The sequence below is a fragment of the Heteronotia binoei genome, chromosome 20 (genome assembly GCF_032191835.1).
Source record: "Heteronotia binoei isolate CCM8104 ecotype False Entrance Well chromosome 20, APGP_CSIRO_Hbin_v1, whole genome shotgun sequence".
Taxonomy (NCBI): Eukaryota; Metazoa; Chordata; class Lepidosauria; order Squamata; family Gekkonidae; genus Heteronotia; species Heteronotia binoei.
Window position 1 is genome coordinate 8,259,846 of NC_083242.1, and position 70,085 is coordinate 8,329,930.

Here is a 70,085-nt window from a genome sequence, read left to right on the forward strand (position 1 = left end):
TAATATGCTAATATTAGGGGATGTGGTCTAATATGCTACTGAGTTCCTGTTGGGCTTTTTCTACAAAAAATCCCTGGACCTATGCATTTGCCTAGGGCGGTGTGCTGTGTGTGTGTGTGCGCGCGCGCCAGATTAGGCTCTCCCCACATGACTTCAAATAGCAAAACAATTCTTTGCATTAATTTTGCTGGCCTGAATCATTCTCCCTCAGCGGAGCACTGTTTTTTAAGTTGTTAATTTTTTATGGCCCGCGAATGATGTTATAAATATCCATATGGCCCTTGGCAGAAAAAAAGGTTCCCCACCCCTGCAATAGAAGGAAGTGAGGCTTGGCTCAGTAGCTCTGCTGTAAAATTGAGAGAGCCTGGCAAAGCAAGTTATTCTTCCCTCTCCTTCCTTCCCAAGGGAGGAGCCTCAGCCAATGGAGCAAACAGAGACTTTGCTCTGTAGCTCCTGTGCGATTGAGCCAGCCTTGGAAAACAAGCTGTTATACAGAAGGAAGCATGAGAGAGGAAGGAGGAAGCAGAGGACAGCCAGTTGCTCGGGGTCCTGATAGGAGTCCTCTGAGGGCCTGATTTGGCCCCCAAACTGCATGTTTGACACCCCTGCTCTATGGCATTATAACCAATTGAAGCCCGCCCCCTCCCCCCAAAAAAACAAAAAAACCAGGTATTTCTCAGCTGGGAGCTGGCAGCACTAAAATGCGATGAGGGATACAGAATTGGAGAACACTGCAACCCAAAAAAAGTCTAAGGCCTGACAGATTCTAAAGCCTGGCGGCTGGCATCCCAACACAAGCCCACCCTCCATTTCCTCCAGGGGAACTGATCTCTGTGGTCTGGAGAGGAACTCTGATTCTGGGGGATCTCCAGGTCCCACCTGGAGGGTGGCATCCCTAGACAGTGGGGTATGATGTCACAGAGTCCACCCTCCAAAGCAGCCATCTTCTGCTCTCTGCACTCTGGAGATGAGCTGTAATTCCAGCGGGATCCCCAGGTCCCACCTGGAGGCTGGCATCCCTAGTAAGTGGGGAACTGGCCTCTGCAGTATGGAGATGAGCTGTGATCCCACCTGGAGATAAGCTGGAATCTCCAGATCCCACCTGGAGCCTGGCATCCCTACAAGAACCCACCCTCCAAAGCCTCCATCGTCTCCAGGGGGACTGATCTCTGCAGTGTAAAGATGAGCTATAATTCTAGGGGATCTCCAGGTCCCACCTGGAGGCTGGCATCCCTAGACCTCAGTGGGGTCTGATGCCCAAGACACCACCCTCCAAAGCCTCCATTTTTTCCAGGGGGAACTGCTCTCTGTAGTCTGGAGACTGGCTATGATTCCGGGGGATCCTCAGGCCCCACCTGGAAGCCGACACCCCCTACAGGCACCCCCCTTCCAAAGCAGCCTTTTTCTCCAAGGGAACTGATCTCTGCAGTCTGGTGATGAGCTGGGATCCCGGGGATCTCCATAGGGTTGCCAGGTCCAATTCAAGAAATATCTGGGGACTTTGGGGGTGGAGCCAGGAGACATTGGGGGTGGAGCCGGGAGCAAGAGTGTGACAAGCAGGATTGAACTCCCAAGGGCGTTTTGGCCATCACATTTCATGGGACCGCAGACCTTTCAAATGCCTTCCCTCCATTGGAAATAATGGATAGGGGCACCTTCTTTTGGAGCTCATAGAATTGGACCCTCGGTTGGTTGGTTTGTTTTTTTAAAATTGGGAGGGGGTATTTTGGGAAGAGACATTGGATGCTAGGCTAAAAATCTGGTGCCTCTACCTCCAAAAACAGCCCTTCCCCCCAGAGCCCCAGATACCCGCGGATCAATGCTCCATCATTTCCTATGGGAATATAAATCTCCCTGGGGAATCGTGGAGTGCCCGGCAGACATTTCTCTCCCCACCCACCCACCCCCCGCTGCTTTCTGAAGCGTGGGCGGGGAGGGCCTCCAAACCGGGGGATCCCCTGCCCCCACCCGGGGATTGGCAACCCTAGATCCCCAGGTCCCACCTGGAGGCTGGAACCCCTAGGGAGAATCAACCCCCCCCCCCAAAAAAAAATCCCATCATCCTTGCTCAATCTTGGGGTTGGGGGGGGGGGGCTAAGCGTCTTCTCCCTGCCCTCTCCACCGCGGGGTGGGCCAGCCGCCTCCCTCCCCTCTCCCGGCGGGGCGGGGCCGGGGCGGGGCCGAGCCCTGGGCGTCTCTCCCTCCGCCAGAGGGGGCTGGAGCGGCGCAGCGTGTTGCGCGGCGGGGGCTCCGGCGGGGGCCAGAGCGAGGCAGCGGCGCTCGGCTCGGCTGGCTTCTGCGCAACGCCCGCTGCCTCCTCCGGCCGCCGAGAGAGCCGCCCCGGGGAAGGGGGCTCTGCAACCGCCGCCCCGGCCGGCAGGTATATGGAGAGGAGCTCGCTGCTGCAGCTCATCCAGGAGCAGGTGAGAGGAGACGGGCAGCGCTGCGGGGAGAGGGGGAAAGAGGGGGCGCCCCCTCTTCCTCCTCGCCCCTCCAGGGCTCCCGAGCAGGTGGCACCGGGCCAGGCTGGCGCAGCGGCGCCCGGAGCACGTGCGGGGCTTCCCAGGCTCCGCGCTCCCCCCCCCCCCCGTTGCTTAGGAATGGGGGGAGACGTGCCAGGGAAATGGGGCGGGGGGGGGCGCGCGTTGCAGAGTAAGGGGCAAGTTTGGCCCCGGTGGCAAAGCCGACAGGTGCAATGGTGGTGGTGGGGAGACCCGGAGGGCTGCAGCCCTGCATTGGCGCGGAAGGGGGGGCGAGCTATGGGGGGAGGGAGAGAGAGGGGTCCACCCTCCCAGGCCTGGGCGGGGGTCCCTGGCTTGGAGCTTTGGTGCTTTGCCAAATCGGCTCCAGATCTGTGCGTTGCCACGGCCTTGCGGGTCCGGAAGAAAGGAAGGGCTGGGTTTTTAGAGGGATGCCAGCCTCCAGGTGGGACCTGGGGAATCCCCTGGAATCACAGCTCGTCTCCGGACTACGGAGATCAGCTCGCCTGGGAGGAAAAGGGAGGCTTTTGGTGGGGAGACTCTGTGGCATTGTAAACCCCCCCCCCCTCCCGAGATTCCCCAGGCTCCATCCCCAAATCTCCAGGAGTTTCCCAGCCTGGAGATGGCAACCCTACCCCCCATCCTCCACTGGAGGCCAGGGGGCACCAGAACCCTCCTGGGCATCTGTGCTGGCAAATTGACCTTTTTTTGGGGGGGGGGGAGTGGGGACTGCACACTCACGCCCAGTGAGGGGGTCCCCCGTTATCCTCATCCCTAAATGAGGGGGGGGGGCTGTTGTTCTGGAGCATCGCGACCAAAAATAGTGGTGTGCAAAGTGCCAGTGTCGTGACACGGTGCCCGGTTGGAGAGTGCGGGCACCACATTCGCCAAGGTGGCGTTGGCTGCCGTCGCTCTGCCGCTTGAGAACAGGAGGTTGGTTGCAATTCTTGATGGCACTGAAGGCTTTTTAGTAGCCTGTGGCGGGCAGAAGTTCTCTTGGAGGGAGGTGGGTTGACGGCTGGTTGGCACTGTTGGCGGATTCCTATTTTGATGACGTTGATCCAGTTCTCTGGGTGGGCCTTGGGACCATTCATCAACTTTGCGCTGCGTTTTGGTTGCCAAATGACCCCATCTTTGAGGGATCTTCCTCTCTCTTCTCCGATGCGGCGGGGCAGCGTCCCAGCTGTGAGTGGCTGCCTCGTTCTGCATTCTATCTTCACAACAGCCCTGCGAGGAAGGCGAAGTTGACAGAGAGTGACTGGCCCTCACCCGGTGAGTGAGCGCCTTCCCAGAGTGGAGATTCGAACTCGGGCCTCCACAGGACTGGCCTGCCTGAAGAAAGAAGAAGGGCTTGCCGACTGTGCCATGGTGACATTCAGTCTCTCCCAGAGCGGTCCAAGATAGCCTTTTGCAGAAACTTGAATTCTCACCCTTTGGAAGAGTCTGTCAAACAACAGAGAGAGGGGCTTTTTTGCTTCTCCCAGTGACTGTTATCTCTAAAGCTGTTAAGCTGCCTTTGGGGAGGGGGTATCAGCCTGCCAAGCGATGGTACATTCTGGCAGGCTGATTGTCTCCGGAGTTTGTGGATCAGAAATCATTCCTTCCGAGTGTTGTGGTTCTGGGGTGCCGCTCCAATTGGCAAGGGAAACCGAAAATACAACCGACAGTGTTTTCCTTCTCCTACAGCGAGCGTCTGTTAAAGAACGGGTGATTTCAGGCCTCCTTCTGGGTCTGTGAAAACAGGCACCCATCTGGAGGGTTTAGTGACGTGCCCATAGATTTTAAAAATCTAATGGAGGAAGAGGTGAAAAAGGCAAAGGAGTGAGTGGCCAGAAATTCTTTGCTTGTGTGATAGCCCTGGCTATAATATTTGGAGAATGTTCTAGGCCAGGGGTGGGGAACGTCTGTCCCGAGGGCCGTTTACAGCCCTTGAGATCACTTGGTGTAGCCCTCGGGGATTGCTGGGCTGAGCCGAGCCACATGGCAGCTCCTAGGGTGGCGGGCCAGGTGTGTGTGTGTGTGCCGGATTAGGCTCTCCCCACATGACTTAAAGTAGAAAAACAATTATTTGCATTAATTTTGCAGGCCTGAATTGTTCTCCCTTGGTGGAGCAGTTTTTTAAGTTGATAATTTTGTATGGCCCACGAATGATGTTGTAAATAACCAGAGGGTCCTTGGCAGAAAAAAGGTTCCCCACCCTTGTTTTAGGCAATAGGGATGACCGTATGGCAGGGGTGGCCAACGGTAGCTCTCCAGATGTTTTTTGCCTACAACTCCCATCAGCCCCAGCCATTGGCTGTGCCGGCTGTGCCGGCTGGGGTTGATGGGAATTGTAGGCAAAAACATCTGGAGAGCTACCGTTGGCCACCCCTGCCGTATGGCGTGGTGTGGCTTGGCTCACTCACCGGAGTTGTCTGTGAGCCATTTTCCCAGGACATGCCATACTCTTTGTGGCACACTTTGGTTTGGATTTTGCCAGTGGGTGAGCCTGGTAAGCGACTGGCATTGCTTCGAAGGCCTCTCCTAATCACAGCGGTGCGAGTGCACACATCTGTACACGTTGGTGCGGGCGTTCGTGGACTGTCTCGCATCTGAGCGAAAAAATGATCGGATGTCCATTTCACAACGCATTCACAGGCAAGGTCTACCTGTGAATTTCAGTGCAGAAGCGCGCGCGGTTGTATGCGCATCCGTCAATCTCGGGTTTGTGCCCGTCCGTTACTCAATGTGTTTGCGCTTCTGTGTCGGGGTTGAAGGCACGGTGGGGGGAGAGCAGCTGGCCACAGCAAGAGAAGCTGACTAGCTTTATAATGTGCTGACCTAAATAATCCACACGAATGGCTCCTAGTATCCCCCAGCGGCCTTCCCAAGGGAGAGGCGAAAAGCAGCTGCTGGGAGTTGTGGGGCTTTAATTGTCACACTGCTGGGATTTACCGTATATTAGAGGTTTTATGGTAGCACCTGGAAGGCAACCCCCCCCCCCCCCATATAACCGTGTCAAGCCAGCTGATGCCTTGGAGAAGGCATTTAAAGTTAAAGTTGCTTTCTTTCCTCCTCTACCTTCCCTATATTCCTTCCTTCCTTCCTTTGACGTTCATGTCTTGTGGCTCTCAAACATCTGACTATTACTTTATGTGGCTCTTATGTTAAGCAAATTTGGCCACCTCTGCTCCAGAGGAACTGGTTGACCACAGTGTGAGACAAGATGCTGGACTAGATAGACCACTGCTCTCTAGCAGAGCTCTTCTGATATTCTTATGAGGGGAAGGCCTCAGCCTCTCTGCCCTGTTGCTGGCCCTCCAGGGGAACTGGTTGGCCACTGTGTGAGACAAGACGCTGGACTCGATCGATGCTCTTGTCAGATCTCTTTGCCCCAGTTCCCCACAGGCTGTTCTGGGCAGCTTTCAAACTATACGTCAGGTGGTTGGAATAGGACTGATTCTTCTCGATTCCTCCCTCCTTCAACACCCTCCAACTTTTCCCGCAGTGTTCCTAGAGATTCTCCTATCCCCGAAGAGCAGTACAGGAAGCGGAGGTGAGAAAGTTCCGTTCTGCTGATGAAAAATTGCTTCCGCTGGCAAAAGTTATGGCTGGATCCGACCCAAGAGATCGCAGAGTACCAAACTTCGTGTGAGGTCTCTCATCTGATTGGCCCTCCGTGCATTGGTCTCTCATAGACGATCGGTGTTGTCCTTTAATTCCCTCTTTTTAAGATAGATTCCGGTGGGCAGCCGTGTTGGTGGGAGCCAACAGAAGAAAGTTGGCCAACTGCATTTAATTCTGGGTAGAAGCTTTTGTGTGCGCTCACGCTACATGTATTTGAAGAAGTGTACATGCGCATGAAATCTCATATCCGGAATTTAACTTTGTTGGTCTTAAGCAATTCCCCTAGGGGTGGAATTCTAGCAGGGGCTCCTTTGCCTGTTAGGCCACACACCCCTGATGCAGCCAATCCTCCAAGAGCTTACCAAAAAAGAGCCTTGTAAGCTCTTGGAAGATTGGCTACCTCAGGGGGTGTGGCCTAACAGGCAAAGGAGCTCGTGCTCGAATTCCACCCCTGCCCTAGACTCTTTGTTCCCTCTCTTTGAGTTCTTGTGGCAGTTACCAGGTTGCCATGTGGGCGATGGGGCACTCCCTGTTCTGTCCTTACATCGCTCATCCTTTTCGCTCTCTGGTTGCCGCAGAAAGTCAGATTCCAAAGGGCAACGCAGCCTTCTCTGGGTGGTTACTTGGCAATGCTCTGGTGAAACATGTAACATTCTGTAGGCTGAAAAGCGCTATAGGGAGAGAAAGAACAGGATCGCTACAGGCAAGATGGGGAGGTTCTGCCTTCCAAGATCAGGCCCCTTCTGCTCAGTGGGAGAGCCTCTGCTTGGCCTGCAGAAGGTCCCAGGTTCGATCCCTGGCATCTCCAGGTAAAAAGACCAGGCAAGAGGTGATGGGAAAGATCTCAGCCTGAGACCCTGGAAAGCCGCTGTTGGTCTGAGTTGACCATACCAATTCAATATAAGGCAGATTCATACTGTTCAAGTGAGTCTGAATAAAGTTTTGCGGAGGGGCCGTGGCTCAGTGGCAGAGCCTCTGCTTGGCATGCAGAAGGGTCCCGGGTTCAATCCCTGGCCTCTCCAGTTAAAAGGACTCTGGAACAGGAGATGTGAAAGTCTCCAACCTGAGACGCTTGAAAGCAGCTGCTGGTCTTAGAAGGTTCTGTCCTAGATGATCCAAGGGTCTGAGTCAGTCAAAGGCAGCTGCTGTCTGTATCCATGTGAGTCGGAATAAAGTGTATTTTATTTTTTGTATTCATTTCTCCACAATAGAGACTCAAAATGCTGCAGCAGTATTTCTGCAGGCCAGTTTGGCCAGGGATCCTGGAGGGTTTGTTTCTCTCTGTCTCCCTGTCTCTGTCTTTCTGTTTCTGTCTGCCTCTCTATGTCTCTGTCTCTCTCCCCTTTTTGCCATCTTCTGGGCATGGAGCAGGGGTCACTGGGAGAGGGGGGAAGGTACTTGTGAAGTTCCTGCATTGTGCAGGAGGTTGGACTAGATGACCCTAGAGGTCCCTTCCAACTCTGTGATTCTTTGAAAATGGCTGATGTCCTTCTCTTCCCCCCTGTTTTATCTGCACAGCAACCCTGTGAGGTTGGGTGGGCTGAGGCTGTGACTGGCCCAAGGCCACCCAGGGAGTTTCCATACCACAAGAGGGGATTTGAACCCATGTCTTCCAGAAGAGTGCCCATGAGTTCTTGTATGGTGAGAAAGGGAGAAAAGTACTTCTTTCTCTGCCTTCTCTATCCCATGCATTCTGACACTCTTAGCCACTAATGAAACTGGGTCTTAAAAGACTCAGACAACGGAGACCAGTTCCCCTGCTCAAAATGGCTGCTTTGGAGAGGGGACGGTGTGGCATTGTACCTTGCTGAGGCCCCTCCCTTCCCCTAACCCCGCCCTCTCCAGGCTCCACCCCCTTCAGTCTCCAGGTATTTCCTAATGCAGAGCTGGCAACCCTAAATTACAGGATGGTGGAGAAAAACCAGGAACGGCTGTAGGGTTGCAAGGTCCAACTTGGGGAATAGCTGGAGACTTTGGGGGTGGAGCCAGGAAACCGGGGGTGGAGCCAAGAGCCCGGTTGTGACAAGCACAATTGAACTCTGGAGGGAGTTCTGACCATCACATTTAAAGGGACTGTGCTCCTTTTAAATGCCTTCCCTTTATTGGAAATAATGAAGGATAGTGGCACCTTCTTTGGGGGCTCATAGAATTGGACCCCCTGGTCCAATCCTTTTGAAACTTGGAGGGTCTTTCGAGGAGAGGCACCAGATGCTATGCTGAAAATTTGGTGCCTCCACCTAAAAAAAAACCAGCCCCTCCCAGATACCCACAGATCAATTCTCCATTATAACCTATGAGGACCAGTCTCTGTAGGGTATGATGGAGTGCCCAGTAGGCATTCAACCCCCCCGGGCTTTCTGAAGTGGGGGAGGGCCTCCAAACCAGGGGATCCCCTGCCCCCCAACTTGGGATTGGCAACCCTAACTGATTGGCTACTTGCTTTGGGGCGAGGAAGACCGTGGACACCAGGCGATGTATCAGCGATCCTCGGATTGGCCACGGGCCCCAAATTGGGAGAATAAAAGGACTCTCTGCCCCTCGAGCGCCCCCTGTAGAGCCACTGGAGAAGTGGCGTTGGTTTTGTGGTGTGAGCAGGGGACACCTTGTGGAGTGTGTTGACAATTGCGTGTGTCATGAGACTGTCTAGTCTAGTAAAACTGGCTTGGGGTGCGCGAGTGCTCACCTGTGCGCCTGTGCCACTCTTCTTAGCGTTCACCTCTGGCGTTCCCCCTGCTTTCTGAAGTCTCCCCCACCCAAGAAGTGACGAATACCTGGCAATATTTTGCAAATGTGTTCCTCTTCTCCCTCCACCTCCCGCCTGCCGGTTCCGCAAGGACGTTGCCAGCTTGTTCTGCATTTATTTCCCCCGGGGACGCAAAATGACAAAGACAATATGATTTGTCGAATAAATTTGTTTTACTGGCTGTGCCACACGCTTCAAACCTCGGGCACCGGCAAAACCCCGGGCGAGCCGATTCAATTTGCGGAGTGCTGCCAGTTTCTCTTCCCTTGCCCCTCCTTTCACCTTGGTTTATTTTGGGTCCGTGCTCTCGGGGTGATTTGCGTGTGGGTGCATTTAAATGCACGGGACAATTCCTCCGGGCTCACCACGGTTCAGTGGGTTTCTCTGTGGGTGGAAGAGGGCCCGGGATGAGGGAATGGAAGGCGGATCGCGCCGACTTGTGCTCCGCTTGCAACAACCGTGGATGGGTTTGTCACATCGATTAGCCGTGGGAGAAGCCGTGCCCCTCGACAGTTGCACGTGGGTGTCCACGACCCGAAAAGGCTGGAGACTTCTCAAGGTTGAAATTCTCTTGCAAAAGTTATTCAGTGCTTCGTTCTCGTGGCCCTTTCTTGCGTGCCCCAGGGAAATGCCGGTCGCCACTTTATAAGGTCAGAAAGCAATTTTTCTCCAAGGGATCCTGGAGGTTTTTGCCATCTTCTGGGTGTGGAGCAGGGGTCACTGGGTATGTGAGTGGGGAGGAGGTGGTTGGGAATTTCCTGCACTGTGTGGGGGGTTGGACTAGATGACCCTGGAGATCCCTTCCAGCTCTGTATGCTAGAAATCTGCTTTGGCTTCCAGTATGAGGAAGTGTGGCTGATTTTAGAAAGGGAATGGGTTTATTTGTGTAAGGACACTTTTCTTACATTTCTCTGTATCTGCATCCCGACTTTTACCACAGTGGGACCCAAAGCAGCTTACGCTGGTCTCTGTTTTATCCTTGCAAACAACCCTGCAAGGTCGGTGAGGCTGAGAGCGTGTGACCAGCCCAAGGTCACCCAGAGAGCTTGCACGGCACGAGTGGGGATTCGAACTCGGGTCTCCCAGATCGTAGCCCGATACTTTAACCCCTATGCTATGCCATCTCATGTCAGCAAGCTGGCAAGGGCGGAAGCTGAGTAAATGGAAGAATTAAGGCGGGCAGGCTAAATCTATATGAATCTCTCTGTCTCTGTGTTACGTTTTCCTTTCGTCTTTCCTCTTCGGGGCTCAGGAGAGCTCCCCTCCCAGTTCTGTCCTCGTGATGACCCTCTGAGGTTGCAAGGAGGAAATAAATTTTTCCTTTTGAAATGTATTTATTTATTTAATTCATTTCTACCCCACTTTTCTCCCCAGAGAGCCAGTTTGGTGTAGTGGTTAAGTGTGCGGACTCTTATGTTGAGAGAAGGAAGGAAGGAAGGAAGGAAGGAAGGAAGGAAGGAAGGAAGGAAGGAAGGAAGGACCCCCAGACCAGCTCCCAACCAGTCATCTTGTTGCTATGCTAGCCATGCTACTGTTTGCCCAGCCATTCCCAATAACATAATGACCCATCTTGAGAATTTAATGCACTTGCCAGATCTCTTTTATATATATTTGGAATATTTATTAATCTTTAAGGTTTTATCTGTTTTATCTGTTTTAAATGTTTAATCCTTTACATGTTTAAATATTGTTTAATTTTAATGTCGGATCCATTATTGGAAGCCGCCCTGAGCCACTCGTGGGAAGGGCGGGATATAAATTCTAAATAAATAAATAAATTATCTGGGAGAACCGGGTTTGATTCCCCACTCCTCCACTTGCACCTGCTAGCATGGCCTTGGGTCAGCCACAGCTCTGGCAGAGGTTGTCCTTGAAAGGGCAGCTGCTGTGAGAGCCCTCTCCAGCCCCACCCACCTCACAGGGTGTCTGTTGTGGGGGAGGAAGGGAAAGGAGATTGTGAGCCGCTCTGAGACTCTTCAGAGTGGAGGGCGGGATATAAATCCAATATCTTCTTCAATATCTTCAAATGGAGATCCAAAGCAGCTGACGTCGTCCTCCCCCTTTTATACTCACAACAACCCTGTGAGGTAGGATAGGCTGAGAGTCTGTGGCTGTCCCAAGGTCACCCAGCGAGCTTCCATGGCACATGTGGGGAATTTGAACCTGGGTCTCCCAGAGACTAGTCCTGTGTTCTTAACCACTACACCACAGTGGTTCTCAATGCAGATTTAAAACCCTAACCACTACACCTCACTGTTTGGTTGGTCTTTGGTTTGTGGTGTTTAGGATTGTCTTGATAAAAACAGGAAGGGCAAAGGGGGGTAGTACAAACCCCCTAGATTAGGGGTAGCCAAATGGCTTCACGTAAGAGCCACATAGATTAAACGTCAGATGTTTGAGAGCTGCAAGATTTGGATGTCAGATGTTTGAGGGAAAGAAGGAAGATGGAGTGGGAGGAGGGAGGGAGAGGTGGAAAGAAAGCAACTGTAAATGCATTCTCCAAGCCGCCAGCTGGCTTGGCTTGGAGAAGTAAGAGACAAAATGCCATCTCCAAGCCAGTTGACGGGGTAGTGGGGGTTTTGAGAGCTGGCTTGGCTTGGGGAAGTGATTTAAAGAGAGCAATGCCGTCTCCAAACTGGCTAACGGGGCGGTGGGGGCTTCGAGAGCCACACAACGTGTGTGAAAGAGCCACCTGTGGCTACCCCTGCCTTATAGTTAAGGGAAATCCTGCCTAGTCTCTCAGTTCTAGATTTGCAACAAATTTATCAGTTGTAGGCTTGAAAGTATAAGGACTAGCAACTTGAGGGGTTTTCTAATTTGCTTCTCAAGACTCTGAACTCTGCCTGATGCCCAGTTCTGCACAGACGCCCCTCTGCCGACTAAAGGGCAGTGATTCATTCTTAACCTAACCCTAATTGATTCTAGTGACTGCCTCTCTGTTTCCTGTCCTCACTCTTGCTTGTCTTTTGGCAGCTTGACCCCGAAAACACCGGATTCATCGGCGTGGAGACCTTTGCCAGCCTGGTGCACAGCCATGAACTGCCTCTGGACCCTGCCAAGCTGGAGATGCTGGTGGCGCTGGCTCACAGCAATGAGGAGGGACAGATCTGCTATCAGGAACTGGTAGACCTGGTCAGTGGCGTGAGTACCGTCGGCTGCAGGGGAAGGCGGGCATTCCGCATTAGTTCAGGTCGCCCCTGTGAAGCTGATCTTGCTGACCCGGACCAGTGGTCACCCATGGCATTGTGGGTAGACAGGACAGGGCCTTTTCCGTTGTGGCCCCTCTGTCTTTCCCCCAGGAGCCCCATCATCATCATCTTCTTCCAATTATTTTATTTATATTCTGCCCATTCCCCCATGGCATTGTGGATAGACAGGACAGGGCCTTTTCCGTTGTGGCCCCTCCGTCTTTCCCCCAGGAGCCCCATCATCATCTTCTTCTTCCAATTATTTTATTTATATTCTGCCCATTCCCCCATGGCATTGTAGGTAGACAGGACAGGGCCTTTTCCGTTGTGGCCCCTCTGTCATTCCCCCAGGAGCCCCATCATCATCATCTTCTTCTTCCAATTATTTTATTTATATTCTGCCCATTGCCCCATTCCTCAGGGCAGAGTACATCAATATAAGTCATAATAAAAATCACTGTAGAATCACATTAAAATCAGGTACAATATTAAGATCTAGTTCTACATCCTCCAATCAGTGCTCTACATGCCATATTTTATGTTGTTATATGACCCACTGGCTCATGTCAATAAAAAGCCATCTGATATACGCATTCTCCAAAGATGGTACAACATCACGATGGTACAGCATGATGGTACAGCAGAGGAAGCCAACCGATCTAATAGATAGATGCCCCCTGCCTCATCCAAAAGCCTGGCGGAACAGCTCCATTTTACAGGCCCTACGAAAGACTAACAAGCCAGGGAGGGCCCAGATCTCCATAGGGAACTGATTCCACAAGGTCGGGGCCAGGACCGAAAAGGCCCTGGCCCTGGTAGAGGCAAGACAGGTATCTCTTGGGCTGGGGATGGTCAAAAAATCTTGGGAGGCCAAAGAAGCGACCTCTGGGGCATATATGGGGAGAGATGGTCCCGCAGGTATGTTGGTCCCAGCCCCCTAGCGGTCTCCTTTTGGGAGGTGGGTTTGGAGAGGCAAGAGAGAAATGTTTTCATTCCTAAAATACCTTGAAGTGGGGGCATGGGATTATTTTTGGTAACGTTTTTGACTGGCTTTCCCCCCTGATGTGGATGAGCCAGGCTAGCTCGATCACATCAGATCCCGGAAGCGAAGTGGGGTCAGCCCCGGTTAGTACTTGGATGGGAAACCACCAGGAACATCCAGGGTTGCTACGCAGAGGCAGGGAACAGCAAATTGCCTCTGCTCAGGAGCAACCCTGGCCTGGATGGGCTCAATGGCTAGGAAGCTAAGCAGGGTCAGCTTTGGTTAATACTTGGATGGGAGACCACCAAGGAAGTCCACGGTTGCTGTGCAGAGGCAGGCAACGGCCAACCACCTCTGCTTGGCTCTTGCCTTCACTTAGCCCAGGGGTGGGGAACGTCAGGCCCGTGGGCCATTCATGGCCCTCGAGATCACTTGGTCTGGCCCTCGGGGCTTGCTAGGCCAAGCCCACCCCCTTTCGTGGACATTGTGAAGGACTGCTGCTGGGATATGTGGGTGCCTTTAAAGGTCTGAAGGGAGGGAGGGAGGGCTGGCAGGGGTGGGTGTGGGTGGGAGCCAGCTACCACCAGTTCAGTTTGCACGTGGTTTTCCCAGATGGTGTGGCCTAATATGCTAATATTAGGAGATGTGGACTAATATGCCTGGATCTAGGCATTTGCCTAAGGCGGCATGTGTGTGCGTGCTGAATTAGGCTCTCCCCACGTGACTTCAAATAGAAAAACAATTATTTGCATTGATTTTGCCGACCAGAATCATTCTCCCTCAGCGGAGCAGTGTTTTTTAAGTTGGCAATTTTGTATGGCCCACGAATGATGTTATAAATATCCAAATGGCCCTTGGCAGAAAAAAAGGTTCCCCATCCCTGCCCTAGCCCAATCTCATCAGGTCTTTGAAGCCCTGGTTTGCATTTGGGTGGGATGATTGGCTCAATCAGTGGGGCATGGCCTAATATGCAAAGGAGTTCCTGATACCAAAAAAAGGCCCTGCTCACAGCATTCTCTCCTTCTCACAACAACCGTGTGGGGTAGGCGAGGCACAGAGCGGGTGACTGACCCAAGCTCACTCACCAGGCTTCTGTGTCAGAGCGGGGATTCGAACCTGGATCTCCCAGTTCCTAGCCTGACACTCTAACCACCTAACCACCACACCACGCCGGCTGTTAGCTTTGCTGGGCTTCAGTGTGAAGTGTGGTTTTGGCACGAACCGTGGGCGGGTGCTAAATCGTGATTCGTTTCCGTAACACGGGTTCGAGACCCAGTTTGTAAACCTCTGTTAAGAGATGGAGAGCAGCAGGAGAACGGGGTTTGCAAACATTGGCGTGTTGATTTGCACCGACAAAGTGAGCAGACCGCCGTGGGTGGTCAATTTGATTTTTTTTTTTTTTTTAAAAAAAGGGAATTACCAGGCAAAGCAAAGCGAGCTTCTAACATTCTGGCACGTTCTAGGAAAACGGCACGAATCTGTTCCAGAGTTTTCCTCCTCCTCCTGCTTTGTGCCATTCTGTTAATTTCTTAAAATGACTGTGTGCTACAGTAGCAACATGTTGGAAGGAAGGCGGGAAGGAAGGAAGGAGGGAGGGAAGGAAGGGAAAGGAAGGAGGGAGGAAAGGGAAGGAAGGAAGGGAAAGGAGGAAGGGAAAGGAGGGAAGGGAAGGGAAAGGAAAGGAGGGAAGGAAGGGAAAGGAAAGGAGGGAAGGAAGGAAGGAAGGAAGGAAGGAAGGAAGGAAGGAAGGAAGGAAGGAAGGAAGGAAGGAGGAAAGGGAAGGGAAGGGAAGGAAGGGGAGGAAGGAAGGGAGGGAGGGAGGGAAAGGAGGGAAGGACGGAAGGGAAAGGAAAGGCGGGAAGATAGGAAGGAAGAAGGAAGGAAGGGAAAGGAAAGGAAAGAAAAGGAGGGAAGGAAGGAAGGAACCATCAGGGTCAAGCCCTCTTATACCAAATTTCAGTAGCCAATGTGCAGGAAAGGGAAAGGGGGAGTGTTTAAAAAGAGAGAAAACCCAGATTCCATGGTTACACAGACGCAATCTGTTTTTTATTCCTGTTTTGGAAGATCAAGCTGTTTGGGTCCAGCAACAGCAGTGGCTGTGTTTGCATCTTTGTAGTTCTGGGTAGTTGTTGCAAATCATGTGAAGTCCTGTGAGTGGAGGACGTATCCTGGTTAACAACAAGAAGAAAGAGCTTTTTCAGGGCATTCGTCACAAAGAGCCGTCCTGAATATTTCTCCGTGTACAAAATCTAGAAGTCAGCATACCTTCATTCCCTGTGGTCCGGGGCTTTTTTGTCTACTGTTCTTTTTCTAAAGAAGGAGGTCACATTAAAACCATGTGCGACTTGGAGAAATTAGGACTTTTGCCAGTCTTACTAGGAATCTTTGGGGGTTGCTCAGTGGATCTTACGGGCAGTAGATCCGAGATGAAGTCTGTCTTGACTTATTCTTTTATGGAATCTGTGGACCGGCATGAAATGAGGGGACGGCCTCCGTTTTAGATGGCTTTAAAAGGGGATTAACGAAAAGATCTATCGAAAGGATATGGTGCACTGATATCGTAGCAGACTGCAGGCTAGGGCCTGAAGAGCTCTATTTCTGCTGGCGGGGTGAGGTCTCGGCTTGCAAAACTCTTCTTGGAAAGATTGGCCACCGCTGCTTCTCAAATACATTGTGAGAAATGTGACCAAGCGGTGTGTGGGTACATGGTCTTCTGATGAAAGAGATCCCCCGGACAGGCAGTGTTGTACAGTGGTTAGAACAGCAGCAAACCAATGGTCGGACTCTGTCGGTCTGGTCACTGTTATGTGTGATACCCCTTCCCGCCCCTGAATTGAGCGAATAAATTTGAAATTAATAAACTCCGCAGTATGTTTGATTCTGTTTTGTGAGCGATGGCCCTGTTTAATTCAATTAAGAGCAATAAAAAATCATGTAGGGTTTGCAGGAAATTGCATGAGCCAGCTTTGTGTAATGGAACCTGCATGCCTCTCCTTTTCCTTTGCATTCTGGTGGTCTCTCTGAAATCCAGCTCCTGTGTGTGTGTGTGTGTGTGGAGGAGGGAGATCAGAAGCCATTTGTACAATAGAAGGAAATCTTTCCTCTCCCTCCCTAACAGTTTTGAACTCCCCCGGAAAAAAAATATTGTGGCCCCCTATTTATTAATTTGGGTGCCTTCCAATTAAATCGCATTTTCAGAGTCCCCCCCTCCAATGTTTGTGACACCTCTTAGAATTAACCCTACGCTGCCTGAACTCCTTGGAGTGAAGGCAAGATAAAATCAATAACCTCATTCTGCAGCGTTGGTTTTGACCTTTAAAACCCTGCATGGCTTGGGACTGGGTTATCGGAAGGACTATCGTCTTCCATAAGTTCCTGCCCAGGAACTAGGGTCACGGAGAGGGGTCATCCGGGCTGTCCCACCAATCAAAGAAGCTCGTTTGGTGAGCACAGAAGACGGGGCCTTTTTGGTGGCAGCCCCAGGATTCTGGAACAGCCTTCCCAGGGAGGTGCATCTGGCCCCCCACTTTCAATCTTTAGGAGGCAGTTGAAGACGGTTTTGTTTAGGGCTGTGTTTGATTAAAGCAGTCCTAAGTTGTGATTTAAAACTTTTTGGTCTGTGTCTTTAATGCATTTTTATCCTATTATCTATGATCGTAAAGTACCTTGTATTCTGAGAGGAAGGCAGGCAGGTAATGTTTAAAATAAATAAATAAATATAATCCTTGCCCTGTGGAGAGCTGTGCAGTACCTTTGAGGTGTCTGAGGCAGACCCCCTTCGCTTCCAACGGAAGGGAACCCTGACCCATTTTTTGGATGGTTCAGACCAGAAATCCCCTACCTTTCTGAGCCTGGGGGTATCTTTGAAATTCTGACACAGTGTGGTGGGCTGCCCCAAAATGGCCACCACGCGAGGCGGAGCCAGCCACAAAATGGCCGCTGTGGCTTCCCTTCCGTCACACAGTGAAGATCCTTGTGCTGCGGTGGCAGCTGCTACCAAAGCAACATTTTTTGAAAATCTGCACCGCCAATCAGAAAAAGCCCCACCCACTTTCTAAAAAACAGTTGGTGGGCACGGCGTTGAGGACCCCTGAGCCAGACTCAGAGGAAGAGAACCTGGCTGAGGGGACGTCGTTGGGCTTTTAAACTCGAGGGCCTTGGAAAAGCGCATCACTGAATGCTTAATCCTCAATAATTTATCTCTAATGGGCTCAGCGCAGCAGTGAAACATGAGCAGACCCGGCCCTGTCTGCTCTGCAATCAGATTCCCAAACGGAGCCCTGTTTCTCTGAGCGGAGCTTTCACTGCCCTTGTGGAACCCTCCCTGTCCCTCTCTGCCAAGGGCCGAGAGAGCTTGCCCTTGAGGCGGAAGAGGAGCTGTCCAGCGTCGTGGTGGCTCTCCGCCAGACATTGCCACATGACTGAAATGGGAGATTCTTTTCTCCCAGAAGCCTGTGCGGTGAAGAAGTGCAATGAGAGATTTGGCCAGGGTGCCATTCTCTGTGGCAGTCTCTCCCAAATCATGCGTTGGCTGCCTTCAGAAGTCACATCAAGCCACCGTTGCGTTAAAGTTTAATGGTTGAACATATGAACATATGAAGCTGCCTTATACTGAACCAGACCCTTGGTCCATCAAAGTCAGTATTGTCTTCTCAGACTGGCAGCGGCTCTCCAGGGTCTCAAGCTGAGGTTTTTCACACCTATTTGCCTGGACCCTTTTTTGGAGATGCCAGGGATTGAACCTGGGACCTTCTGCTTCCCAAGCAGATGCTCTACCACTGAGCCACCGTCCCTCCCCTAATTGGCTGCGGTGGATCAGGCCAATGGCCTATCCAGTCCGACACTCTGTGTCACACAGTGGCCAAAAAAACAGGTGCCATCAGGAGGTCCATCAGTGGGGCCGGGACACTAGAAGCCCTCTCACTGTTGCCCCTCCCAAGCACCAAGAATACAGAGCATCACTTGCCCCAGACAGAGAGTTCCGTCAATATCCTTATAGCCACTGATGGACCTCTGCTCCAAATTCTGCAACTGGGCAGTCTGAATTCTGCAACCTGTATAAATGCACACAGTCAAAGCTAGTGTGCGTAATGTGTCGTCTTTTGCTTAATGCACTCCCTGTGAGGAGCGTAAGTGTAGCAGCCCAGGGTTGTCTCCAGTCACTGGGAAACCTTTTCTGGCGACCCATCTGAGTTCTGGGACTTCGGCTGCTGGTTCCTCTTTGGTTTCAAGCATTTCTTCATGCCCATAAGAACATCAGAAGAACCCTGCTGGATCAACCCCGTGGGCCATCTAGACCAGCATCCACGCAGTGGCCAACCAAGTTCTTCGGAGGGCCGACAACGGTGAATAGAGGCCGAGGCCTTCCCCTGAGGTTCCCTCCCAGATGTGAGAGCCAGAGGTTTAGTGCCTCTGAATGTAGTTCCCCTCAGCCCCCATGGCCAGTAGCTGCTGATAGACTTCCCCTCCACAACTCTTATCTAATAAAAGCTGCTTGTGGCTGTGCCCATCGCTACATCCTGTGGCAGCGAATCCCACATTTTAATCACCCTCTGTGTAAAGAGACACTTCCTTTTGTCTGTCCTGAATTCTGCCCCCCATTAGCTTCGTTGGATGTCCTCGAATTCTAGTCTTTTGGGAGAGGGAGATAATGTTCTCTTTGTCCACTCTCTCCACCTTGCATATTTTATAATCTTTTATTATGATTCTCGAGGAGCCAAAATCTGCATTTTGGTGGCTTTGCGGTACATCCGCCTAGCACAGAATGGGTGGTGTGTCCATAATCTCCCCTCCACTTCTGCCTAACGCAAGGGATATAAGAACTTTGCCAGCAGTTGATGGTTATATTGTCTTGCTTATTTTAAACATTCAGTGGGTTTTATACTAGTAGCGGTGCCATTATCTCCCTGGCTGGACCTTGGTAGCACTGTGTACAGCTGCTTGGTTAAATCTATATCTTAGAAGAGATTGTAGTTGCATGGTATGGCAGGTGGAAGGTTCCAGGTTCGAACCGTGGCATCTCCAGTGAAAAGGATCTGGCAGGAGGAGATGTGAAAGACCTCAGCCTGAGACCCCAGAAAGCCGCTGCCGGTCAGAGCTGACAACATTGATCTAGATCGGGGTGGCCAGAGTTGCTTAATGTAAGAGCCACATGGAATAAACATCAGATGTTGGAGGGAAGGAGACGGACGGAGGGAGGGAGGGAGGGAAGGAAGGAAGGAAGGAAGGAAGGAAGGAAGGAAGGAAGGAAGGAAGGAAGGAAGGAAGGAAGGAAGGAAGGAAGGAAGGAAAATAGATGAGAAGAGGGAGGGGGAGGTAGAAAGAAAGCAACTTTAATTTTAAATGCATTTTTCAAGTCACCGGCTGGCTTGGCTTGGAGAAGCGAGAGACAAATCCCTTCTTCAAGCTGGCTGACGGGGTGGTGGGGCTCTGAGAGCCACACAATGTGTGTGAAAGAGCCATATGTGTCTCCTGAGCCACAGTTTGGCCACCCCTGATCTAGATGGACCAATGGTCTGTCTTCAGAAAGCCTCATTGTGTGTTTCTATATACTGTGTACTCTCACTGCATGCATAAGAGCCCCTTGGTAAAGCTGCAGTCCAAACTCTCTGCTCACAACCTGAGTTCGATCCCGGCGGAAGCTGGGTTCAGGTAGCTGGCTCAAGGTTGACTCAGCCTTCCATCCTTCCGAGGTCAGTCAAATGAGTACCCAGCTTGCTGGGGGGAGAGTGTAGATGATTGGGGAAGGCAATGGCAAACCACCTCGTAAAAATTGTGCCGTGAAAACATCACGATGCGACATCACCCCAAGAGTCGGAAACTGCTGGTGTTTGTGCAGGGGATGATCTTCATTTTTACCTCACTGCATGCAGAAAGTCGCTGGTTCAAATCCCCAGCGCCTTCAGTTATCCCAACTCAGGTGGGAGGCGTCGGAAAAGGCCTTTCTTTGCTGCCAATCAGAGCAGGCAATACCAAGTTCGATGGACCAGTGGCCCGGCTCGGTTACATAAACGCTTTCCATTGTGCTGTTGAAGCCTTCGTGGTCTTCCTTCGCCGTCTCCTTATATACCTCGATGACTCTGCAGAGATCAGGGGACTTGCGCATTCATTTATTTTCTTTAATAGCTCTAGAGTTCTCCTGAAGAGTTCCAAGCCGGTCAGGCCCGGCCAATTGCGACCCGGCCAACCCGCTTCAGTTATAGATCACGACTCCGGAGTCAGGTTCCTAATTGTCCTTTGCCGGCTCTTGTGAGCTGAACGATAATAATAATTGCTGAATCTCTATCCTTGAGCGGCTGAGCTAGATGGGAACTGCTTTATACCGAGTCAGACCTTTGGCCGGTGTTTTTATGCTGGGGCGAAAGGGCTCGGGTTCAAATCCTGCCCTCGCCAGTTAAGCTAACCTCCCCTAATCATGGTCGGAGGAACTTTCTGCCTGTGATCTTGCCAGACTGCTCAGGGGTAGAGCATCTCTTTGATTGTCAAAGGCCCCAGGTTCAATCCTTGCCATCTGCAGGAGAAAAAAAAAATCACAAGAGGCGGGATTTGGGGAAGGCCTCACTCTGGTAGGGTTGCCAGCTTCCAGGCGAGGCCTGGAGATCTCCTGCTTTTACAACCGATCTCCAGCTGACAGACATCAGCTCTCCTGGAGAAAATGGCTGCTTCGAAGGGTGGGCTATAGGGCCTTGGACCATGCTGAGGCCCCTCCCCTCCCTAAACCACACCCTCTCCTGGCTCCACCCCCAAGGTCTCCAGCTGTTTTCCATCATGGACCTGGCAACCTGACCTGTGACCTTGTTGGAGTCCACCAGGAGTATCCCAGCCTTTTTAAACCTGTGGGCATCTTAGAAATTCTGACACAGCTCGGTGGATGCAGCCCCAAAATGGCTGCTGCAAGGGCTGGAGCCAGCCCGAGGTTGATTTGCCAGGCTCTCTCAATCACACAGCAGAGCTACTGAGCCAAGGTTCTCTTCCTTCTATTGGCTGAGGCTCCTCCCTCTCCTGGGGAAGGAAGGAAAGAGCCAGAGCTTCCTTTGCCCGGTTCCCTGGATCCCATGGGAGGAATACAAAGAAAGCATCTTTAAGGCCAACAAGCGCTAATGTTTTAAGCATGTTTTAGGGTTGTTGTTTGTTAAAAGAAAATATTTAATTGTGTTCGTCTGTGCCCTTGATAAAGTTTATATCTCTGCTACCTGATCTTAAATAGGAACACACGCGGCCCGGCCCAACATGGCCCAGCTCAGCAAGCTCTCATTTATGTCAGATCCGGCCCTCATAGCAAATGAGTCCGACACCCCTGCTCTAGGGGGTGGTGTTTTGCAGCGGTTGTTTGGCCACCATTGCGCATCACAGTCTCTCTTTTCAGATCAGCAGCAAGAGGTCGAGCAGCTTCAAGCGGGCTATAGCCAACGGGCAGAGGGCACTGCCCCGCGATGGTCTCCTGGACGAGACCGGCCTGGGCTTCTACAAGCGCTTCGTGCGCTACGTGGCCTACGAGATCCTGCCCTGCGAGATGGACCGGCGGTGGTACTTCTACCAGCACCGCACCTGCCCTCCACCTGTCTTCATGGCCGTCGTCACCCTGACCCAGGTAGGTGGGGAATCCTCCCGTGGTCCCCCAAAGCACCACTGGGGGGCGTACTGCACTCGGCGTGGCGGAGAATTAGCCTAAATCCAGCCTCTTGGGTTTGTGTGCGCTGAGCAGAAAGGAAGTTACACACGGAGCTTCTTTCTCTTTGCAAAACTAATACCTTTATTGCTAGGAACGCCGTTCTAGACAGGATAGAGCAGAGGTGGCCAAACTTGCTTAACGTAAGGGCCGCGTAGAATAAATGTCAGAAGTTTGAGAGCTGCAAGACAGGAAGGAAGGAAGGAAGGAAGGAAGGAAGGAAGGAGAGGGAGGAAGGAAGGAAGGAAGGAGAGGGAGGAAGGAAGGAAGGAGAGGGAGGAAGGAGAAGAAGATATTGGATTTATATCCCGCCCTCCACTCCGAAGAGTCTCAGAGCAGCTCACAATCTCCTTTACCTTCCTCCCCACCACAACAGACACCCTGTGAGGTAGATGAAGATATTAGATTTACATATCCCGCCCTCCACTCTGAAGAGTCTCAGAGCGGCTCACAATCTCCTTTACCTTCCTCCCCCCCACAACAGACACCCTGTTAGGTGGGTGGGGCTGGAGAGAGTTCTCACAGCAGCTGCCCTTTCAAGGACAACCTCTGCCAGAGCTATGGCTGACCCAAGGCCATGCTAGCAAGTGCAAGTGAAGGAGTGGGGAATCAAACCCGGTTCTCCCAGATAAGAGTCTGTACACTTAACCACTACACCAAACTGGCTCTCAAGGAGAGGAGGAAGGGAGGGAGAAAGGAAAATGGAAGGGGGAAGGAGAGGTGGAAATAAAGCAGCTTTAACTTTAAATTCATTCTTCAAGCCACTGGTTGGCTTGGCTTGGAGAAGTGATTTAAAGAGAGAAATGCCTTTTCTAAGCCAGCCAACGGTGTGGTGGGGGCTTTGAGAGCCTCACAGCAAGTGTGAAAAAGCCACATGTGGCTCCCGAGCCGCAGTTTGGCCACCCCCTGGGATAGAGATAGGTTTCTAATCTAGCTAGGATGGATGGAGACACAGGAGACGTGTCCGGCTCTCATGGTGCCAAGACGGAGGAGGCTAGTGTAGCATGGGGAGAAGGCGTCAAGATGAGAAGGAAGGATATTTCCCGAAGAGCAGCAATCTACCCATCAAAGGGACAGCATCAGAGAGAAGTGAAAGGGAAGAACGATCAGCGTCTTGCCTTTCTGTTTCTCTGACTCTTACAGTCCCCCTCTGAAGTCTGAGGCTAAGAGACAGTGCAAAGTCCTTCACTTCCAACAAGCTGTACATTTCATCCTCGCTGCAGGGGGCCCAGGACCTCTAGGCTGCAAAGTGTTTTCTGCCCTCCCTTGATCTTCAAGAGGTTTAGAAGCATGAGAAAGTTTGGCCTGGCTTTGGCAACTCTGGGGACCTGCATGTGTACTTTTTAAGGAGCTGCATATCGTAAATCAGAATCCGGCAACCAAGTATCCGCAGTGTCTGGCTTCTGTAACCTGAATTTGTCCCAGTCAGCTGTGTTAGTCCCGCCGCATTGATCCGTTTTTGCTGTTCATGGAGAGGGAGTCAGGGGTTCAGTGCTTTCCAGTCTGGGAAAACTGAGACCGTTTTCACACACACCTTACCACGCGGTCACGTTCCTGTTCTCTCCGCAGCGTCTCTCGGATTTCCCATTATCTGCACCGGAGTTACAGGAAGTGCCACGGCTTTTACGTAGCAAACGTAAACTGGGTTTTAGCCGTTTACGTTCGCTACGCAAAAGCCACGGCACTTCCTGTAACTTCGGCACAGATAATGGGAAATCCGACGGATGCTGTGGAGAGAACAGGAACGTGACCCCGTGGTAAGCTGTGTGCGAAAATGGTCATAGTCAGTAGTTCTTTAGGCATTTCACATACCTGCAGGTGTTGCCTTTGTGTGCACAAACTGGGTAGCCCAGGCTAGCCTGATCTCATCAGAAGGTAAGCAGGGTCGGCCTTGGCTAGTATCTGGAAGGATGATCTCCAAGGAATACCAGGGCTGGGACGCAGAGGCAGGCAATGGCAAACAAATGAAACCATATCTTGCCTTGAAAACCCATAAGTCAGCTATGACTTGCACTTTCTGCCACTTTGCAAGTTTGAGAAGTAGAAAACTTTTTTTTTTAAAATGGACTCCGTTCTTAAGAAGCTGATTTTCAGGGTCAATACACTGTTTTCCAGCTTTTGGGGTCTACTGTGGAATCTCAGCCTTAAGACAACCAAACCATCGGTTGTCAGGCTCTAGATGTGGGGAGGGGGGTGGGGAGGCAAAACAGTTCTGCAAGTCTCACACAGGGGCCTCTGGAGAGCCAACAACAGGGCAGAGAGACCGAGGCCTTCCCTTCATAAGAACATCGGAGGAGCCCTGCTGGATCAGACCAATGAGGGTCCATTGAGTCCAGCCTCCAGTCTCACATAGGGGCCAACCAGTTCTTCTGGAGGGCCAACAACAGGGCAGAGAGGCTTAGGCCTTCCCCTGAGAAGAACATCAGAAGAGTCCTGCTGGGTCAAACCAGGGAGGGTCCATCTAGTCCAGCCTCCTGTCTCACACAGTGGCCAGCCAGTTCCTCTGGAGGGCCGACAACAGGGCAGAGAGGCTGAGGCCTTTCCCTGGGAAGAACATCAGAAGAGCCCTATTGGATCAGACCAGTAAAGGTCCATCTAGTTCAGCCTCCTGCCTCACACAGGGGCCAACCAGTTCCTCTGGAGGGCCAACAACAGGGCAGAGAGACCGAGGCCTTCCCTTCGGTAAGAACATCAGAAGAGCCCTGCTGGGTCAGACCAGGGAGGGTCCATTTAGCCCAGCATCCTGTCTCACACAGTGTCCAAGGCTTTCCCTTGATGCCATTCAAATCCTTTGGATTCTCTTCAGTCACTTTTCCCTTCCCCTGTTCTCTTTGCATTAGATCATCGTTTTCCTCTGCTATGGGGCTCGCCTGAACAAATGGGTGCTGCAGACTTACCACCCGGAGTACATGAAGAGCCCCTTGGTGTATCACCCAGGACACCGAGCCCGTGCCTGGCGGTTTCTCACCTACATGTTCATGCACGTGGGGTAAGTGCTTGCTCTGGGTTCCCCCCTCCCCTATAGGAGAGGAACGGGAGGGCAGACGGGAAAACAGACAAACAAGGGGGGTAGCAAACGTTGTTCATGACTTGATTCGTGCAGGCAGTGCAGTTATCAGTTGCCAGGCTCTAGATGTGGGGAGGGAGGATGAAACGGTTCTGCAAGTCTGCTGTGAAAAGCTGCTCGCGGACGATGCCGATTGGCTAGCACCTGTAACGTCGATCGGAAGGGACCTCCAGGGTCATCTAGCCCAACCCCTTGCACAACGCAGGAAACTCACTAATACCTCCCCCCCACCCCCAGTTACCCCTGCCCCATGCCCAGAAGATGGCAAGAACTCTCCAGGATCCCTGGCCAAACTGGCCTGGAGAACATTACTTCCTGACCCCAAAGTGGCGATCGACATTTCCGTGGCTGTGTAAGGTCTTTCCTTCCCAATCTGCAAAGGAGCCTTGTGACTGGTATTCATATTGGTTTTTAGTAGCGGTGAAACGAGTTGAGAAATATACATTAAAAGCAGAGAGGACAGATGATAATTTCAAAGATTGCAGGAACATTGAACAGGGAAGCCTAGCCCTTTTCTTTTCCTCACCATCGGGAGAGGAACGTAGCTGCCGTTTTCCGCCAGCCGACTGTGATTCTTAGACAAAATCTTCAACTGGCTTTAACTGGACTTAACCTTTATTCTCTCTGATGGGAAGTTTCGTGTGTGGCGAAGCTAGGACTGTTGTGTTCTCAGAGACCTTGCAGTCTTAAGAACATAAGAGAAGCCATGTTGGATCAGGCCAGTGGCCCATCCAGTCCAACACTCCGTGTCACATAAGAACATAAGAGAAGCCATGTTGGATCAGGCCAATGGCCCATCCAGTCCAACACTCCGTGTCACATAAGAACATAAGAGAAGCCATGTTGGATCAGGCCAATGGCCCATCCAGTCCAACACTCTGTGTCACATAAGAACATAAGAGAAGCCATGTTGGATCAGGCCAATGGCCCATCCAGTCCAATACTCTGTGTCACATAAGAACATAAGAGAAGCCATGTTGGATCAGGCCAATGGCCCATCCAGTCCAATACTCTGTGTCACATAAGAACATAAGAGAAGCCATGTTGGATCAGGCCAATGGCCCATCCAGTCCAATACTCTGTGTCACATAAGAACATAAGAGAAGCCATGTTGGATCAGGCCAGTGGCCCATCCAGTCCAATACTCTGTGTCACATAAGAACATAAGAGAAGCCATGTTGGATCAGGCCAATGGCCCATCCAGTCCAATACTCTGTGTCACATAAGAACATAAGAGAAGCCATGTTGGATCAGGCCAGCGGCCCATCCAGTCCAACACTCTGTGTCACATAAGAGAAGCCATGTTGGATCAGGCCAGTGGCCCATCCAGTCCAATACTCTGTGTCACATAAGAACATAAGAGAAGCCATGTTGGATCAGGCCAATGGCCCATCCAGTCCAATACTCTGTGTCACACAGTGGCCAAAAAACCCAGGTTCCATCAGGAGGTCCATCAGCCAGGACACTAAAAGCCCTCCCACTGTTGCCCTCCCCAAGCACAAGAATGCAGAGCTTCACTGCCCCGACAGAGAGTTCCAACAATACGCTGTGGCTAATAGCCACTGATGGACCTCTACTCCATATGCTTATCCAATCCCCTCTTGAAGCTGTCTATGCTTGTAGCCGCCACCACCTCCTGTGGCAGTGAATCCCACGTGCTAATCACCCTTTGGGTGAAGGACTTCCTTTTATCTTTTCTAACCTGACTGCTCAGCAATTTCATTGAGTGCCCTCGAATTCTTATATTGTGAGAAAGGGAAAAAAGCACTTCTTACTTTGCTTGTTCCATTTCAGAAGGCATTACTTCTATTCCAGCATAATTGCTTTATTGGCTCATGCCACAGTTTGATTTGCAATGCCCTTGTGTCGGGGTGAAAAGTGTACCTCTGCCCCTTACACTCATGTCAGCTGCAAGAACCGCAAGGCCTGTGGAATGTGGTTATTGGAGAATTACAGGGGGGTGCTATTGGGCAGTATCTGTGTTGTCACCAACGACGAGCTATCCTCTTCTCGTGCCAGCTCCCTTCTCCTCCGCCAGGCCCGCACCACCGCCTCTGTGATGTCACCGGCGGTAGCCCGTCTGGATCCTCCTCATTCTGCTTTCGCAAAACTGATTTTTAGCCACGATTTACTTGAATGTGTCTTATTTTCTTTACTGGATGATTGCCGCTACTCCTTCTAGCTCTCTGCGGCCCTCTGGGTAGGCTGCGAATGCCATTTCAAATCAATCAATCATGTTGAGTTAGAGGAAAGTTCCTTCGTTTCCTCCCCTCCTGTTTGTTTCCCCGGCGTATTTCTTTCTCCCAAACAACAGTTACTAAGGAAGACGGGGATTTTTTTGGTAGCAGGAACGCCTTTGCATATTAGGCCACACACCCTTGACGTAGCCAGTCCTCCTGGAGCTTACAGTAGGCCCTGTACTAAGAGCCCCGTAAGCTCTTGGAGGATTGGCTACATCAGGGGGTGTGGCCTAATATGCAAAGGAATTCTCGCTGCAAAAATAAGTCCTGAAAGACCGTTAGAGCGGTTCCTCAGTGGAACACGCTTCCTCCTTGGGAGGTGGTGGGCTCTCCTTCCTTGGAGGTTTTTAAACAGAGGCTAGATGCCCATCTGACAGCAATGAAGGTCCTGTGAATTTAGGGGGAGCTGTTTGCGAGTTTCCTGCATTGTGCAGGGGGTTGGACTAGATGAAGAAGAAGAAGAAGATATTGGATTTATATCCCGCCCTCCACTCCGAAGAGTCTCAGAGCGGCTCACAATCTCCTTTCCCTTCCTCCCCCACAATAAACACCCTGTGAGGTGGGTGGGGCTGAGAGGGCTCTCACAGCAGCTGCCCTTTCAAGGACAACCTCTGCCAGAGCTATGGCTGACCCAAGGCCATTCCAGCAGGTGCAAGTGAAGGAGTGGGGAATCAAACCTGGTTCTCCCAGATAAGAGTCCGCACACTTAACCACTACACCAAACTGGCTCTCCAAACTAGATGACCCTGGAGGTACCTTCCAACTCTATGATTCTGTGATTCTAAGACTTAATATTCTTTGAACCACTTTGTGTGATTTGGGGTCCGCTACCTGTTTGGGGCGTGTTAAAACGTTCTGCCCCCCCCCCCCCCCAGCTTTTGAACATCTTTCTTGCAGCCATGAGGCCTAGGAACTAGTTATTTAAACAACACCCTGGGAATTTTTAAAGGCTTCTCCTTTCGGCGCCATTAGCGTCTTTGTCTTTGCAGTGTGCATGTTGATAAGGCAGCGGCGAATCCTAACAGAGCGACGTAAATTATTCACAGGAGTGAAATTCTTGGTGATCCTGGAGCGATTAGGAGGCGGCTAATTGCATTTTGGCAAATACTGCTGCGGTTTGAGATACAGGAATTTAAAACTGAAGGGAGGTTGAGGTGACGGGAGGTTTACGCCAGTAGCTACGCTTGGAGGAGGAAGAGAGGAGGCTCATAAAAACACCAGAAGAGTCCTGTTGGATCAGAGTAGTGGTCCATCTTCTAGTCCAATATCTTGTCTTATACAGAGGCCAACCAGTTCCTCTGGAGGGACAACAACAGGGCAGAGAGGCCGAGGCCTTCGTAAGAACATCAAAAGAGCCCTGCTGGATTGGACCAGTGAGGGTCCATCTAGTCCAGCATCCTGTCACACACAGTGGCCAACCAGTTCCTCTGGAGGGACAACAACAGGGCAGAGAGGCCAAGACCTTCCCTTGATAAGAACATCAGAAGAGCCCTGCTGGATCAGACCAGTGGTCCATCTGGTCCAGCATCCTGTCTCACACAGCGGCCAAGGCTTTCCTCTGAGTCCACCTCCTCGCTCTGGTATTCAGAGACTTAGTACCTCTGAATGTGGAGGTTCCCCTCAGTCACCATAGCTAGGAGCCATTGATAGACTACTACCACTACTTCTGCTGCTGAAATTAAGTAGCACAAGCCCCAAGGAAGGGAGGGAGGGAGGAAAATAGATGGGGAGGGTGAAGAAAGCAATGTTAAATGTCTTCTCCAAGCCACTGGCGGATTTGGCTTGAAGAAGAGACAAATGTCTTCTTCAAGTCAGCCAACTGGACTGTAGAGACTTGAAGAAGAAGATGAAGATATTGGATTTATATCCCGCCCTCCACTCCAAAGAGTCTCAGAGCAGCTCACAATCTCCTTTACCTTCCTCCCCCACAACAGACACCCTGTGAGGTGGGTGGGGCTGGAGAGGGCTCTCACAGCAGCTGCCCTTTCAAGGACAACCTCTGCCAGAGCTATGGCTGACCCAAGGCCATCTCAGCAGGTGCAAATGGAGGAGTGGGGAACCAAACCCAGTTCTCCCAGATAAGAGTCCGCACACTTAACCACTACACCAAACTGGCTCTCCAGTGAAAGAGCCACATGTGGCTCCTGAGCCACAGTTTGGCGACGCCCTGGTCATAAAGATGCCTTTGGCCTTTGCACCTTGCCTGTTCTTACACGGGACTCCTGGACGTGACATCGCCTCCTTTCCTTCTGCCTTTTCTAGGTTGGAACAGCTGGGCTTCAACGCCCTCCTTCAGCTCATGATCGGGATCCCCCTGGAGATGGTCCACGGCATCCTTCGCATCAGCTTCCTCTACCTGGCGGGAGTCCTGGCAGGCGAGTGTTACCGAGGCGTTCCTGCTTTTGCCGCTTCGGGATGGGAAGTGTCAGCCCTTTGGGATGCCCCAGGGTTCTTCGCCATCAGGGGCAGAATTCTCGCAGGAGTTCCTTTGCGTTTTAGGCCACCCCCCCTGATGCAGCCAATCCTCCGAGAGCTTACAGTAGGCCCTGTACGAAGAGCTCCGTAAGCTCTCGGAGGATTGGCTACCTCAGGGGACGTGGCCTAATATGCAAAGGAGCTCCTGCTAGAATTCCACCCCTGTTGGCCATTATAGGCCACGCGTTGTTTGGAAGCGGGGTGGGAACGGATCAGAGCGCGGCTAATTTGGGTGGGACCAGGGGCCCCTTCCAGCTGTGCTGGGTGGCCCGGCCTCCGGTTTCCTTTCCCTTGTTCAACACAGCTGCTGGAAGGCCGTGGGAAGGGCTGGCTCAGGCGCTCGGCAAACTAGGTGATCACCTAGGGTGCCAACCTTCTGGGGGCACCAAATTGAGCCCCCCCCCATGTGTCTTGGTGCGGGGGGAGGGAGAGCACCAGAAGTTTGCCTTGCCTGGGAATGCCAGACAGTCAAGGGCCGGCTCCGGCTGTGGGAGGTTGCGCCGTTGTGTAGCCGGCTTCTAGGGATGAACACGGAGGCCCACGGGCATGTGTGAGAAAGACGGAGAGCGAAGTATCAGCACGCTTCCCAGGTGTGGATGGGTTGGCGCGGCCTGTGGGAACAGCCTGTGCGCAACAGAAGGAGGTGGCCGAATAGAGGCTGTGCCGCTTCAGACCACCAGCGGAGGGCTAGGGTTGCCACCCTCCAGGTGGGGCCTGGAGATCTCCTGCTAATGCAGCTGCTCTCCAGGCACCAAAGAGCAACTCCCCTGGAGAAAAGGGCTCCTTTGGAAAGTGGACTCCATGGCATTTAGACACCCCATAGGGGATCTAGAGATCTCCCAAAATTACAACTGTTCCCCAGCTGACAAAGATCAGTTCCCACGGAGCAAAGGGAAGGGGAAATCTCTGGAACCGTATTCCTACTGGAATCATATTTTCCTCCCCCGAACCCACCCACCCACCCACACCCCGACCCCCAGGAATTTCCCAGTCAGAACTGACAACCCTTGGTTTGATTCTTGGAATGCTCCTCTGTAGGGGTAGAATTCTAACAGGAGCTCTTTTGCCTATTAGGACACGCCCCCCTGATGTAGCCAATCCTCCAAGAGCTGACAAGGCTCTTTTTTTTGCAAGCTTTTGGAGGATTGGCTACATCAGAGGGGCGTGGCCTAATAGGCAAAGGAGCTCCTGCTAGAATTCCACCCCCGCTCCTCTGTACGAGCAGCTCCCTGCAGATGGGAGACCAGCCGAGGGAAGAAAGGGAGGAGGTGCGAGATCCGATTCCCTTCGCTGCTAGCTTTCAGTCTGCGGGGAGCTTTTCCTGTGTGAAGGAACCGAAGATGGATTACGCGGGTGGAGGCTTCGAGCTTGTGCCGCCTCCTCCTTTAGCGGAGGTCAATCTGGCCTTCTTCTGCTGCCCGTTGTGACTTGCAAAAGAGGCACCAAGGTTTGGTTTTTTAAAAAAATAAATAAAACTGGGTATCTCGGTCCCTTCGGTTTTGACAGCCGGCGAATCGGCAGTCCTGCCGTCTGGAAAAAACCTTGCAGCAAGCGCTCTCCCCGGAGCTTTGAACGCCCCGCTTTTGCCGTCTCCCCTGTGAAGATTCTTCCTGTTTCTGTTCGTCCCTTCTCCGCCCCGCTGGGCTCGTTCTCTCTGCTGCAAAGCCCAGCGCAGCTGTAGCATCCCATGCGGGCCCGACCCAGGCACGACGGCCTTTAAATTATGGTGCTTCAGAGCCGGATCGTGGATTGTGGTGGAGGCGCAGTGTTTTTTGCCGAGCCCCCCGGGCGATTAGAACAGCTGTTGGGATTACTCACCCATCGATGTCTTGAGATGTGGGGCGAACAATCCCTCATCAGCCGGCCGCCTCCTCCTTTCTCCCGAGTCGCTGGCTCAGCAGAGCTCGCCGGGGAAGAGAAACGGCTTGGATCCGCCTGCCGGCACCTGCAGGCAACGGCTGGACCGTGACCCGCCTTGAGCCACTGAAGAGAGAACTTTGCTTCCAGAGGTCATTTTGTTGGGGTCTTCACACCACCCCTGCAAGGTGGGCCCGGTGCGATTAGCTCCGTACAGCAGGCAGGGGTGGACGCCGAAGGAGCAGAGCTTGAAGCAAGCTTCTTGGTATGATTGCGGCTGAGAAGGTCTTGGATTCGAGGTCCCCCCTCAATTGTGGCTCCACAGTGTCTCTAACAGGCAGCTCATGCGTTTCTAGTGTAGCCCTTAGAAGACCCAGAAAAAAAGATGCGTGGAAGTATCTGCTGTAAGGGCTTATTTTGAGCCAGGAACGCAGCTCCAGCTGCCTTGGTGTCAGGGGGCGTGGCCTAATATGCAAATAATTCCTGTTGGGCTTTTTCTACAAAAAAAGAGTCCTGTGTGAAACAGTGGTGACCTCAGAGGGTGTGGCTTGATATGCAGATGAATTCCTACTGGGCTTTTCCCACAAAAAAAAAAAAGACAGGCCTCTAGGCTTTTTAGACGATCTCAGAGGACTTTTCCTCAGTGTTGCTTTAGCTGAGAAAACAGGAATGAGGAGAACTCCCAGAAATCAAAGAATTTCTAGGACAGAATCAAACTTGGTGTCTGTCACGGGGTTCAGGCCTAACGCCCTGTGGGAACTCAGGGGTGGCTGTACACAAGGAGCCAGACCGTTGTTTGTTTTAAAAGGATTTATAAAGTTTATTCAATTGAATAGAAAAGTTTATTGAACAGCTGGGGAGGGGCTGGGAATCTCCTGGAATTGCAGTTGAACTCCGCCCTACATCTGGCTGTCCGTCCGTCCATCCATCCATCCATCCATCCATCCATCCATCCATCCATCCATCCATCCATCCAAATCATTGTTCTCCTTCTCCTGGAGAAAACGGCTGCTTTAGAAGGTAGACTGCATGGGGTCATTTTGTAGAAAAATAGGTGGTGGAGCTCATTAGCATAACTCATTAGCATACGCCGCACCACCACCCCCCCCCAGCCAAAAGCAACCTGATGCAAGAAAGGAGAGCCCTGGGCGAGCGAGGCCTGCTTGGGCTGGCTAGAGATCCAGCCAGCCCAAGCAAGCCTCGCTCACCTGGGGCTCTCCTTGCCCCCTCCCAAACACAGTCAAAAGGCCAGCAAGCCACCCGCCATCCAAAATCACATAAGAAGTGGAGAAAGGGTGGCGGAGGCTTCTCCGGGGGTTAATGAGGGCTGCAGGGGTGTGTGGCAAAGCGCTTGATGGCTAGCAGCTGCACCTACTATTCCGTGGACAAGGTATTGGAGGGAGAAGGGGGACCATCAGAAAGGTTCAGGAGCCGTGGAAGCCCTACGTAGATAGCAACTAAATAGATGTGCGTAGACATCCTTTCGATTACTATTTCTTTACTTCCTTTATCCCTCACCTACCTCCCCTACGGGGACCCAAGGTGGAGTGTAGGAAGCTTATACTCTGGAACTCTTGTTGGCCTTGAAGGGACTGCTAGATTCGAATTCTAAGCGTTCTGTGTCAGACCCACCGGCCGCCTTCTGAAAGTGGAAGAATGTTTTTTTTCCATTCACATGCTCCACCGGTCCCCGCATCCCTTCACCCCGTGGCCAGCTTTCTCCTGCAGTCTCTTTGTGCGCGCCAAACAAAATACAATTTTCAGAAATGGGCTTGGTTGCAGAGACCAGCCAGGAAAATCAGGGCTTTTTTTTTTTTTGTAGCAGGGACTCCTTTGCATATTAGTCCACACCCCCTGAGGTAGCCAATCCTCCTGGAGCTTACAGGGCTCTTCGTACAGGGCCTATTGTAAGCTCCAGGAGGATTGGCTACATCAGGGGTGTGTGGCCTAATATGCAAAGGAGTTCCCTGTTACAAAAAAAGCCCTGGGAAAATTTCCTCCTCTTGTTTCGGTTTCTTTTCCCAAGGCAGGACAGCGGGTAAAATATCACGGGGATAACAACCCAGATTTTTTTTGTGTGTGCACATAGCTCGTGTTAAATCCCTAGGCGGGCTGTTGGCCAAATAAATCCAAGCAGTTCACGGACTATAAAAATCCATCAAATAAAAAGCAACTTTTTAACAACACGCTTTCTGTTTCAGCATGTAAGTACTGTGGCTGTTTATCGAGTATTAAAAAGGAGGCCATATGACCTCACAGGCCATTCTAGGGGGGGCTTTCCTTCAGTACTTTGAGGAAAGAGCTTGTATAGGTGAAGAAAGGGCCAAATTTTGCTGGGGACGAGGAGACGGGCCCAGAAGAGGGAAGTGTGCATTTCTTTGCTCGCCTGAAGAGGGGGTTTATACGTCCTCTTGACCTCAGCTCTCTGTTCAGGATTTCCCCTCAGCTGTCAGAGTTGAGTTGCAGGTCAAACATGTGTCCCGACAGCACACCTCGACGCACGTAATAATGCTTATTTCTGGGTTGTACCTCTGAGGCTGCCAGTCATAGTTGCTGGTGAAACGTCAAGTCTCACAATGCCAAGACCACAGCCACACAGCCCGGAAAAATCTACAGCAACTGAATTGTGCTTCTCTCTGGATGTTGTTACGCAACTGGCCGTATTTGTCATCCGAGATGTAATATTTTGCACTGCTTAGATTTTTAAAATGCTGATCTTGCCGGTGCAGTCTGCTCCCAAAAAGCACTCGTGTGTCTGAAGAGCGACTGAAGGGCACGCTCCGGCAAGGAGTGACCGGCTTTGCGATCGCTGCTTTGATCTCCTCTCCTTCTCAATTTACAGGTTCCTTGACGGTCTCCATCACGGACATGCGAGCCCCTTTGGTCGGAGGCTCGGGGGGCGTCTATGCTCTGTGCTCTGCCCACCTGGCCAACGTTGTCATGGTGAGATCCCGGGGGAACTCGGTGGGGTGGAAATGTTTGGGTCCTAGCCGGGGTAGGTGGCTTATTTGCACCATCTCCCATGTTTCCATTCCTCTACGTCGCTCCGAGTGGCAGGCAGACTTCACCTGCACAACACCCCTGTAAGACTGGCTAGACTATGAGAGAGGGGCTGCTGGTCACCCAAGGGGTTCACAAGAGAGTGGGTATTTGAATTCCACTCTCCTTCACCCTGTGGGGTACGTTTCTCAGTGGATCCAGTGTCCGAAAGGCAGACACATCCTGGCATCTAGAGTGTAAGATTCCCATGTTGCAGAAGATGGAATCCAAAAGGAAATACTGAATACACACAAAGCTGCCTTTTGGTGCCAATTTGGTGTCGTGGTTGAGAGAACCAGTTTGGTGTAGTGGTTAAGAGCGGTGGACTCTTATCTGGGAGAACCGGGTTTGATTCCCCGCTCCTCCACTTGCAGCTGCTGGAATGGCCTTGGGTCAGCCATAGCTCTCGCAGGAGTTGTCCTTGAAAGGGCAGCTTCTGTTAGAGCTCTCTCAGCCCCACCCACCTCACAGAGTGTCTGTTGTGCAGGAGGAAGGTAGAGATTGTGACCACCCTGAGACTCGGAGATTCAGATTATAGGGCAGGATATAAATCCAATGTCATCATCATCATCATCCTGTAAAAATGTGTTTCCTAATATCCAGCCAGTATCTTCCCGCCTTTAATTTAGACCCATTATTGTGAATCATATCCTCTGCTGCTGGGGATTGAACCGGGGACCTTCTGCGTGCCAAGCAGAAGCTCTTCCGCTGAGCCACAGACCCTCAAAAACAATCCCCAAGAACCTAGAGCAGGACGGGCCGCATTCTGCGTTGGAACGTCCCGAAGAGAAATTCCTGCTGACCCCAAACCACGTATTTATTCGCTAATTTCATTTGCACCCTGCTGTTCTCCCCAAAGAAGACCCAAAGCGGGTTGCCTCATTACCCTCTGCTCTGTTTTTATCCTCTCCACAACCCTGCAAGGTAGGTTAGGCTGAGAGGGTGTGACTGGCCCAAGGTCACCCACAAAAGTGGTCTTTTGTGTCAGAACAAGGTTTCGCACCTGAGTCCCTCAGATTCTAGTCTGACCCTAACCACTAAACTATGCCTGTTTCGAGCAGAATTGTATTTTATCCATTTGCCAAAGCTCGGTGCTTTGAATGAGAGAAAGGCAGGGCCTTTTTTATAGCAGGAACTCCTTTGCGTATTAGACCACATCTAACTGGCTACATCAGGGGGTGTGGCCTAATATGCAAAGGAGTTCCTGCTACAAAAAAGGCCCTGGAGAAAGAAATGCTCCCATTTCTAATTTGGAGAGGTCCCCAAAGGTTGAGAGGTTCTGATTGGGGGAGTAGCTGGTAAGCAGTGGGGCGGTTTCCTCGAGACAGGCAAACACTTCCTCTCCTCTCTCTTTGTCTGCAGAACTGGGCGGGGATGCGGTGCCCATACAAACTGCTCCGGATGGTCTTGGCATTGGTGTGTAGTAAGTATGCGGGAATTTCGGTTTCGGTTTGTTTGTTTTTTTCAGAACGGGGAATATGGGAGGGATCGTTCTCCATCTTCTCTCTTTCTCTCTCGCTTTGCAGTGAGTTCTGAGGTGGGTCGGGCTGTCTGGCTGCGCTTCTCCCCACCGTTGCCCTCGTCGGGCCCCCAGCCCAGCTTCATGGCCCACCTGGCAGGGGCGATCGTTGGCATCAGCATGGGCTTGACCATCCTCCGCAGCTACGAGGAGAACCTGCAGGACCAGTGCAGCTGGTGGGTGGTCCTCCTCTCCTACGCCACCTTTTTGGTCTTCGCCATCTTCTGGAACATCTTCGCCTATGACCTCCTCGGGGCACAAATCCCGCCTCCCCCTTAGGCCCCGCCCCCGGTCCTTTCTTCAGCACCCACCCCGGAAGTGCCATTAAAACCCCCCACAGACGTCATGGGGGTCGGCCTGGAGCCGCGAGCGCAGGAGCCCAGAAGAAACACCGCCGGCGCTTCCCCGACTGCCGGCCAGACGCCAAAAGCAGACCCCGCGAGGCTCCCGCCAGGAAGCACAATGGCGGCGTGGATGCACAGCATTCCAGATCCAAAAGGCGGCCCGCTTCCCTCCCTCTCTCCCGAATCCCCTTACGCCAGTCTTCACCGGCGTCTGCAAAACGGATGCTTGGCTTTCCCCAGAAAAAAAATTCCCTTGCGAGTATGTGTGCAGTTATATTTCCTTATTGGCAAGAAGGTTCCGGTTTTCCCTTCGATATCGATGTTATCTCTCCTTCCGTTTGAGGCAGTGAGCTACAATCCACAGCCCAGCCCGAATAGCAGCCGAATCCGAGACTGCTTAGCTCAAATACCGAAGTAGCATCAGAAGCTTGTGGATTGCTCTCTGTAGCTGGAACCCCCTCTGGTTTTTACGTATGAAATCCCTTTGCTCCTTGTTTCCTGTGTTTGGTTTCCCCCCTTTCCTGGGTTCCGGGATGCCTCTTACAGAAGGAGGGCTACAGTAAACAATCAGTGTTCAAAAGAGTAAAATGGAGAAGCGATGTGGGAATCCGGTCCATGTGGAAGTCCTCTCTTTTCACCCTGAAATCTAATCCTTTGAAGGGCATCAGGGACCGGTTGGGGTTACGCCCGATCAAAGAGGCAAATGCCAGTGTGCCATTGTTCCCGAGGCATGTTCTTGTGTTGCGGTGCAGACGGTGTGTTGTACACCCAAGTAAGTTCCCTTGTGAAGCCGAGTGCGAATGCTGCGGGATCAAAGCAGTTTCTCTTTCTTACCTTTACGCCTCCGTTGCTCTGTCTCTGTTTTCTCCCCCTTTGGAAGATTCAGTGCTTGAGCCCCTACGGTACAGACCCGAAATTGAACAGTGCAAAAGCCTATTTCTTACATCAGAGAAGTAGCCGAGATCCGAGTTGATTCATCCAGAAAGGGCAGTATTCTATTCCGGAGTGTGGATGTGAAATCTGTTACGAGCTGAGTTGGCCTATCTGCAGAGGAAGCCAGCAAGACTGAGGACACTTTGGCCATCGTTTCAAGTTTGAAAGAATTGGCCCGTGTTTCAATCTTTGCCTAATCGATAAAACCCCCATTGCCATCAGGCGGGTACTTCCAAAGGTTATCCACCGTCTGTGGGCACCGATCTCCAATCTGGCTTTGAAGACGGGCCATGGGCACATCAGAGGGGGCCAGTTTGGGAGGGAGGGGCTGTCGGAGGGACAGGATCCATAGTGCTAGTGCTGAGTAAGCCTTGGTTAAGCATGACCATACGAAGCTGCCCTATCAGACCACTGCTCCACCAAGGACGGTATTGTCTACTCAGGCTGGCAGCTGCTCGCTCTCCAGGGTCTCAGGCTGAGGTCTTTCCCATCACCTACTGCCAGATCTTTGAACTGGAGATGCCGGGGATTGAACCTGGGACCTTCTGCACACCAAGCAGATGCTCTACCACTGAGCCACAGCCCCCTCTCCAGTGGACAGGCTCAGGCACATATCCCAAGAGCACCCAGGTGTCATGTAATAGCATGGACCTGCAGTTGCCCTACCATCCGTGGTGTGGAGAGATGAAACTTCCAGTCAAGGGTTAAGGAATGAACAGGGGGAGAGGGGCAGTCCTGGGAGCCCCCTTTGGATCTGAAATGTGTAATGCGGGGGCAAGGGGAGAGAAATATGAATAAATATTTTGCACACCGACGCTCTTTTCTCGCCCGTTCTCTTGTTCCCTTTCTTCCGGGGCCCGCTCACCTCCACCCTTCTGGCAGTACAGGCATTTCTCTGGGGCAGTACGTTCAAAGAGCTTCCAAGAGACTGGACACTTTCCAACTTTTTGCCCAATGGCTTCCCCCCCATCCTAGGCTCAGAAGACAAGGCGGGATCTAGATCAAGGGCCCCTAGCCAGTGTTCCCTCTAAGCTGAGCGAGTGTGAGCTAGCTCACGGTTTTTTGACCTCTGGCTCACACATTTTTGTCTTCGCTCAGGAAGGAGGGCCCCAGAGCAAACTAATTTATGCCGGAGCTCACAAAGTCGAATTTTTGCTCACAAGACTCCACAGCTTGGAGGGAACGTGGCCACCACCAACTGTTTCCCAAATTAGAGTCCCTCTTCTACTTGCCCCGTGGCGCAGAGTGTTAAAGCTGCAGTCCTGCAGTCCTAAGCTCTGCTCACGACCTGAGTTCGATCCTCAGTGGAAGCTGGGTTTTCAGGTAGTTGGCTCGAGGTTGACTCAGCCTTCCAGCCTTCCGAGGTCGGTCAAATGAGTCCCCAGCTTGCTGGGGGGAAAGTGTAGAGGACTGAGGAAGGCAATGGCAAACCACCCCGTAAAAAGTCTGCCGTGAAAACGTTGTGAAAGCAACGTCACCCCAGAGTCGGAAACGACTGGTGCTTGCGCAGGGGACCTTTCCTTTCCTTCTACTTGCTAGCCAGCAAGGAGACCTTCTGAAACAAGGTGCCTTCCTTCTCTCTACGACAACATACGCTAAAATTTGATTTTGCCAACAGCCACATTTGCTGGCTCAGCCTTCTCTGTCTTTCCCTCTTTGTGGTTCAGTTCTCTCCATTTCTCTTACAGTCCCATCCATTCTCACAGATGGGCCCTGGTGAGACAATTCCAGGGAAGCAGATGGCAGAGGCCTTCCCAGATTGTACCATGCGGGGGACGGGGGTGGGTGGGAATTGTGCGACCGGGGTTCATTGCGATTGAGGAACTTTGTCATTTCCAAGGGAGGAAATTATTTGCCTCTTTCTGGGCTGCTCGTCCACTGCGGGGTGGAAAGGGGGAGAAATTTGCAGAGCTGGAAATGTGTCGAAACTGGAGTGCCCCCACTTCCATTGCTGGCTGTGTCTTTTGGACATAATGCCTCGTGCGACATGGCTCACTGGCTTGAGCAATCTACCCTGGGTTTGTGGCGTACGAATAGCTGTGCCTTGCAGCAAAGTATTCCCATTTAGGCCAAACTGCTGAGAGCAGATACAGCACATGAGAGCAACTTGCTTTGAGAACCAACAAATGACTTCGGCAGGATGCTGAAAGTGGAGATTCGACAGCGGGTACAGTCCTGTTGCATAGGAAAGCCTGAAGAGGCGAATAATTCCATGAAAGTCCACCGTTGGGATCTTGCACGATTCAGTGGAGAAGCCCCAGAATTCTCAGAGCAACCTTCTCCAGTTTGGTGTAGCAGTTAAGTGCACGGACTCTTATCTGGGAGAACCAGGTTTGATTCCCCATTCCTCCACTTGCAGCTGCTGGAATGGCCTTGGGTCAGCCATAGCTCTCGTAGGAGTTGTCCTTGAAAGGGCAGCTTCTGGGAGAGCTCTCTCAGCCCCACCCACCTCACAGGGTGTCTGTTGTGGGGGGAGGAGATAAAAGAGATTATAAATCGCTCTGAGACTCTGATCCAGAGAGAAGGGTGGGGTATAAATCTGCAGTTGTCTCCTCCTGGAAGCGAGAGTTCTATCTTCCAATAACTACGCAGCGTTTGGAAGGTTTGGGGCTTAGATGCCTGTGGTTTTTGTTGCAAAACAAAGGCAGAAAGCTCTCTGGGGTGCCGCTTCTCCTCGCCGACGGAGTTGTGTGCTGCTTTGTGTGGGCGGGAGGGCGTTCGGCATCCTTGCCTCCTTGTCTTGTGTGTTTTGCGTGCCCGTGGGTGGATCCAGGCAGAGGCTTTGCGGCTTCAGGCTGGCAGGTAATAATTCGGCCGTTTGCCAAGCCAGATGCTTGAGGTTGGGGGATGCTCTCCAATGGCCTCCCACACCTGGAACGGAAGGGAGAAAGGCCTTTCGCCAGTGCCTGCTCCCTTCTGCCGCTTCCCATGCAAGGCGGTAAACCTCGTCCCTCTGGAAAGGACGGAGTGCTCTTTTTCCTCCGAGGAAAGGCCTGAAGCATGGAGGCAGGTGGGAAGCCAAACGGGCAGCGCTCTGAGCAACAGATGTGGACTGCAAATAAAAGCTCAGAATATAGTCTGCAGCATACATGGTACAGTATGCAGAACATAGTACACAGCCTGCATAGTAAACCAGCATTTCTGGTTTACACATGAACACACCCTGGGAATAGAGCGACAGCCAAGGACGGAATAGCGGTTCGTCGTTATCCTCTCTGGTGAGCGTGAGCTCCTCTGTCTATGCAGGCCTGATTGATAACTATTCTTTGGAGCTACCCTTCCCCAGTGACTCACGTGCAGTCTGAAGTTTTATTCAAGGTACGCGCTTTCATGTGCAAGCAACTCTTCTTCAGACACATCGGATGTTGAGGCATCTCTCTGTGTGTGTGTACAGGGGTGGAATTCCAGCAGGAGCTCCTTTGCATATTAGGCCACACACCCCTTTTGCAGCCAATCCTCCAAGCGTTTACAAGGCTCTTTTTTTGTAAGCTCTTGGAGGATTGGCTACATCATGGGGGTGTGGCCTAATATGCAAAGGAGCTCCTGCTAGAATTCCACCTCTGACCATTATTGAGATCCAGTAGTTACTGTACATGCAACTTATGCTTGTAGCTATGCATCAGAGGTGGCCAAACTTGCTTAATGTAAGAGCTGTATAGAATGTATGTTATGAGCCGCCCTGAGCCTGCTTTGGTGGGTAGGGCGGGATATAAATGCAAGGAATGAATGAATAAATAAAATGTCAGATGTTGGAGAGCTGCAAGGCATGAATGTCAGATGTTTGAGAGCCCCAAGGAAGGAAACTAGACTGGGGGAAGGAGAGGTAGAAAGAAAGCAACTTTAACTTCAAATGCATTCTCCAAGCCACTGACTGGCTTGGCTTAGAGAAGTGATTTAAAGACAGAAATGCCTTCTCCAAGCCAGTCAGCCAAAAAGGGTGGTGGGGGTTTTGAGAGCCACAAGATACGTGTGAAAGATCCAAATGTGGCTCCCGAGCCACAGTTTGGCCACCTCTGCTATATATACTGTGTTCTGAGTTTTTATTTGCATTCCATGTTTTTTTAATCTTAATTTTTTTTTGTGCATTTTGTAATTAATAGTTCCCTTGCTCTGGGAATTCTAATCAACCTACCCAGGGCAAACAGCTGGCCGTGCCTTCAGACATCATTATTGAGGATGGGGACAGACAGAACACTGGCCGACCCTGCTGTGCATTTGTGTGCAGCTCATGCACTTATGCATCATTCCCCCTAAAAATACCTTGCCATTTAGTTCCATTAAGAATCCGCGTTCAGCTTCCTCCACGCTCCTACAGCCAGGTTTGGCGCGCCGCCTTGTGGCCAGTGCCAAGAGTGCAGCCGACACAGCAGGGCAAAGAGCCGGTTCGAATTCTTTGCATCTTCTCAGTGGAAGATGGGCAGACTTTTACCGTGAGGGGACAGATCAAAAGTCAAAGCTGGGACAATACAGCCGCCCTCCCTCCCCTTCCATCTCCGAGTCCCCTCTTGCTTCCCCAGGAAGAGGAATGGTAGAGGCTACACAATGGTAGAGGCTACAGATTTTAATGCTATTATTTTAATTGCAATTTTTTCAACAGACAAAACCAAACAAAAAAGAGACAGCAATATTTCCATATAGCAGATAGCTAGAATGATGTCTCCAGAAGCATAAAAGCGAACACAAGCAAGCACAGTGTGAGTTCCTGCTACAAAAAAAAGCCCTGTCCCTTAGCATGTAGGGTTACCAACCTCTAAGCGGCCCCTGGAGATCTCCCGCCATTACAATATATCTCCAGATGATCGAGAGCAGTTCCCCGGAGAAAAGGTCTGCTTTGGAGGGTGGATTCTGGGGCGTTATAACCTACGGAGGTCCTCCCTACCCCGCCCTCACCAGGTCCCCCCCCCCCAAAAAAAAATTCTCCAGGTATTTTCCCACCCAGAGCTGGCAACTCTACAAGGGGTGGGGGGAGGGCAGGACTGCCGGACCCAGGTTGGGAAACTCCTGGAGATTTAGGGATGGAGCCTGGGGGCAAGACAGTGGGGTACAATGCCACAGAGTCCACCCTCCAAAGCAGCCATCTTCTCCAGGAGAACTGATCTGTGCAGTCTGGAGATGAGCCGTAATGCCAGAGGATCCCCAGGTCCCACCTGGAGGCTGGCATCCCTAGATGGGAACTGGAGACGCTCCCAGAATTCTTTGATCTCCTGAGTAAATGGCTGCTTTGGAGGGTGGACTTTGTGGCAATATAGTCACTGAGACTACCTCCCCAAACCCTCCTCTCTCCAGCCTCCATCCAAACAAAATCTCCTGGAATTTCCCAACCCAGAGCTGGCAACGCCTAAGCAAGGGGGAATCCATCCCACTAAGTCGTTCCAGGAGCCAATTCTTCTGCTGCTTTCTAAGGGAGCCAGCAAAGACACGGATAGGATGGGAAAAAACCGGGCAGAGCAAGGCTTCTCCCGCCCCCACTTCCAAATCTCGGCCTGCTTTGGACTTTTTTGAGGCACGGGTGAAGTATTGAGCGGAACGGTCGAAGAGATACCCCAGGTTTCCAGGGGAGCCTCTTGTAAGGGCGCACAGGTCTTCCTAGCCAAAGAGATAGGCAAAAGAGTAAAAGGAATGGAATGCACATTTCCGAACACAAGGGGAAGCGGTCGTGGTCTAAGAGTTCCGGTTTTGAAGCATCCAATCTGTTCAACAACTTCGGTTCTGTGTCGCATCGGGGAACACATCGGTTTGCGATCGGAAGTGCGGCACCGTTGAGTCTTCCCCTCTTATCTCTAACCTTTGCCTCTATATTTGATTTTGGGGCGGGGGAAAGCGAGCCAGGTGGAGGCTGGCTGGCGGCTCCAGTTTTGCTTCCCGGGAGCTGAAAATCCTTGGAGTTTAGAAGGGGGCCAAGTTCGTCCTCCACGTTTGCAGAAGAGCAGGTAAGGTAGGAGGGAGGGAAAGGGGGCTTGAAGATGGGATCCACACACACCTGCAGGAACAAAAAGGCCGGGGACGCGAGGCAAGGGTCTCCTGAGGACCTCTTGTTATGCGAGGCGGCTGCTTGCAGTTAGATAGGCAGCCTTGCAAACGCAAAATTCTATTTCCTGAACTGCTCGTTTTCTGGCTGCAGGGAGTGTGCGTGGCGGGAGGGGGGAGGCGTGGACCGGTGATATCCGGCTTATTTTTCTTTATGCATAACATTTATTAGCCGCTTTTATTCCTTATGTTGCTCAAGGTGGCTTACAACATAAGTGAAACATATAAAATGCAATATGGAAACGCTCATGCACCCAAATTTAAAACCAGAATTTAGAACTGCTTTAATGCAAACCATTTCCAGCTGCTGCTGGCCCCGGAGGCGCCCGAACCTGCTCGCCCCCGGGTTCCTTGCAGGTGTGACCCACGCTGCCGAGCGGCCCTCCTGGGCCTTTTGGCTTCTGTCATAGGGCGCCAAGTCCAAGTCAAGAAATATCTGGGGGCTTTGGGGGTGGAGCCAGGAGCAAGGGCGTGACAAGCATTACTTAACTCCACCGGGAGTTCTGGCCATCACATTAAAGGGACCGCACACTTTTAAAATGCCTTCCTTCCATTGGAAATGATGGATAGGGAGGGGCACCTTCTGTGGGGTCTCATAGAATCGGACGCCTCAGTCCAATCTTTTTGAAACTTGGAGGGTATTTTGAGGAGAGGCACCAGATGCTATGCTGAAAATGTGGTGCTTCTACCTCGAAACCGGAGCCCCAGGTACCCGCAGTTCGATTTTCCATTATACCCTATGCGAATCGATCTCCATAGGGAATAATGGAGTGCCCCGCAGACATTTCCCTCCAACCCCCCCCCCCCGCTTTCTGATGACCCTGAAGTGGGGGGAGGGCCTCCAAACCGGGGGATCTCCTGCCCCCACCTGCATTGGGGGTCCTACTTCTCTGCACCCTCCAAAGCGGAGGGTCCCTCCTCGCCCAAAAGGCAAAAAGGGTCAGGTTAAATATTTAAAAACAAGCGGGGAAGACTCCAGAGAGAGTACTCTCCGCACCTGCGAGCGCAAAGCCCCCAGGCTCCCCCCTTCCCTCTCAATGCGGTAGCTTCGATGGAGACTGGAAGCCCAGGCGATACTGTCTTCCGCGTGCGACCGCAAGTTGAAGTTGCCGGTCCCCTGTTCTTTCTTATGCCTCTTTGACGAATGAACCTGGTGCGTGTTTATAAACTGTCCGTGTGGAAACTCTGAGCTTTGCTAGATCAGACTACTGTGGGGGTTGCCACCTCCAAGCTGGAAAATACCTGGAGATTTTGGGGGTGGAGCCTGAAAAGGTCAAGGTTTGGGGAGGGGAGAACTCCAGTGGGAAACAACGCCTTAGAGGCCTTCTTCCAAAGTGGCCATTTTCTTTTCATTTGTAAGGTTTGTGTTGGAAAATACCTGGAGACATGGCCTTTTTTGTAGCAGGAACTCTTTTGCCTATTAGACTGCACCCCCCTGATGTAGTCAATCCTCTTCAAGCTTACAATAGGCCCTGTAAGAAGAGCTTTGTAAGCTCCAGGAGGATTGGCTACCTCAGGGGTGTGTGGCTTAATAGGCAAAAGAGTTCCTGCTATAAAAAAAGCCCTGCCTGGAGATTTTGGGGGGTAGATTAGCATCTGTAGTGAGTTAAGACAGGAGTCTTTATCTTGTTTTTTGTGGCTGACTTCTGGCCACCCCTAGTGGGGCTTGGACACTTAGAGAGAGGTGGCTCACTATTGCCTGCCTCTGCATCCCAGGCCTGGTATTCCTTGGAGGTCTCCCATCCAAGTACTTAGAGGTGGCTTGCTATTGCCTGCCTCTGCATCCCGGCCATGGTATTCCTTGGAGGTCTCCCATCCAAGTCCTTGCCAGAGTCGGCCCTGCTCGGCTTTTCAGATATGATAAGATCAAACTTGCCTGGACTATCCAGGTCAGGGAACAAGTTAAGATAGGATTCTTATCTCACTGTAGATGCCAAACGATGTATTGTAACTTTACATCCTTTACTACACCCCTCCTGCCTTCTGAGTGGGGTATAAAGACTCCAAAATCTCCATTCCCAGTCATGTTTGATGAAGGAAGCTTGTCCTCTCAAAAGCAGATACCCTTGTTAGTCTGCAATGTGCTAATGGAGGCAGACCTGACTCATTTTTCTGCAGTCCTGGAATCTTGTCAAGCAAGGTTCTCCATCCAAAACATAGAATTTGGAGCTACCATGGCTATTAAATATGTTGCTTGGTCTTACTATGACGTCTACATTCATTTCCTTCATTTATGGTCTTCCTTCCCCCCTTGAGGACACAGAGTGGCTCTCCTCTGTTTTTATTGCAATGAAACTACACACAAGCTACAGCCAGTCCCACAATGCATGTCCTGTTGTCTTGTCCGCTTCTCACGTTTTCTTCCATGTTGGCTCTTGAACTCCTGGATCACATAGATTTTTTCAGTAGAATTCCTTAGGAGAGTCCAAGTGGTGAGGTCCATAGCTAACCCCAAAGTGCTGTGGAGCAGGGGTGGCCAAACTGTGGCTCGGGAGCCACATGCTGCTCTTTCACACATATTGTGTGGCTCTTGAAGCCCCCATCAACCGGCTTGGAGAAGGCATTTGTCTCTTTAAATCACTTCTCTGAGCCAAGCTAGTTGGTGGCTTGGAGAATGCATTTAAAGTTGCTTTCTTTCCACCTCTCCCTCCCTCCTACTTCACCATCTATTTGTCTGTTTCAATTCTCCAAGCCAAACCAGCTGGCGGCTTGGAGAATGCATTTAAAGTTGCTTTCTTTCCACCTCTCCTCCAGTTTGGTGTAGTGGTTAAGTGTGCGGACTCTTATCTGGGAGAACCGGGTTTGCTTACAGTTGCTGGAATGGCCTTGGGTTAGCCATAGCTCTCGCAGGAGTTGTCCTTGAAAGGGCAGCTACTGTGAGAGCCCCACCCACCTCACAGGGTGTCTGTTGTGTGGGAAGAAGATATAGGAGATTGTAAGCAGCTCTGAGTCTCTGATTCAGAGAGAAAAGGAAAGGTCCCCTGTGCAAGTGCCAGTTGTTTCCGACTCTGCAGCCACGTGGTACCTCTGCATGGCCTCTGCAGCTGAGACCTCCTGGTAAGCGGAGGGGTGGTTTGCCATTACCTTCCCCAGTCATCTACCCTCTCCCCCCCCCCAGCAAGCTGGGGACTCCTTTTACCGACCTCGGAAGGATGGAAGGCTGAGTGAACCTTGAGCCAGCTACCTGAAAACCCAGCTTCCGCCAGGGATCAAACTTAGGTCGTGAGCAGAGCTTAGGACTGCAGTACTGCAGCTTTAACATTCTGCGCCACGGGGCTCTTTTAAGTGAAGAGATAAAGGTGGGGTATAAATCTGCAGTCTTCTTCTCCCTCCTACATCCTCATCTGTTTTTCTCCCTTCCTGTATTGCGGCTCTCAAACATCTGATGTTCATGCCTTGCAGCTCTCATGCATCTGACATTTATTCTATGTGGCTCTTATATTAAGCAAGTTTGGCCACACCTGCAGTGGAGGCTTTCCAGGCCTAGAAATGTTCGGATTCCCCAAATCACTTTTGCTGCCATGGTGGTGGTTTTGTAACATCTCCCCTGTGAAGCAACTTGGAAGAAATCTGGGTCAGAGAGAGACTGGTGTTAAGTAAGATCCAATCAATGTTTTACAATTCTCCCCCGACCGCAAGATGTTTCCCCCTTTAGTCTGGCTGTCAGTTTCGGAGACTGACAATCAAGAAATAGTTTCATCGTTTGCAGTATTGTGCTGCATAAAACATCTGGCAGAGCAGCTGAAAGGATAGCTTCCTGGTACATTGTTAAGTACATGTACTACATAGGTGGGCTTGAAAGAAAATGAGTATTTGGTGCGATTGCCATGGTTTTAAGTATTTACAGTTAAAAAGCTGGTTATGTAAGTTTCCTATTAGACCAGGTCTTACCTTCTTTGAACGGGCCCCATGGCGCAGCACTGCAGTCCTAAGCTCTGCTCATGACCTGAGTTCGATCCCCGGTGGAAGCTGGGTTTCAGGTAGCCAGTTGACTCAGCCTTCCATCCTTCCGAGGTCGGTAAAAGGAGTCTCCAGCTTGCTGGGGGGAAAGTGTAGATGACTGGGGAAGGCAATGGCAAACCACCCCAGAAAAAGTCTGCCGTGAAAATGTTGTGATACGACATCACCCCAGAGTCGGAAACGACTGGTGCTTGCACAGGGGACCTTTCCTTTCCTACTTTTTTTTGAAAATCTGCTTTTTCATGACATCCAGCCTATAAGGGCTGATTCAAGTTGACATGCCAAACGAATCAGGCACCCTTCTCCATTCCGTCTGCACAGGGCTTTTTTTTTGTAGCAGGAACTCCTTTGCATATGAGGCCACACACCCCTGATGTAGCCAATCCTCCAAGAGCTTACAAGGCTCTTTTTTTGTAAGCTCTTGGAGGATTGGCTACATCAGAGGTGCGTGGCCTAATATGCAAAGGAGCTCCTGCTAGAATTCCACCCTTGCAGGTATGGCAGAAAATTCAGTTCTATTATCCAGGGTGGCCTAAGGGAAGAGAAAAGTTGGTATTCCCAAATTAGAGAGAGAACAACTTTCCCTTTTGTCTAAGGTTTCAAGTTACTTATCTCCTATCTCTTGGGCCAGGCCAAACCATGTTGGGCAGGGCCTCGTGTATGCCTATTTAAGATTAGGTAGCAGAGATATAAACTTTTTAAAGGACACTGACAAATACGACTAAAGAATTTTTTTTAAAACTTAAAACATTGCCACTTGTTGGTCATGAAGGACAAAAATGACTTCCTGAGATGACGGGGAAATAAGCAAATTATCTTCAGCCGTCCTTTCTGCCCAGGAACGTTAAGATAATATAAATGCAAAGCACGTTCGCTGGAGTTCTTTTACAAATTTTCTTGACACCGTACAAAATTTACAGTTGGATTCTTTTTTTTTTTTTTTGCAACCGTGCTGCCAAGCTTAGCTTATCCTTTGGAGGCAATCAAGGATCCTGTCTGAAACCTACTCCACGTTGAGTTAAAAAGAAATCAGACATTGACGGACAGATTGAAGATTCCCTTCAGATGAATTCCCTTTTAGAGTGACAGATAAGAATTGCTTAAGCGTCTCGTCTGGCCGCAAACTGACAGGGAGAGATGAACGGTACTGAGTGCCCCTCATTGTGCTTACCGTTTGTTTTTTTTTCTACTTTTCATTTTTGCCTGCCCGTCTTAGTCTACTTCTGTGGATGCGCTCAAATGAAATAAACCTGTTGGCTTGTGACGAGAACTAGCCACAACGCATCTCCCATCCATTGCAGGAAAAATTAAAAATTGGTTCACTTATTTCACAGTTTGTTTTTGTACTGTCTAAAACGTACATTTCTCAGCTTTTCAAACAAAGATATGCTCCTAAAGTAGCTTCCCTTTTACTGACCTAATTCTCAGCTGAAATCTATACGCTTCTAAGCATTAGTACTTCTCTAAATGTTTGAACAGTATAAAAGCAGTAATTGTGAAATAATTGTGAAATTAATTTTTCCTGCAATACCATCTATCCCCTCTGCTTCTCCTTGAATGGTGAGGGTTTCGGAAGCTTCAGTTGCAGACTTCCTAGCTGGGGAAAAGAGCAGTTTGTCCCAGTGTCTGAATTGAAGGAAGCCAGAAGCGTGTCGTCTTGCCTACGCATCAGGATCCCAAAGGTGTGGTATAGCTGCGAGTCCTGAAATCCCAAATTTGCAGGCACGATGTCCAAAACAGCAGTTTGTTTAGAAGCAGGAAGACTTTCTCTTTTCATTCTGCATGTGAAAGCAAGATGGGAGGTGACGCCGACCCTGCAAAAGCAACTAGGGCAGGGGTGTCAAACTCATTTGTTATGAGTGCCGGATTTGACATAAATGATATGTGGAATTATTAACATGTGGAATTCACTGCCACAGGAGTGGTGGCGGCTACAAGCATAGCCAGCTTTAAGAGGGGATTGGATAAAAATATGGAGCAGAGGTCCATCAGTGGCTGTTAGCCACAGTGTGTGTGTGTATATATATATGTGTGTGTGTGCGCGTGTGTGTGTGTGTACTGGCCACTGTGTGACACAGAATGTTGGACTGGATGGGCCACTGGCCTGATCCAACATGGCTTCTCTTATGTTCTTATGTGACATAGAGTGTTGGACTGGATGGGCCATTGGCCTGATCCAACAGGGCTTCTCTTATGTTCTTATGTGACACAGAGTGTTGGACTGGATGGGCCATTGGCCTGATCCAACATGGCTTCTCTTATGTTCTTATGTGGCACAGACTGTTGGACTGGAGGGGTCATTGGCTTGATCCAACATGGCTTCTCTTATGTTCTTATGTGGCACAGAGTGTTGGACTGGATGGGCCATTGGCCTGATCCAACAGGGCTTCTCTTATGTTCTTCTGTGACACAGAGTGTTGGACTGGATGGGCCATTGGGTTGATCCAACAGGGCTTCTCTTATGTTCTTCTGTGACACAGAGTTGGGCTGGATGGGCCATTGGCCTGACCCAACATGGTTTCTCTGATGTTCTTAATGAGACCTTGTTGGGCCAACTATGTTGGGCAAGGCCATGTGTGTACTTATTTAAGATTAGGTAGCAGAGATATAAACTTTTTAAAGGACATGGACAAATACGACTAAAGAGTTTTTTTAATAACTTAAAACATGCTTAAAACATTAGCACTCGTTGGTCTTAAAGGTGCTTTCTTCGTATTTCTCCCATGGGATCCAGGAAACTGGGAAAAGGAAGCTCTGGCAATTTCCTTCCTTCCCCAGGGGACTGGGAGGGGGGAGGAGCCTCAACCGATGGAGAAAATCGAGGTTTTGCTCTGTAGCTCTGCTGTGCGATTGAGCAAGCCTTGCAAAGCAAGCTGAGATGGAGAAGGAAGCAGTCAAGAGCCAGTTGTTCAGGGGCCTGATAGAGCCCTCTGGGGGTCTGATATGACCCCCGGGCCACATGTTTGACACCCTTGATCGGGTGAAGTCCTCAGCCTGGTGCCAAGAACATCATGGCTCTACTGCCTTCTTTCCTGGCACTCACAAAGTGCTGTTTAGAAAAAGGAGCAAGGTCAGGTGGGTGCAACCAAGAGGGTGCCGTGACCTTACATGGGCTAAGTGACCATAAAGGTTGGGCCAGAAACAAAACAAAGAAACTCAAATATAGCTATGGACATGTGCTGATGTACAAAATATCATACAGAACTTAATTGTACCTTCAAAAGTACTAAAATATCATTTTAAACCCACAATCCTATGGTTCTCTATGTATAAGTACCTATTCTTAATAGAAAGTCAAGTGTCCAATCATACACATGCAGGTTAAAAGGTACAGAGGTACAAATATCCATGTACCAATACCAAATGTGTTTTGGGTAAAAGCCTTCCTCAGTGTTAGAATTCAAACTGAGCACTCCATGAATTTAACAAAAATATATGTAAAACTTGAGGATTGTGACTTGGGCTCGATAAGGGATTTTGACTTTATATGGGACCTTGGCCCTGGAGGGGACATTGATTTGGGACTTTGATTTTTGACTTTGTAGGGGATTTTGCCTTTATATAGGACTTGGTACATGGGGCATGTACTTTGGGGCACGATATCTTTGTACAGGTGATTGGCAACTTCTCTTCTGTACACTGCAACCGAATGTAGAATGGTGCTGCTGATAAACCAGATCCAAAACCTAAAATAAATTGGCCCCAATTAAAAAAAAGGAACAAACAGGTTCCAACCCAATCCACCGGCAGCCCTGTATATGACCCATTGCTGTGGGCCCATATCCACACGTATTCCCCCCGTTTTGACAAGTCTCTCTGTATTAATAATATACCTTCATACGTTCTCCCACACCCCCAGCGGTGCATGTTCCGCCCAGAGGTCACAAAAGACAAGCTACATCAAATTCAGCTCAGCGCTGACCTGTGGTAAACTTCTGCGGTTCGTTCCACAAACTGAGGCCGCCCGCCCCCAGTTCCTGCCTGTTACGATTTGAGTCTTGATGTTATTCAAATGTTAACATTTCTGATATGGAAACGGTGCGAGAGGATTTGCTTGATCTGGGAGGGTGTGTCTAACCAGGGCTTTTTTGGTAACAGGAACTCCTTTGCATATTAGGCCACTCCCCCTGATGCAGCCAATCCTCCTGGAGCTTACAGCAGGCCCTGTACGAAGAAATCTGTAAGCTCTTGGAGGATTGGCTGCATCAGGGGGGCATGGCCTAATATGCAAAGGAGTTCCTCCTAAAGAAAAAGCCGTGTCTAACTCAAAAAACGGGCAGATGTGTGTCTAGTGAACCCAACCTTCCCAAAATTTCTTATTTCCAGTCTAAACTCCAGCCCCCTCCCACCTTTGCAGACGGGGTTCATCTGCATTTTAGGCTTCGGAACTCTGAGAGGTGGTGGGGAAAAAGGCAAGAGAGAGAGACATCTTTTAAGATCAGAAACCATATTCTGCATCCCTGCTTCCCCAAAAGCATGGTCTAGCCCAGGGGTGGCCAACGGTAACTCTCCAGATGTTTTTTTGCCTACAACTCCCATCAGCCCCAGCCAGCATGGCCAATGGCTGGGGCTGATGGGAGTTGTAGGCAAAAAAACATCTGGAGAGCTACCGTTGGCCACCCCTGGTCTAGCCTTTTTAATAAATCCCGTGTCCCTCCCTCCCAATGTTTTTAAGAAAAGGGAGGGAAGAAAACGAATGAAAACACCATTCCAGCAGTCATACAATCAAAATTGTCTGTATTTCTTTTAATCTAAAAGAGGGAGGAGGGGGGGGGGGGAGGATCTCCAAAGTGAAAGACAGAACAGATGCCCAGGTACAGACACACGGGTGGAGGTTCTCCCATTCGTTTTGGCACCTTGCGATTCTAAGAACGGCTGGTCTGTCCTTTTATGCTCGCGTACCGAACGAGCTTCAAAAGCCTCTTTCTGGGAGGCCCAAGGTGTTACCGTTGCAGTTTGGTTTGCCTCTCCGGCTTCCCCCTCCCCACCTCTTCCGACCCGGGGCTGCCTTTCGGGACCGCTCTGGCCCCTCATTCGCCGGCAGCCTGTCCCTGCGGAGTTGTCGAAGTGATGACGCCCCCGGTGGTCGGCAACGGAGCCGCTCCTCCTCTCGGCTCTTCGATCCGGGGTCTCTTGACGTCCGGCTCGTTCGGGGGCTCTGCGGCCTCTCTCGTCCCCGCCTCGCCCACCTGGCCCACGACCACGGGCACTGAGGAACTAGCTTGGGCTGCCAAGAGCTGCAACGGATTTGTGAGGGCTGCGGGAAGTGGGAGAGAAGGCGATGTTCAAATAAACCGACAAGCTTAAAATGCAGAAATGTACATTATCCGGCGACTCTCTTAAGGCAACCAGGACCACGTATCACAGATCGTGTGGGTCTTAAGACAACTTTCAGGCAAATTCAGAACTGGAGAGTTTTGAAGATAAACAGATAACCTTGTTCTTCCTCTTTTTTGCCACTCAAAAGCCACCCGTTCTGCACTTTTGTATAGGTAGAGCTCCCATTTCCAGGGGACAGAGAGCCTAAATAAATCTCTAACAGCACTTTTGAAGGATTTAAACTCTCCCTGGAAAGCAGAGAAGCTGATCTTTCTCTAATGCCAACGTGCTTTTTTCATACAGAGAGTCATTGTTAGCTCTGGCAACTAAGAAAATACACGTGAAAGACATCTTTGAAGGGTGAAATGTTTTGGTACGGTGAATATCTAGATCCAATTCTTCTAGCAATGTTATTGACAATATTGACAATTGTATGTTTGATGCTCTTTGTGTGTTGAGTGTAATGGCCTCGAGCGAAAGGCAGTAATTGTTACTTCTACTTTTGTCCTTATTGCTACCTGTCTGTCTTCCAGAGATCCTCCCAGCTTTGGGTGCGAAAAGCTATCTCTAGGGGCGTATAATACAGAATGCGTGATAAAACCAGTTTTTCTTGGTGAAAGAATACCTTTACAAACAATTCCAGAGGGATGTTCCAGGCTGGGTATCGTATGAACGTGGAAGGAAAGAAGGAAGGGTGGAGATCAGATGTATACCCCACCTTTAGAAAGGAGCCCTGTGGTGCAGAGTGGTAAAGCTGCAGTGCTGCAGTCTGAACTCTCTGCTCACGACCTGAGTTCAATCCCGGCAGAAGCTGGGTTCAGGTAGCCGGCTCAAGGTTAATTCAGCCTTCCATCTTTCCGAGGTCAGTAAAATGAGGACCCAGCTTGCTGGGGGGGGGGGAAGTGTAGATGACTGGGGAAGGCAATGGCAAACCACCCCGTAAAAAAAGTCTGCCGTGAAAACGTCGTGATGCGACGTCACCCCAGAGTCGAAAACGACTGGTGCAATATTAGGCCACACCCCTCTGATGTAGCCAATCCTCCAAGAGCTTACAAGGCTGTTAGTACGGGGCCTACTGTAAACTCCAGGAGGATTGGCTACAGCAGGGGGTGTGGCTTAATATGCAAAGGCGTTCCTGCTACAAAAAAAGCCCTGTTCCTTCCCTTCCTCTCCCCACAACAGATACTCTGTGAGGTAGGTGGGGCTGAGAAAGCTCTGAGAACTGCTCTTGAGGGAACAGCTCTGAGAGAATTGTAACTGGCCAAAGGTCACCCAGTTGGCTGCATGTGAAGGAGTGGGGACTCAAACTCGGTTCTCCCAGATTAGAGTCCGCCGCTCTTAACCACTACAAAAACTGCATTCTGCTTTGGATCCCCATCAGAGAGAAAGACGGGATCCACATAAAGTAAATATAGACAAAGACATCCACATGTACCATAAGAACCACCAGATATGCTGTTGGGAGGGACGGCGTGCTTCCCGTTTTGGGTCACTGCCCGGACAGGGAGCTGGTGCTGCCCGAGGGTGACAGGCGCTGCCTGCTGGAGAATGGCGACAGTCTGCCCCGGGACGCCTTGAGCCATCTGACTGGCGACTGTCTGGATAACTCGGCTGGCGGTGGGTATTGCCGCAAACGCGATGGTCGGCTTCTCGTCCATCCCTGCAGAAACAAAAGGCAACGTCACCCGCGGGCTGGCGAGTTTGAGAGCCACGCTTGTTTTTCCGTTCAAATGCCAAAATGGGAACCAACAAGCGAACCGTCATTGTTGCGGCTCACCAAAAAATTGTGCTAGGCCAGGGGTTGGCCAAACTTGCTAAGTGTAAGAGCGACATAGCATCAACCTCAGATGTTTGAGAGCCACGAGACAGGAAAGGAAGGAAGGTGGGAAGAAAGCAACTTTAAATTTATTCCAAGCTGCCAGCTGGCTTAACTTGGAGAAGCAATTTAAAGAGAGAAATGCCTTCTCCAAGTTGGCTGGCAGGGCGCTGGGAGCTTCAATATGTGTAAACGAGCCATATGTGGCTCCTGAATGGCAGCTTGGCCAGTAGTTTCTGCCAGCCCTTGGTTTCTGACTTCTAACTGTTTGGGGGCTGGCCCCCGCCCCACAAACAAAACCTTGCTTGCCTCTGCACCATAGGGGCAAGCCAGCTGCATTTCTTTTGTATTTGCTGAAGGTGGCGGGAACGCGGGTGCTTTCTGTGCACGCACACACGTTTTGACCTATGATACCTGGACCAAATACCATAAAACCCCCAGATATAAACAGGGCCAACCCTGGAAAGTACTTGGATGGGAAACCCCCAAGGAATACAAGGGCTGGGACGCAGAGGCGGGCAATGTCAAGCCACCTCTCTGAAACCTCCAAGCCCACCAGGGGGCGCCAAAAGTCAACCATGGCTTCCAAGTATTGCACACACACACACATACGCATCCCCCCGAAAAGAGGAAAATCCACCAGATCGTGTCACAAACACATAACACAGAGAGCAAATATTCCCTCTAAGCTGTGGAGTCTTGTGAGCAAAAATTCTACTTTGTGAGCTACTGGCATGAAAGTTGTGAGCTGCTGTGTACATTAATTTGCTCTGGGGCGCTTTTTTCCTGAGCTGAGACATAAACGTGAGCTGGAGACTAACAAACTGAGCTAGCTCATCCTAACTCAACTTAGAGGGAACACTGCTCAAGAGGCATACATCCACTGTATTCTCACGTATTTTTGTATTAGTATTTGAACAGAGCATTTGCCATTTTTCATCACGAAAGAGTCCACGTCGAGTAAATCGCTTACACTTCATTATAAAGACGCTGCCTCATGTGTTGAGTCTTCAATGTACTGCAAAGTAGCTTTTGACACTGCAGACAACATCAGGACAGGTCAAAGCGCATCGACTAGGCCTCTGCACTCCTTGGAGTCTTGACTCTCCACGGACTCTTTCATGATGAAAAAATGGCAAATGCTTTATTGTAATTTTGATTTATAATTTTGGTTATATGCATTATATGTTATAAAACAGCAGGAGATATTCCTTCAATAGCGAGTCTTTAAAAAATCCCTTGTACTGAGCAACTGCAGAATATTCTTGTAAATTCCACTGAAATTGACTTTTTTGTAGAACGCGGGTCTCCCCTGCTTCCCACCTTAACCTTCTTCATCCGGTTTGGTTGCTAATCCCCAGGTGGGGGCAGGGGATCCCCCGGTTTGGAGACCCTTTCCCAGCTTCAAGGTCATCAGAAAGCGGGGGGGGGGGGGGGAGGGAAAGGTCTGCTGGACACTCCACAATTCCCCATGGAGACTGATTCCCGCAGGGTATAATGGAGAATTGATCTGTGTGTATCTGGGGCTCAGGGTGTGTGTGTTTTCTGAGATAGAGGCACCAAATTTGCAGCATAGAATCCAGTGCCTTTCCTCAAAACACCCTCCTAGTTTCAAAAAGATTGGACCGTGGGGTCCAGTTCTATGAGCCCCCAAAGAAGGTGCCCCTATCCTTCATTATTTCCAACGGAGGGAAGGTGAGCATTTTAAAGGAGTGCAGTCCCTTTCAATTTGATGGCCGGAACTACCTTTGGAGTTCAATTCTGCTTCGAAACCTTGCTCCTCCCCCAAATCCCCCAGATATTTTTTGGACCTGGCAACCCTAGTGCACTGGACTCCATCTTTATTCTATAATTAACTGCCACAAAGATTGCCTGCAGAGACTGCTCAGAAAGGAAGGGGGTTCTTTTCACCGTAAATAACCTCTGCTGCAGAATGGACATCCACATGTAAGGCACTGGGCATCCCATGAAAATACAACCAAGGGAGAGAGCAATGAAGGGAAGGTGACCGTCCCGCACTCGACACACTACCTCGAGGCTCACCGGGCAAGTCCAGGACGGCTCCGGCTCCTTCGTGGGCTCCGCCCCCCACCCCCTGATTGGTCAGGATGTAGCCATTGGCCGAGTTGGCGGAGGTGGTCACCACCCTGACCATCGTGACGGTGGGGGCTTGCTGCACGACGTGGATGGCGTGGCCCGAAGGCTGCTGGGAAGTCATGATGGAGGCCGGCATGTAGGCCACCGGTTTGGCCAGCAGGGCCGAGGGCCGAGGGGGGACGGCCATGATCACCGGCTGGGCACTGACGGGCGAACCTGTGAGAAGAAAGGCATTAGCCACCTGTAAGAAAAAAAGCTTCTGTCGCCCTCACCTGGGAAGCCCAGGCAAGCCCGATCTTGGAAGCTAAGCAGGGCTGACCCACTGGCAAATACTCGGATGGGAGACCTCCAAGGAATACCAGGGCTGGGATGCAGAGGCAGGCAATAGCAAGCCACCTCTCTGGAAATGTCCAAGCCCCAGTAGGGGGTGCCAGAAGTCAGCCAGGATTCCCAGGAACGCACATGCGCACACACAAATAATAAATAAATAAAGGCTTCCATCAATCAAAGTAGCTCAATGGTTACATGACAGAGATATGTCAAGATAAGCAGCCACGTTAGTCTGTCAGTAGCAGTAGAAAAGAGCCAGAGTTCTGGAGCACCTTAAAAGACTCACAAAATTTGTGGCAGGGTGTGAGCTTTTGTAAGTCATACTGCTCACTTCTTCATAGCATGAACACTGAGCAAGGATGTCCCCTGGCAAATACTTGGATGGGAGACCTCCAAGGAACTGAGAGCCAGTTTGGTGTAGTGGTTAAGTGAGCGGACTTTTATCTGGGAGGACCGGGTTTGATTCCCCACTCCTCCACTTGCACCTGCTGGAATGGCCTTGGGTCAGCCAGAGCTCTCTTATCTGGGAGAACCGGGTTTGATTCCCCACTCCTCCACTTGCACCTGCTGGAATGGCCTTGGGTCAGCCAGAGCTCTGGCAGAGGTTGTCCTTGAAAGGGCAGCTGCTGTGAGAGCCCTCTCCAGCCCCACCCACCTCACAGGGTGTCTGTTGGGGGGAGGAAGGGAAAGGAGATTGTGAGCCGCTCTGAGACTCTTCAGAGTGGAGGGTGGGATATAAATCCAATATCTTCATCTACCTCACAGGGTGTCTGTTGTTGTGGGGGGGGGGAAGGTTAAGGAGATTGTGAGCCGCTCTGAGACTCTTCGGAGTGGAGGGCAGGATATAAAGCCAATATCTTCATCTACCTCCCAGGGTGTCTGCTGTTGGCGGGGGAAGGTAAAGGAGATTGTGAGCCGCTCTGAGACTCTTTGGAGTGGAGGGCGGGATATAAATCCAATATCTTCATCTACCTCCCAGGGTGTCTGTTGTGGGGGGGGGGGGGGAGGGAAAGGAGATTGTGAGCCGCTCTGAGACTCTTTGGAGTGGAGGGCAGGATATAAATCCAATATCTTCATCTACCTCACAGGGCGTCTGTCGTGGGGGAGGAAGGGAAAGGAGATTGTGAGCCGCTCTGAGACTCTTCGGAGTGGAGGGCGGGATATAAATCCAATCTCTTCATCTACCTCACAGGGTGTCTGTTGTTGGGGGGGGGGGGAAGGTAAAGGAGATTGTGAGCCGCTCTGAGACTCTTTGGAGTGGAGGGCGGGATATAAATCCAATATCTTCATCTACCTCACAAGGGTGTCTGTCGTGGGGGAGGAAGGGAAAGGAGATTGTGAGCTGCTCTGAGACTCTTCGGAGTGGAGGGCAGGATATAAATCCAATATCTTCTTCATCTTCAAGGAATGTCACAAATTTTGTTAAGTCTTTAAGGTGTTCCTGGACTCTGGCTCCTTCAGCTCCTTTCTAGTGCTATGCAAGAGAGAAAAAAACGATTCCTCTCTCCCTCAGGGGCACACAGGGAAGCTCTGAAGGTTTTGGAAGCTAAGCGGGGTCAGCCCTGGTTAGTATTTGGGTGCGAGACCGCCAACAAAGCCCAGGGTTGCTATGCAGAGGCAGGCCATGGCCAACCACCTCTGCCCCCACAGTACAAGGCAGCCCAATCTTGTCAGTTCTTGGAAGCGAAATGGGCTAGACCACCAAGGAAGCCAACGGTCGCCACGCCAAACGGCTACGGGGCCAACCGCCTCTGACCCGCCTCTGGCTTTGCAAACCCTACCAGGTCGCCAAAAATCAGCTGTGAATTTTTGACGCTCCCCCCCCCACCACAAAGGGGACCAAGGAATTTTTCAAAAACACGTCCCACCGTTCTCTGCTGCCTCTTTTTGTACCGTCATGTTCAAAATGGAAGGCTTTGAAAACTCTCAAGGGTTTCTAGAAGCCGGCTGCGGCCTGACCAGCACTGTACACGCACAAAGGGTTTAAAATATCACACCATAAAAGTAGGATGCGTTTTTAGGTGCTTTTAAAAGGCCACAAGCCGAGGTCTATCTCTGTCTGTCTAGTACTGCTCTTATAGCTGTCGGCTTCAGCATAAGTTGGAACCGAAAATTATTTTAGGAGATCTTGCTCCGTATTATTTCTCTTATTCTGATTATCGCACCTATGAATTTTGCCGTGGAGAGGGCGACACAATCATTTGTATCCCACAGTAGGCATGACACCTGGGTTTCCACATTTAGTGATTCTATATTTTTAAGTAAAGGGGTGATTCAACGTGTTGAATGAAGGACACTCCATATTCATATGTTCGATAGCCTCAATTTTATCAGCGTGTTCTGTTAAAACATGATGCCCTTTTGTAATCTGCCCTCCAAAACCGCTGAGGGAAAAGTGTTTGTTCTTGTGCGAGTAGAAGCTCTTAGATTTGGGACTGTCAATCGATAAAAAAAAAATATTTCGGCAGTTGCGTCGGGAAGACAATTCCCAAACAGAGTGACGAATATACCCTGCGTGCCCTAACAGAGGTACTTGTAGCATCGAACTTCCTTACACTTTTTTTTTTTAATTTGGAGGAAGAGGAGGAGATTGTATTTATACGCCGCCTTTCTCAGAGCGGCTTACAATCTCCTTTCCCTTCCCCCCCCCGCAACAGACACCCTGTGAGGAAGGTGGAGCTGAGAGAGCTCTAAAAGAAACTGCTCAGTGACTTGTGACTGACTCGAGGTCACGCCAGCACGTACATGTGAAGGAGTGAGGAATCAAACCTGGTTCCCCCAGGCAAGAGTCCATGCACTTAACCACTACACCAAACTGGCTTAACCACCACACCAAATAATGTCTCTAGTTTCTGTATTCTTAAAAGGAAGTACTTCTTCACCCAAAGCGTGATTAACATGTGGAATTCACTGCCACAGGAGGTGGTGGCGGCTACAAGCACAGCCAGCTTCAAGAGGGGATTAGATAAAAATGTGGAGCAGAGGTCCATCAGTGGCTATTAGCCACAGTGTGTGTGTGTGTATATATATATAATTTTTTTTTTGCCACTGTGTGACACAGAGTGTTGGACCGGATGGGCTACTGGCCTGATCCAACATGGCTTCTCTTATGTTCATATGTGACACAGTGTTGGACTGGATGGGCCATTGGCCTGATCCAACATGGCTTCTCTTATGTTCATATGTGACACAGAGTGTTGGCCTGGCTGGGCCATTGGCCTGATCCAACATGGCTTCTCTTATGTTCTTATGTGACACAGAGTGTTGGACTGGATGGGCCACTGGCCTGATCCAACATGGCTTCTCTTATGTTTTTATGTGACACAGAGTGTTGGACTGGATGGGCCACTGGCCTGATCCAACATGGCTTCTCTTATGTTCTTATGTGACACAGAGTGTTGGACTGGATGGGCCACTGGCCTGATCCAACATGGCTTCTCTTATGTTCTTATGTGACACAGAGTGTTGGACTGGATGGGCCACTGGCCTGATCCAACATGGCTTCTCTTATGTTCTTATGTGACACAGAGTGTTGGACTGGATGGGCCACTGGCCTGATCCAACATGGCTTCTCTTATGTTCTTATGTGACACAGAGTGTTGGACTGGATGGGCCACTGGCCTGATCCAACATGGCTCCTCTTATGTTCTTATGTGACACAGAGTGTTGGACTGGATGGGCCACTGGCCTGATCCAACATGGCTTCTCTTATGTTCTTATGTGACACAGAGTGTTGGAATGGATGGGCCACTGGCCTGATCCAACATGGCTTCTCTTATGTTTAATCATGTTGTTTGTTTTTCCTCGGTCTAAGCAAACTGGTGGCTTTTACTGGCACACCTCTTCCCCAGCTTAAGAGCTCCATCAGTTGAACTTACCAGGTGCGCTCTGTGAATACCGATACTCCGGAACGGAGGCCAACTTGGAGCTGAAGTCATGGTCGTGTGGGATGGGTGAGCCCTCCCGGGACAGGCACTCGGGAGTTTGCAGGCCGCTCGAGTGAGGGGACAGCAGGCCAGGATGGGTGGGGGAGGCCGGGGCGCTCCTGGAAGCGAGAGAATGGTGCCAAGGCAAGAACCACATTAGGTGACGGATGATGAAGACACACAGCAGCCAAAGGGGTGTGGGGGTCAATGGGGGCACCTCCAGGGAGTCATCAGGGTCTTGTAGTAGTAGTTATGCCCAGGATAGCCCGATCGGGTCAGATCTCGGAAGCTAAGAAGGGTCGGCCCTGGCTAGTATTCGGAAGGGCAACCGCCAAGGAATACCAGGGGTGTGGCACAGAGGCGGGCAAGGGCAAACCACCTCTGAATGTCTCTTGAAAACAAGACTAGCTCGCCCCCTAGTGGTGCGTCACACTAAAGAGCTAGAACTTCCGGGTGCCACACTATCTTGAAAACTAATTAAACTTCCTATCCCCAACCAATGTTCCCTCTAAGCTGCAGAGTCTTGTGAGCAAAAATTCTACTTTGTGAGCTACTGACATTAAAGTTGTGAGCGACTGCATAAATGATTGTGCTCTGGGGTCCTCCTTCCTGAGCTAAGACAAAAATCTGTGGGCTCGAGGCTAAGAATATGTGAGCTGGCTCACGCTAACTCAGCTTAGAGGGAACACTGCCCCCCAACTAATGTCTAATGCTTTGTCTTGAGTAATACACTGTAACAATAAACTAACCTCAGACTACAGAAGCAGTCTGAGCACTGGACCACAAAGTGAACTCAGACTGACATAACACAGGCCCGGTCACCATTCTTCATGGTTGATGAACCATGCTAAATGCTAATCTGGTTTTCCCTGCAAGCAGTGTTTGCAAACTTGGTGAAATGGCAATTAAAGTGAACTGTGGTTTCAATTCGTATAGATGTAAAGAAACAGGGGAGGGTTTGGACCATGAGCTTCTCTGCTGAACAAATAAAGGCCACAGACCTGATTACACATCTTGTTATTTACTGATGCGCCAACAAGCTCCTTCCCCCTCCACAATCTCCACCTGCCCACGACAAAATCTGAGCCACGCTGTTTCGGCAGCCCGCGCAAAGTCTGCAAATCGCCTTCCGATCCTACACCTGGATTATATACGGGCAAACGCGTGTCCTGTCACTGGCCCGCCACCCAGCTGAACTTACCGGGAAGAGAGAGGCCCAAAGGGGGTTCGAAAGCAGGACACCCCTCGCTGTCTCCGTTTCCGGAACGCCTGCTCCACCAGTTTGGCTTCCGAAGCGGGATCTATCCTCCAGAAAGAGCCCTTCCCAGGCTCCTCTTGGGAACGCGGGACTTTAATGAAATAACGGTTCAGGGAGAGGTTGTGCCGAATGGAATTCTGCGGGGGGGGGGGGGGCAGAAAAGAGGAAGCGGTTATATTTCCCAACGTGAGGGGCTTCGACAGCCAACGGACGAGCCGTACCCCCGCCCTGGCCCCCGACACTCACCTGCCAACCTTTATCAGCCGTCCTGTAGTACGGGTAATGCTTGGTGATGTGGGCGTAGATCCCGCTTAGTGTTAATTGCCTGTCTTGGGCCGAGGAGATAGCTTGAACGATTAGCTGAGCGTATGAATACGGCGGCTTCGACTCGTCCTGCAGACACAAGCAAGACAGACAGACACGAGGGAGTTTTTAGCCGTTTCACAGTTCATTAATAACGGAGGCCTGAGCTCCGATAATGAGGCGAGAGCTGTCCAGGCAGCTGCCTTTCCAGCTAAAACGTTAACGCAAGCAGCGTTTTCCATGGAAAGTTCCCCCCCAAGGCTGCATGCTGTTACTTAATTCCCTTTAGGCAAGGCGTTTTTTGTAGCAGGAACTCCTTTGCCTATTAGGCCATCCCCCCTGATGTAGCCAATCGTCCTGAAGCTTACTGTAGGCCCTGTAAGCTCCAGGAGGACTGGCTACATCGGGAGGGGGGGGGGGGGGTGGCCTAATATGCAAAGGAGTTCATGCTACAACCCCAAAAAGCCCTGCTTAAAGCCAAGAATAAATCGCTACAGGTGACAGGTGTTTTTAAAGAAGGGCACCCGGTAAACCCTTTTAGGGATGAAGACAAGCCAGCAAAAGTCGTCCCTGATGATAATTAGGTTCTTCCAGTTGCCACCCTGGCTAAATCAGAGGTGCCGAACTTATTACAAGGGCCAGATCTGACATTAATATTACTTTGTTGGGCCGGGCCATGTGTACTGTAAATGTAATGCCGGGTACGGGAGATATAATAATAATAATAATAATATTTTATTTTTATATCCCGCCCTCCCCGCCAGGCGGGCTCAGGACGGCTAACAGACATGGGAGTCCCATGATTCACATTAAACAGTATAACAGACATGGGAGTCCCATGATTCACATAAAACATAACAGTTTAAATATCAATTACAAATAAATTAATTAAAATAGATAAAACATATAAAAATAGGTGCTAAAATGATGTAATCCTGATGTACATAAGATGGCTAAGCGCCTGTTCGTTAGTTAATCAGGTTCTGTCTCAAATGCCAACTGAAAAAGAAATGTTTTGCAAGCCCTGCGGAATTGGTTCAGGTCCCGCAGGGCTCGCACCATCTCTGGAAGGTCGTTCCACCAACTCTATATAAACTCTATAAGGGACACATGCAAACTCCATTCACTGTTGGTTGTAGATTTTCTAGGCTGTGTGGCTGTATTAACTGTATTGTTTTTTACTCCAACTACAAACATGATTGAAACATTAACACTCAGGGGTGGCCAAATATAAGAGCCACATAGAATAAATGTCAGATGTTTGAGAAGTGAAAGGCATGAACATCAGAGGGAGGAAGGAAGGGAGATGGGGAGGGAGAGGTGGACCGAATGGCTTTTCCTATGATTTTTTATTCCCCTCTCTCCTGCCACATATACACCCCTGGCTCACCAGGCTGACACCTGAGAAAGCCTTAACTAGAAGAAGAGGAGGAGGTGGTTTTATATCCCGCCCTTCACTACCCAAAGGAGTCTCAGAGGGGCTTACAATCACCTTTCCATTGCCTCTTCACGACAGACACTCTGTGAGGTAGGTGGGGCTGAGAGAGCTCTCAAGAGAGAGCTGTGACTGATCCGAGGTCACCCAGCTGGCTTCATGTAGGGGAGTGGGGAATTGAACCTGGTCCCCCAGATTAGAGTCTGCAAAATACTGTGAAAACATTCTGCCTCGCTCTGCTTTTTTTAAAGAAAGAAGTGCCACAACTTTAATTTATGGAAGACAATCTGGAAATCTGCAGAACTCAAACACCTTTGCCATTTAGACCCTTCCTGGAGGAAAACTTTAATTATTGTTCGAGGAAGGGACTGAGGGGAGAGAGAGAGCTGCTCTCGCTGAGGCAAATGCCAAGGAGGTGTGGAGGTCGGAAAAGGACGGATGAGATCATGAAGGGGTCGGAGCACCTTTTAAAAAAGAGGCGACTGGGGGAATGTGAGAAGGGCTGACAAAATTATGCAGGGGGGGAGGGTGAGGGACATAACTTTCTCTCCCTCTTCAAGAACACTAGAACTCGATGGCTTCCAATGAAGCTGAAGCCAGTTGATTCAGGATGAAAAAAAAGGAAATATTTCTTTACACAAAGGGAGACGAAGATGTAGAATTCGCTGTCAAGGGCTGTAGTGAGGGCCACAGCTTTAAAAGGGGATTAGACAGATTAATGGAGGCGAGACCTAACAGCGGCTACTTAGCCATGGCGGCTCAAGAGAACCTCCACATTCAGAGGTAGTCAACCTTTGAATCCCAGTGCCAGGAGGCAACATTAGAGGTAGGCCTCTCTGCCCCGTTGTTAGCTCTCCAGAGGAACTGGTCAGCCACTGTGAGAGCCGGAAAGCTGGACTACATGGACCACTGGTCTGATCCAGCAGGGCTCTTCTGATGTTCTTATGAAGGTCTCGGCCTCCATGCCCTGTTGTTAGCTTCCAGAGGAACTGGTCGGCCACTGTGAGAGCTGGAAAGCTGGACTACATGGACCGCTGGTCTGATCCAGCAGGGCTGTTCTGATGTTCTTATGAAGGCCTCAGCCTCTCTGCCCTGTTGCTGGCCCTCCAGAGGAACTGGCTGGCCACTGTGTAAGACATGATGCTGGACTAGACTGATCAGTGGTCTGATCCAGCAGGGCTCTTCTTATGTTCCTATGAAGGCCTCAGCCTCTATGCCCTGTTGCTGGCCCTCCAGAGGAACTGGTTGGTCACTGTGAGAGACAGGATGCTGGACTAGATGAACCCTCACTGGTCTGATCCAGCAGGGCTCTCCTGATGTTCTTATGAAGGCCTCAGCCTCTCTGCCCTGTTGATGTCCCTCCAGAGAAATTGGCTGGCCACCGTGTGAGCCAGGATTCTGGACGAGATGGACCACTGGCCCGATCCAGCAGGGCTCTTCTGATGACCCAGCAATTGAGTGACCAGGCTATGGAAACACACCAAGGAGCCCACCTGTGACAACCCAGCAGAGCCCCTCCCCTGGCAATGTTGCCTGTACCTTTGGGCTGTCCCCGCCGGACGCGTCCGCCTGCTGCTCCGACGTGGCCTTTGCAGCATATTCGGCTACCAGCTGCAGGTCCGAGGTAATATTCTGCACAAAGCGATATCCGGAGGAACCGGCACCCCGAGGGCTGGCGGGGCACGAATTGGGAACACTGTGGGAGAAGCAGAAAACAGAGTTATTAGTTAACAGCTAACTGCGTAACAGCATCCTCAACGCATGCAAAATTGTGAGTCACTGAGAGCCGCTTCACACTTTACCGTTGCTGTGGTTAGCTGTTTTGTCAGTTAGATCGGGGGGCCCCAACCACTGTGAGCACCTTTGGAATCTTAGCACAGCACGGTGGGCGCAGCCCCAAAATGGCTGCCATGGGAGGCAGGGCCAGCTCCAAAATGGCTACCACGGCTTACCTTCAGTCGTGCAGTGAAGATCCCTGAGCTGTGATGGTGGCTGATTTGAGCACCACAATGAAGAAGAAGAAGAATTGCAGATTTATACCCCACCCTTCTCTCTGAATCAGACTCAGAGTGGCTTACAATCTCCTATATCTTCTCCCCCCACAACAGACACCCTGTGAGGGGGGTGGGGCTGAGAGGGCTCTCACAACAGCTGCCCTTTCAAGGACAGTTCTGGGAGAGCTATGGCTGACGCGAGGCCATTCCAGCAGGTGCAAGTGGAGGAGTGGGGAATCAAACCCAGTTCTCCCAGATAAGTGTCCGCACACTTAACCGCTACACCAAACTGGCTTTCGCAACAGTGTGTGCCGCTGACGAAGACAGAGAGCCGTAAACACCAGGCATGAGCAAACCTATCATTCCTCTCTCCACCCCACTCGCCACCTGTCCTTCATCTCACTCTTTCTCTCTCTGCCGAATTAATTTATGCCTCCAGAGGTACACAACAGAGCAGAAGGAGAGAGCACGGCTCCTACGGCAGTCAGCCCCAATGCTGACCATGACCGTAACGAGAGATATGGTGTTTTGCAGCAGCCATCCGGGAAAAGGGTTGTGTACCTAGTGCAGCCGGAAAGAAGGTGTAGGAGGAATCTGACCAAGCCTCTACTGCTCCCTGTTAAGCTGAGTTAGCGTGAGCTAGCTCAGATTTTTAGCCTCCAGCTCACACATTTTTGTCTTCGCTCAGGAAGGAGGACCCCAGAGCACACTAATGTATGCAGTGGCTCACAACATGCGTGCCGGTAGCTCACAAGGTAGACTCTTTGCTCACAAGACTCTGCGGCTTAGAGGAAACCTCGCAAGCAGCCCCTCCCCCCCCGAATTGATTGGTAAAGCTGGCAAAAGAGACGCTTTATTTGGGGATACTCAACTCTGTCCTAAAATGTTTAAATTACTGCGTTGGCAGCTTTATGGACTGGCTGGCGGCTCTCTGCTGCCTCCAAGGAAGATTGAAAGGGAGGCTGCTATTGGAGAGGAGGAGGGTGGAAGGGGTGGGGTCTCTGCTTGGAGTTTCCAGGGTACACAAAACCTTGGGCGTGGCAGAGAACCAGGGGTGTTCCCCTCCAAGGTTCCCTCTAAGCTGCAGAGTCTTTGTGAGCAAAAATTCTACTTTGTGAGTGATTGGCATTAAAGTGGTGAGCTACTAACTACATAAGTTATTGCGCTCTGGAGCCATTTTTCCTGAGTTAAGACAAAAATGTGTGAGCCGGAGGCTAAAAATCTGTGAGCTAGCTCACGCTAACTCAGCTTAGAGGGAACACTCCTTCCCAGGAGTCTGTTTCCCAGGGCACTGTCTTCTGAGCTTCCGAAAACCATCAGGATGTTGGGGAACCACAGTTAGAAGAAGAACCACAAGATGGCGCTCACGACACAAGTTAAAAAATCTAAGAGGGGCCCCTGTGAGCGCGTGAAAAGTCTGCTAAGTAACAACAGAGGATATAATGAACGTCTGTCTGTTTGAGCCACTGCATCTTTCGGACGAAGCTGGGGCAGCTATGCCGCAGTGGAACTTGGCAAGCAACTGAAGACTGATGATGAAACGACTTTGATTTGGGGAGGTTTGCATTTTCGGAGCTTTTTTTTGTAGCAGGAACTCCTTTGCATCTTAGGCCACACCTCTCTTATGTAGCCAACCCTCCGAGAGCTTAATGGTTTCTTTGTACAGGGCCTCCTGTAAACTCCAGGAGGATTGGCTACATCAGGAGGGTGTGGCCTAATATGCAAAGGAGTCCCTGCTACAAAATAAGCCTGGAGGGTTTCGATGTTAAGCTATCGTCTGTGTCCCTTCCTGGGAAGACGACGTTTCAGGTGACCCAAACAGAATCCTGAACAGAAGAGCACAGTTGCTACGAGCTGTGAGCTTCTCATCCCTAAGCACACTCGGTGTGCAGCACGGAATCTACCGCCACGAAATTTCGCCCACCAAATTAGCGAGACTGCAGAACGGTGAGGCGCAAACCACAAGAATGCCTTCCCTGAGGAAGCCTCGCCTTCATGACGTTCTTATTTGTATTTGGTCTTTGTATTTTTGGTTTAGTGTTCATTTTCCCCCTCATGGCAAATCGCTCCGAGGCCCTTAGACAACCCCGCCCCCCCCCCCCCGCCGCCCAATTTAAATTTTAAAAATGAGTAAAATAAAAGAGGGACCGGGGCGACAGCTAGGGAAGACCAATAAGTGGTGCTAACGAAGAAAAAACGTGTCGTGCGTTTGTGCTGGGACCGAAATGGCCCTTGTAGATTTACCTCTGGGCAGAACCAGATACTGTGTCTCTCCTCATTCATTACCAAAAGAATAAGATTTTCAAAATTCACAGCTGCAGCCCAAAAACTGCAAATCAGAATTTTCTCTAATGCTAAAAAGCCATCTATGCTCACATACATATATCTTCGAATGCCTTCCCGGGGTGCAGATGTGTCTGTTCATAACCCTGGGAATGACAAAGCTTTTATTCTTCATTTCCATTTGTGTCTCTCACACTAGACACAAACAGAAGGCACCAATAAGATCTTACGAAACACCAACTGGAGCTAAGTCTGCTAAGGACATATGTCAGGTTTCTAATGCATTATCTGTTTCAAATGTCATAAAACCATCAGCATTATGCTTTTACCATGTAAAGTACGTCAGCTTTCTCTCAATGAACCCTGTAAGAGAACCTCTTCCTCCCATTTCAGAGATGCCAAACACAAGCAGAGAGACAACGGCTGGAAGCCAACACAGACTTAAGGAACTTTAAGGAAACCGACAGGTTTCAGGGCATTGTATTTCTCCTCTGGCTAAGTGCCAATGACTTGCTCCAAGATGGGTTGCCAAAACTTGCTTAACATAAAAAGCCACAGAGAATAAACATCAGGGGTTTGAGAGCCACAAGACAGGAACATCAGATGTTTGAGAGCCGGGAGGGAGAATAGATGGTGGGAGGAAGGAGGGAGAGAGAGGTGGAAAGAAAGCAACTTTAACTTGGCTTGGAGAAGTGACTTAAAGAGAGAAATGCCTTCTCCAAGCCAGCCAACAGGGCAGTGGGGGCTTCAAGAGCCACACAGTATGTGTGAAAGAGCTGCGTTTGCCTCTCGAGCTGCAGTTTGGCCACCCCACTCCAAAATATCACCAAGTCTTAACGGGGCAAGAAAACTAAAAATAAAGGCCCTTTGACAGCGATGCTGATTCTGTGAACTCAGGGAGATCATGAGAGGGAAGGCAAGAAGGGTTGCCTCAGGGCTTAGTAGGTATTTGTGAATTTCCTGCATTGGGCAGAGGGTTGGGACTAGATGACCCTGGAGGTCCCTTCCAATTCCATGATTCTGTGACTGCTTGGGGGGGGGGCACAGCAAGGAGGGGCCAATGACCATTTGCCTGTACAAAAGAGACCAAAATGCATCCAAGAAGACAACAGAGTCTCTTTGGTGTCTTTGCCTGCGCTATACAAATAATAAGACAGGAAAGATAATTCCAAGGCATTCCAATTGCATGCTTCCCCCCCATAAAAACACACTGTTTCGAATTAGGGAGGCATTCAATTTAGACGTGCGTTATGAAAACCAGAATCCATACATCAAGACTGCAATAGCGTTGGCACAACCCCATTGGAGAGAGTGTGCACGTTTCAGAAGATGAAGCAAACAATCCAAAAGCATTATTCAGAGAGAGAGAGAGAGAGAGCCTAGAGAACAAAAATCATGCTGTTCGAGCCCCAATACTGAATTTTTTTTGTATTTATGTCTCGACACAGCCAGATGTTCTGCACAGCTGCCCCTGGAATATTGGCAAAGCACCTTTTTGCAGATTCCAGGCAGTGGCTGATGCCAGCATTGACTCTTCAGAGATGCCTAGTTGTGCAGGTAAAATGTGCCAGGTGACGGAGGGTCCAAGCTTATAGATGCAAATCAGCACAACCGCATTCACTCCTCGGACGGTGTAGTCTGGGGTGGCCAAACTGTGGCTCTTTCACACATTGCGTGGCTCTTGAAGCCCCCACTGCCCTGTTGGCCGGCTTGGAGAGAGCAGATCTCTCTTGAAATTACTTCACCCAACCAAGGCAGTCAGCAGCTTGGAGAATGCATTTAAAGTTGCTTTCTCTTCACCTCTCATCCATCCATCCATCCATCCATCCATCCATCCATCCATCCATCCATCCATCCATCTATCTATCTATCTATCTATCTATCTATCTATCTATCTATCTATCTATCTATCTATCTATCTATCTATCTATCTATCTATCTATCTATCTATCTATCTATCTATCTATCTATCTATCTATCTATCTCCCTCCCTCCCTCCCTCCCTCCCTCCCTCCCTCTTAAACAACGTAAGAGAAGCCATGCTGGATCAAGCTAATGGCCCATCCAATCCAACACTTTGTCACACAGTGGCCAAAAAACCCCAGGTGCCATCAGGAGGTCCATCAGTGGGGCCAGGGCACCAGAAGCCCTCACCCTGTTGCCCCTCCCAAGCCCGCCCATCCATCCATCCATCCA

The 70,085-nt window shown here is 50.7% G+C and overlaps 2 protein-coding genes across 3 annotated transcripts in view; one reads left to right on the top strand and one right to left on the bottom strand.

Annotated features, from left to right (window-relative positions):
- The first annotated feature begins 2,327 nt into the window (after positions 1-2,327).
- Positions 2,328-36,586, top strand: RHBDL1 (rhomboid like 1). Its single transcript, XM_060260616.1, has 8 exons — positions 2,328-2,423; positions 11,803-11,961; positions 21,365-21,589; positions 24,508-24,656; positions 29,237-29,349; positions 34,149-34,249; positions 35,708-35,768; positions 35,872-36,586. The coding sequence occupies exons 1-8, from the start codon at positions 2,385-2,387 to the stop codon at positions 36,141-36,143; spliced, it is 1,119 nt and encodes a 372-aa protein (XP_060116599.1). The 5' UTR covers positions 2,328-2,384; the 3' UTR covers positions 36,144-36,586.
- Positions 36,587-51,848: 15,262 nt separating this feature from the next.
- The window catches only part of FOXK1 (forkhead box K1), a 93,365-nt gene continuing 75,128 nt past the window's right edge, over positions 51,849-70,085 (bottom strand). The window contains exons 3-9 of one of the 2 annotated variants that reach the window (XM_060260615.1): positions 65,152-65,308; positions 62,121-62,267; positions 61,818-62,011; positions 60,569-60,735; positions 56,307-56,576; positions 53,883-54,107; positions 51,849-52,385 (exon numbers count right to left, since the gene is read on the bottom strand). In XM_060260615.1, coding sequence (XP_060116598.1) covers positions 52,159-52,385; positions 53,883-54,107; positions 56,307-56,576; positions 60,569-60,735; positions 61,818-62,011; positions 62,121-62,267; positions 65,152-65,308 — 1,387 coding nt within the window. In that variant the 3' untranslated portion in view covers positions 51,849-52,158. Of the gene's footprint in view, positions 52,386-53,882; positions 54,108-56,294; positions 56,577-60,568; positions 60,736-61,817; positions 62,012-62,120; positions 62,268-65,151; positions 65,309-70,085 lie in introns of both variants that reach the window. The other variant, XM_060260614.1, reaches the window with a different exon arrangement.

What these genes read in the sequence shown, in the direction of transcription:
- RHBDL1 (XM_060260616.1), top strand. Translation starts at nt 2,385, where the DNA reads ATGGAGAGGAGCTCGCTGCTGCAGCTCATCCAGGAGCAG. An exon ending in TACATGTTCATGCACGTGGG is followed by an intron (nt 24,657 to 29,236) that starts GTAAGTGCTTGC and finishes TGCCTTTTCTAG; the next exon opens with GTTGGAACAGCTGGGCTTCA. An exon ending in ACCTGGCCAACGTTGTCATG is followed by an intron (nt 34,250 to 35,707) that starts GTGAGATCCCGG and finishes CTTTGTCTGCAG; the next exon opens with AACTGGGCGGGGATGCGGTG.